Here is a 70,775-nt window from a genome sequence, read left to right on the forward strand (position 1 = left end):
TTCACCGGAAGTAGTTTTGTGTACTCTGACAAACACGTCACAGCTTGTCTGATCAATTATCTGATTTTTTTCAAATTTCTCCTTCTGTCTTTTATCTCGCCGCTGGTATCAATGTCAACAAAAATGCAGGCTCGTTTGTCTTTACAGACACAACTCGCTTCCATAATGGACGTGCTTGCTAGAGCGGCCGTTGCCGAGATCAGTCAACTCTTTTCTGAGAGCTCGGCTGATTTGCACTTGGAGATTTCTCGCAGCTACAAAGACAACGAAGCGCTGAAGAAGAAGATGAAGGGGATGAAGAGCGAGCTTTTCTCCCTGCGGCTACAACGGGCGAGTACACCGCGGGGCAGTCGTTTTTCTTTCGGCAGAACTTGCTGCAGGCCTCGGGCAAAACTCACAGGTTGGTTCAGGTTCTCGAAATGCTGCTAGCTGGGCGACCAGTCAATTGATCATAGTATGTTGGAAGGGGAATGGTTTTTGACCTTTGCTCTTACTCATAGATAAGACACCTGAGCGCCATGCGGCTGTTAACAGCAGGGATGATGCTTCTATTACATCCACAGTCAAAAAAGAGGTGTGGCAATAATAGCTCATCACACATTTCTGACATAGGCTACTACTACTATATAAATATTTACATGTCTGACTGACTGTGTAAATGTGTGACTGTTTTATGGTTCAGTGTGCAGTTGTGGAGAGTCCAGATGTCATCTTGATAAAGAAGGAGGAGGGAGCTGAGGATGACTTTGGAGGATGTGGGCCAGATGCAGGTGTGTGGAGGAGGAAGAAGATGATGGGATGGTATATAGACAATTGACAACCAGATAACATTATAATTTTGTTTTCTGTAGGTCATGACGATATTGGTGGTGAGACTATTGCCATGGTGACTCCACAGCTGGAACATGTCACCCAGAGACTAGGTCAGGATGAAGGACCGTACAGCATGAGTGCTCATGGTCGAGGTGAAGGAGCGCTGTGCAGCGTGAGCGGTACTGAGAACTACCCTTTCTTCAGAGCCCCAGAACTGCCCCAGAGATTGCCCTCACACTCTAGTCTGCTGTCTGACCACACTGTCAACCATCAGATACAGCTGAACACTCATTCTATTGGGGAACCACTGCCAGGCAACCCTCCAATGAGGGGGGTGCAAAGTGACAGAGGGGGTCTGCCGACAGGGGATACAGGAGGACGGGGTCTGAAAATCATCCAGGTAGCTTCCCTAGAAAGCACCCCAACGACCCCAACAACAACCTTGGCAACAGGGGGTGCGACTGTGAGGCGCCCTAGTCTTGTAAACCAGTTCCAGCGCCACCACGTACCCCACAGTACCAAGCCATTGCTCTGTAGCGACTGTGGGAAGCGCTTCTCTCGCCGGCTTGACTTGATCCGCCACCGGGCGGTCCACACAGGAGAGACGCCTGTCATATGCAACCTGTGCGGGAACTCGTTTGTCAACAAGACAACTCTGAGGGTCCATATGCGCATCCACACAGGGGAGAAACCGTACATGTGTTCCCTGTGTGGGAAGGGCTTCACCCAGAAAGGCAGTCTGACCATCCACCTGAGGACCCACTCTGGGGAGAAACCCTACAGCTGCTCCCACTGTGGAGCCTCATTCAACAACCACAGCAACCTGCGCAGACATATGGTCACACACCTAGAGCAGGCAGGGACGCTGACACTCTGATACATACACACTACCTCCCCGGTGGAGCTTTGGGTTCTTTCTTTCTTCAGCTCTCTCATTCTCTCTCTGACTGTGTTCCTCTTGTTGTCTCACTTAGCCCCAGACTCTTCATTCCCTGTCTCCCATCTTCTTCTCTCTTTCTCTCCTCCACAGTTGTCCCCCTTTCTGTTGTCTATGTCTCTGATCTAGATGCACATACTACTTAAAGTGGCAATCAGCTGTTGAAACAATAACGGTGATCTCCCCGCCCCTGTTTCATTAAAAGGCTGAAGGATGGGGCTAGAGAAATGGAACCACTCTCAAATTCATAGACAGAGCTATGGATGCAAGGACTGACCATCCATCATATCAAAATTATAGTTTTAACCATGTTTTGAGGCTGTATAGTGTTTGTTTACATTTACTTTGTCTATAAACATTGGCGTAAAAACAAGCTTACAGTGCAGTCGGAAAGTATTCAGACCCCTTGACTTTTCCCACATTTTGTTATGTTACAGCCTTATTCTAAAATTGATTTAATTGTTTTTTTCCCCCTCATCAATCTACACACAATACCCCATAATGACAAAGCAAAAACAGGTTTTTAGACATTTTTAGGGTCGTTGTCCTGTTGGAAGGTGAACCTTCGCCTAGTCTGAGGTCCTGAGTGCTCTGGAGCAGGTTTTCATCAAGGATTTCTCTATACTTTACTCCGTTCATCTTTACCTCGATCCTGACTAGTCTCCCAGTCCCTGCTGCTGAAAAACATCCCCACAGCATGATGCTGCCACCACCATGCTTCACCGTAGGGATGGTGCCAGGTTTCGTCCAGACGTGACGCTTGGCATTCAGGCCAAAGAGTTCAATCTTGGTTTCATCAGACATGAGAATCTTGTTTCTCATGGTCTTAAGAGTCTTTAGGTGTATTTTGGCAAACTACAAGCGGGCTGTCGTGCCTTTTACTGAGGAGTGGCTTCTGTCTGGCCACTCTATCATAAAGGCCTGATTGGTGGAGTGCTGCAGAGATGGTTGTCCTTCTGGAAGGTTCTCCCATCTCCTCAGAGGAACTCTAGAGCTCTGTCAGTGACCATTGGGTTCTTGGTCACCTCCCTGACCAAGGCCCTTCTCCCCCGATTGCTCAGTTTGCCCAGGCGGCCAGCTCTAGGAAGAGTCTTGGTGGTTCCAAACTTCTTCCATTTAAGAATGATGGCGGCCACTGTGTTCTTGGGGACCTTCAATGCTGCAAAAATTGTTTTGTACGCTTACCCAGATCTGTGCCTTGACACAATCCTGTCTCGGAGCTCTACGGACAATTCCTTCGACCTCATGCCTTGGTTTTTGCTCTGACATGCACTGTCACCTGTGGGACCTTATATAGACAGGTGTGTGCCTTTCCAAATCATGTTGAATCAATGTAATTTACCACAGGTGGACTCCAATCAAGTTGTAGAAACATCTCAAGGATGATCAATGGAAACCGGATGCACCTGAGCTCAATTTTGAGTCTTATAGCAAAGGTTCTGAATACTTATGTAAATAAAGTATTTCTGTTTTTTATTTTGACTAAATTTGCTAAAATTTATAAAAACCTGTTTTTCGCTATGTCATTATGGGGTATTGTGTATAGATTGATGAGGAAAAATAATGTAATCCATTTTAGAATAAGGCTGTAATGTAACAAAATGTGGAAAAAGTAAAGGGGTCTGAATACTTTCCGAATGCACTGTATATTTTGGGTTCTGATGGGGTGGACAGTTGAACTAAGCTCATGGGGCTCATAAGTTATATTCTTCAAGAATCAATGGGTACATATCATTAATTTATAAGTCAAAAAAATGGATGTAGCAACTGCAGATTTCTCCTTGAAAGTTACTGTACAGCTAGTTTCAGTAAGTAGCCTACTCTGGCCCAAATGAATAAACGGTGTGTTTTGATATGAAGGAATGAATGAACAATGCTTTTTTTCGAACTCACTGGCTGCACCATAGTTGTTTATCGTTTTTTCCTTGAGTGCAGCATTGCCTTCTCTTCGCAATCTTGTACAGTGTGGGTTTTTAATCTAGAGATTCTTCACTATCGCGGGGGTCTCTTCAGGAAATTGGCCATTTGACATAAAGCTTCCACAGTCATTTTAAGGCAAATAGCAGAGCATGAGGCAGACTTTGCCAGCTGTTTGATCTAAAAGCTTGTCTAAAAGCCTCAGAAGGATATAAAGGACAATTTGGACCAAGTAATTGCAGCTGATTATCCTACTAGGAGGCAGACAGTGCCAGCGACAGACAGCCTACTGATGCTGTCATCCACCTAAACAGGGAGACAAATACTGTATTGGCAGCATATGATTAAACTCCAGTTTTATGGTTTTCTGTTTGCATGTGTCAGAGCTTAGTGTGTTAATGTGGAATGCTAATGCATTATTGTGGATTACTGTTCAACTTCAATTTATTGTTCTGAGGCAATCAATGGGATGATATCAGAGGTATGTGTGTGTTTGGATGGGGGACTGGGAGGAGAGGCCAGGGACATTCCTTCAACATCAACCCTTGAACCAACCCAATTGTATATATATATATATATGATTATTTTTTATGTTCATTCAGTTGGATATTTGTGAAGAAGTTCATTTCTATTGTGCTGTGTGATGCTGAATGTTCATTCTGTAGCTGAAGACACCATTACTAGGGCGGGAATGATATAGGCTAACTGTTATCCGTAATTACGGTAAAATCCATCCTTTATGCCCGCCCTCTCCCCCCCGGCCTATCTGTTCATCTTTGCTCCCACCGTGCTTGACCGAGAAACCAGAAAGAAGGAGGAGAAAAGGTGGATAAAGTGAAGAAAATAAATACGTTGGGAAGGGACAGGGAATACGAGACGTATAGGTAAGTAAAATAAAACATACAAGCGGATTGATGGGATCATTTGACAGTTTTACTTTAGTTCGCAAACCGCAGCGTCGGCAAGGAGTGGTCAACTGGGGCACAGATCACGACTTTTCCACTGCCCGTGTGAGTGATTGTGGTTAAAACGCCCAAATTCCGCTCAGCACGGATAGCCAGCTTTACGCCTGTCTAGTAGGCCAGTGTCTCCACCATAAGTAGAGGTGGAGGACCTGTTATCTAGCTACCAAATATTTTAACAAGCGCAGAAGGTTTGTTTAAATTGAAACACAAGACTCTTCGCTGTGTTAGCAACTAACGTTAGCTAGCTTGCGCTATTGTAGCTACGTCAAGCTAACTAGCGCGGCTACGCGCAAAGAAATGGTTAGCCAAACAAGCTAGCTAACTGGTCAAGCAACCAAAACTAGCCGAGAGTTTTAGAAACATGCTGCACCCTTGCAATTCAAAACTGACCAGCTAACTAACGTTTCCATTGTTTTGTTAGCTAGTTGAAATTGCAGCTAAATTAGCTAGCTAGCCACCGTTGAATATGCCATGCATCGATTGATCTTTTGTTTGAATTTTACATTATCCTTGCTTCAATCGACCTCAGTCAAATTAGAATTTGAGCAAAATAACATCTTTAGCTAGCAGTTTAGCATGATTCTTCGTAGGAATGTGCTTTCTGGTTAATGTTAGGGAGGGTAAAATAAACATTAATTTTAGAACTATCAATGATACAACAGACTCTCAGAAGCACTTTGTTTAATGTCTGTAGGCCTTACCATTGCTGACAAATTACAATTTGTGTGTCCGAATTCTGGGTCAAAAGGTCGCGGGAGATAATGCACAGGTCACGATGGCAAAGCCTTTTCCAAAAATTGCACCAAAATTACAGGTGGACTCAAATGAATAAACAAACTCAAATATCTCAAGATATGAATGTCCTATCAACATTACATTTTCAAGGGGTTATACAATAGTGAGCATGTTAAAATGAAATATAATTGTGTGTGTATATATATGTGTATATGCCAATTGTTTTTAATATGTGCATATTTCATGTTGTATGCAAGAAATCATTGATAAATGAATACCCCCCTCAAAGTTATTTATTTTGATGTACTAATGCAATTATGCTGTGTTCAAGTCATGTTGGAAATTTGGAAATGTCCGACTTGCTAACCTAGGAGGAAGAGTCTGATCCCAAGTTTCCCACTTGCATTCATTTGAATTCTGAGGTCTCATACAGGCAGATGTCATTACAGTAGGTGCATATCTTAAGTTCCATAGTGAACATGCAAACAATACAGGCCTATGGGCCAAGATGGCGAAGTAGTGCAGTTCTGTTTCTGTCGTGTGTCTGTAAATAGCCTGTAAATACCCAGTTTCTGACTTTGTTTTTTTTTACCCCATATGTAACTCTGTGTTGTTTTTATTGCACTACTTTGCTTTATCTTGGCCAGGTCGCAGTTGTAAATGAGAACCTGTTCTCAACTGGCTTACCTGGTTAAATAAAGGTGAAATAAATAAAAAATAAAAAATTAATATCAAACAAAAACAGAATGAGCATCTGTACTTTTCACACAACCAATGAACTGTGTGTGTGTTACATTATATACAGACTAATTGGTCAGAAGAGGTAGATGTGGCATCCAGACAAGCTAGGTACGTGTTAAAGGGAAATAAAAAAAAAAAAATTCTACTTCACATTCATAATCTCCAGCAGAACATCATTGTGAAAATGGCGGGTTTCTATGTTTTGTTGTAAAAAAGACAGAGGAAGATAACTGTTTCCAATGACATCAACCAATTAGTAGGCAATGCCTACTCATAATTGGTTAAAATCACACGATGCACACCGATGTCATTGTAAAAACGTAACTGCCTCTATCTTAATTTTTTTATACTACAGAACATAGAAACGCACACAATTTTCACATGTTGGGGTGGTGCTGGAGATGAATATGGAGCTGACATATTTTTAAATTTTTTTATTTATTTATTTCACCTTTATTTAACCAGGTAAGCCAGTTGAGAACAAGTTCTCATTTACAACTGCGACCTGGCCAAGAGAGAGCATTTTTTGAAATGTCCCTTTAAACATGGGGAGAATATCAAACAAAACAGAATGAGCATCTCTCACACAACAACCAATAGTGTGTGTGAGAGAGAGAGATGACATTTGATGGTTCCAATGTAGACTGCAATGAGAGTTTAAGCTCTGAGCATAATGATCATGGGCTCACATTACCTTGACATCTGTCCCACCTTTTACCCCTCCCTCACTTAGACTAGTGTGTGTGTTATACTTACAGTATAACAGATTAATTGGTCAAAAGAGAGGTAGAAGAGGCCACCCAGACGAACAAGATATGTTAAACATGGAGAGAATAAAGGTGTATTAATATCAAACATATCCCTGCCTACTACTTAATTTATTTCGTTTCTTTCTTTCTTTCTTTCGTGTGCTTCCAGGGCAACTCATTCGTTTGACTAGCTACTATGCAAGACTGAAATGTTTCACTTAGACAGCTAATTACATGCTTCACTGTGACGCCTTCGCTCATTAACCGGTAGCTTCTGTGTTCATATCTTTAGTACCTGAAGGGTGGTGAAAACAGCTCTATTTAAAACGAGGGGACCAACAAGCATACAGTGCTGACCACACCTGACATAGGTAAGGGTATTGCCGGTTGAGTTATACCATGTTTTCTCCCCATGTGAAGGATTATAAGATAAACCAAGGTCTGAACAAGTTCTCCCTCAACCATTTTTAGTTAGAGGTGTTGGCTATGACCATTTTTTGTTATTACCAGTTAGACAAAGAGTGAATGGTTGGACAATATATATACACTACCGGTCAAAAGTTTTAGAACACCTACTCATTCAAGGGTTTTTCTTTATTTTTACTATTTTCTACATAGTAGAATAATAGTGAAGACATCAAAACTATGAAATAACACATATGGAATCATGTAGTAACCAAAAACAAATCAAAATATATTTTATATTTGAGATTCTTCAAATAGCTACTCTTTGCCTTGATGACAGCTTTGCACACTCTTGGCATTCTCTCAACCAGCTTCATGAGGTAGTCACCTGGAATGCATTTCAATTAACAGGTGTGCCTTCTTAAAAGTAAATTTGTGGAATTTATTTCCTTCTTAATGCATTTGAGCCAATCAGTTGTGTTGTGACAAGGAAGGGAAGGGAAGGGGGGGGGGTATACAGAAGATAGCCCTATTTGGTAAAAGACCAAGTCCATATTATGGCAAGAACAGCTCAAATAAGCGAAGAGAAACCACAGTTCATCATTACTTTAAGACATGAAGGTCAGTCAATACTGAACATTTCAAGAACTTTGAAAGTTTCTTCAAGTGCAGTCGCAAAAACCATCAAGCGCTATGATGAAACTGGCTCTCATGAAGACCGCCACAGGAATGGAAGACCCAGAGTTACCTCTACTGCAGAGGATAAGTTCATTAGTTACCAGCCTCAGAAATTGCAGCCCAAATAAATGCTTCACAGAGTTCAAGTAACAGACACATCTCAACATCAACTATTCAGAGGAGCTTGAATCAGGCCTTCATGGTCGAATTGCTGCAAACAAACCACTACTTAAGGTCACCAATAAGAAGAAGAGACTTGCTTGGGCCAAGAAACACGAGCAATGGACATTAGACCGGTGGAAAAGTGTCCTTTGGTCTGGAGTCCAAATTAGAGATTTTTGGTTCCAACCGCCGTGTCTTTGTGAGACGCGGTGTGGGTGAATGGATAATCTCTGCATGTGTATTTCCCACCGTAAAGCATGGAGGAGGAGGTGTTATGGTGTGGGGGTGCTTTGTTGGTGACAATGTCTGTGATTTATTTAGAATTCAAGGCACACTTAACCAGCATGGCTACCACAGCATTCTGCAGCGATACACCATCACATCTGGTTTGGGCGTAGTGGGACTATCATTTGTTTTTCAACAGGACAATGACCCAACACACCTCCCTGTGTAAGGGCTATTTGACCAAGAAGGAGAGCGATGGAGTGCTGCATCAGATGACCTGGCCTCCACAATCCCCCGACCTCAACCAAATTGATATGGTTTGGGATGAGTTGGACCGCAGAGTGAAGGAAAAGCAGCTAACAAGTGCTCAGCATATGTGGGAACTCCTTCAAGACTGTTGGAAAAGCATTCCAGGTGAAGCTGGTTGAGAGAATGCCAAGAGTGTGCAAAGTTGTAATCAAGGCAAAGGGTGGCTATTTGAAGAATCTCAAATCTCAAATATATTTTAATTTGTTTAACACTTTTGTTTGGTTACTAGATGATTCCATATGGGTTATTTCATAGTTTTGATGTCATCACTCGTCTCATCACCCCCCCCCAAAAAAAAAAACAAAGAAATAGTGAATGGTTGCATATGATTGTGTGGGTGGGGTGGTCTTCAAGTTGAATTCCCCCACAGGTATTTTTCCCTGTCAGCTAACCTGTTGGGTGGGTCCTAAGTGCACTTGTTTTGTTAGGGAAAATGTTGGGTGGGGTTAACTGTCGACATGTGGCTTGAATAAGAAGGATTCAATCCGCTACTAGTTTGTAAATATTGACATTTGTATTTAATATCTAGCCGAGGAAGCCAGTTAAGTCACTGTGTGTGTTGCTTGTTCACGTGATGGGAGGTTGGATGTCATTTGGGTATCTGTCACCTGTGTGTGTGGGGTGCAGGTGTTCCTCGGTCTGTACAGTCAGTCAACAAGGGATCTCCCTGAGAGCTTCACTGTGATGCAGTGCAGGTAGGGAACAGGTGCTGCCTCTAACCCTGTGATAAACAGGGCTTCTGTGTTTGCGTGTGTGTAGAGGGCACCTGAGTGGGTGGGTGTACACTAACAAACTGTTTTAGTTGTTGTGAAGGTACTGAGATTGTTGAAATGCTACGTGCTGTGTTTGTGTGTCCAGACGAGGTGTGTAGCTGTTATGGCCTGTACCTCAGGCTAAGTTTGTGTATGTACACTGCACAATATTTTTGGGAGGTTGTGTGTGTGTGTGTGTGTGAGGGGAGGTAAGTGGATTAGCAGTCTAATGCCCCTATCTCATTACCAGCCACGTTCAATTAAACCAACGCAAATGACCTTACCCTGACTTATTGGCAAACACAGGTGCAAATGACAGAAGGGCACAGACTTGTATTATTTTATGTCACACTGCTCAATCGCTCTTTCTTCCTGGTCACTTGCTGGTGTTGCAGAGATGGTACAGTAGAGAACACGGAGTATAAAACGTTACATAGGGCTGTATTGTTTTTAGATGGTGTGTACAGCCCAGTGGAGGCTGCTGAGGGGATGACGGCTCATAATAATGGCTGGAATGGAGTGGATGGAATGGCATCAAACACATGGAAACCATGACATTGGTGGTTCCGCTCCAGCCATTACCACGAGACCGTTCTCCCCATTTAAGGTGCCACCAACCTCCTGTGGTACAGCGTGACGATGCTTGAAAGGGAAGCTGTATTCTCCAGACTAGGTTGAGTCACACTGACTGACTGCTGCAGAATCAGACAGGACGATATGACTCGTGGTGTGTGTACGAGCGCACAGATATTCTATGTCATTGACCCTAATGCCGGGTTCAAAACAACTGGGAACTTGGGGGAAAAACGAGCTCCGACTGGGGAAAAATCTATCTGAATGGTCATCCAACTCTGAAATTAGGGCCTCTTTCTAGAGCTCCGACTTTCCGACCTGAAGATCACTGACGTCATGATTTGACCTCGTATTTTTCTGAGTTCCCAGTTGTTTTGAACGCGGCACTCTGCTTTAGTATCTGCTGACCTGGTGACCTGGAGATGACGACATCACAACGCGGTCGGAGTAACGGTTGGCTGTTGCGGTCGCATCATATTTTTCTTTGTCTTATGGGTTTTATTGATTTTAGGTAACTTCCTCAACACGAGTGGGAGGCAGGTTAGGGGTGAAGGTGGAAGCCTCAACCATAAATGGAAGCGAAAAGAACAGTGACAGAAAGAAGTGTCAGTGAGAGAGCGAGGAAATGTTATACCTCATAGTCCAACCAAGGTTCCTGAAAACTGAGCTTGAAGAGCTGAATTGGGTGTGGAACAAAGGGTTGTGCGCACCCTGCTGCGTATCTCCAGTAAAGACCACCACTGCTGTAGAGGAAATGGTTTCTAGTGGTTTACCATACAGTGTGGTGGTGTAGCCTTGTCCTCACTCATCCATGATGGAGAATCCATAACATCCTGTTTTTCAGGAAGGGCCTGTGAAGTGAAGGGGGGGGTCAGCAATGTTTTCATTGTTCAACGAAACTCGCAGCTGACTTCCGATAGGCTTCAAGGCTAGAATATCGGACTATTTACTTGGGTAGCCCCCAGCCAAGAAATGTTAGGATTTAAGCTAATTTACTGCATTTCTATACAATTTAAAAAACTCTAAAATGCTGGTTGGAGAACAGCAAAAACAAGCAAAACAGCCATTATCACATTGTTTGCTGTAGCTTCAGTCACCTCAGTCGATCTACAAACACATTAACTCACATTAAAGGGGAACTGCACCCACTGATTTGGCCTTGTTTTTTTGGCTTGCTCCTCAGGAAATGCTGGTGGCCATGACAGAAGCCAAATGTGAGTTGGCTTGGGGGTGTGGCTTGATGTGGGTGATTCTTGGGTGTGTCCCTGCCCCCCCACTCAATTACAAAAATACATAAACTTCCTGCAGGTTGAGTTCAATAACTACAGACGTTTGGTGAGATGCCGGAGGAAGCTTTGAAAGGTAGCCTACAGAGTAATATGAGAAGAATGCAATTGCTGAATTTATGTAGATATTCTAAACTGAGTTAACTTTCAAATGTAGTAGCAGGACCATGTAGAATAAACAACCCTCTACATAATACCATAGAAGCAGTGTTCTGCTAATATAACAATGTGCGTCTTTGTCATTCCCAGCTGATACAGATATTGTGTCTAGCGACATTTTGTGTGGATGTATTGGGGCTACCTTGGCAAACATGTCAGTGGTCATACCTTCCTGTGTGGTGTCCCGTATACAACCACAGTTCTCTGATCCTGGTGCAGAATACACAGGGTTTCTCCCTCCCCATTTTAACTGATACCAATTCAATAATAAAAAAAGACAATACAAGTAAAAGTTGTCTAGTAAAATTGTAATGCTGAGTGCCAGGTCTCTCTCCATTCAGAGACATCAGTTTCAAGTCAGTCAGGACTTCATCACATCATCTTGGAAGTGTCCATGTGCTGGCTCCATACATGTTTCTGTGAACACATACACTCATAGTCATTGTTCTATTACCAATGGCAGTTAGGTCATATCTGACACATGAACAGGTATTTAATATCATCTGACACCCAAACAAGTACTATGTTTGAAGTTTGAACAGGTCAGATAAAACCTACCCAATTATGCTCAAATGACTGAGACTGCCGTCTGCCAATTTCTACAGATGGACTGGAGATGCTTTAGCCAGAGTTCATCAGTGACACATGGAATGAAAAGGGTGTTGCTATTACTGGACATTTGTGCTGTACTGTATTATTAGTAATCACCTCATTGTGGATATGTTGAGTTCCAGGTCTCTCTGCCTCTCCTGAATCTGTGAACACATACAGTCTCTGTTCTATTGTCAATGTCAGGATAGGTGATATCTGACACACAAACATATACTATGTTGAAGTTTGAACAAGTCAGACTTAACCTGCTTAATTCTGTTCTCCTCATCGATGACCGTTGGTGAGCAGGCAAGAGGTGAGGCTGGAGGTGAGGTCTTTGCCAGAGCCCCATTGATGGGCATAGCAGCGTAGATCAGCTCCTGGCCCCTCATCAAACATACTGGTTTGTCAAACAAATAAAAAATGGACACAACTAGACAGGGTAACTGACAAAGAACCCAGCTGATGCTACAAGGTAGAAGGACACCAAGGAGCACAGCTTTCAACATAAATCCTTCCTAAAGAGGAAGGTCTTTAGGCCTGTTTTTAAAGGAGCCCAGAGTCTGTGGTGCCTTCAGGTGGTCCGGGAGGGCATTCGAGGCAGGGGGAGCTAAAAGCCTTTTATTTTATTTAATTTTTTTAAACCACAGATGGTTTTTCAATACCGTCAATTCCATTGAAGCAATTTATTTTGAAGTTTTTCACACAAAGAAATGTGTGCCTACTTTTTAAGTAAATACCTGCAGTCAACTTGTGCAATACGTTAGGAGGTAAAGCAGATCGCGTTCTTCATTTCACCTGTCACATTATGAAGCTTACCGTAGTTCCCCAGAACAGTTGAGCCTGTCACGTGTTTTAGTAAACCGCACAACGGGGGAAAGCGGGAGCAGGGGTCACATTTGTTTGTTTTCTTTGCTACAATAGTGATCAGGGACGTGCAACTATAGTTTTTTTCACAGAAAAACATTAGTGCGACACATTTTGGCAGAAAATAGCTTCATTTTCATCAGATGGCAACAGAAGTGCAACGCTATTTTGCTGGCAGCCACACAAGTGAGTTTACAATGACAAAGCAAGGTATTTTGTTGCAAAACGATGCATGGCCATCATTTCTGTTTATCATAGAAATAATGTAGCGAGCTATATTCCCTAATGTTTAATCTTGCATTTTACCAGAGAAAAGTAGGCAAGAAAAGTACAGGGAAAAAAGTAGCTACATCAGTTAGACCATTGTATGCTGATAGAATGCCTTTTGTAAAATTCTTATCCGAGTGGAGTAGTGCAACTGAAGCACAAAATGTCTGATGCCGAGCAGAAATTACAATAAGAAGCATTTTAGATCTTTGTTTACAAAACGCAGCAAGATATTTCTTATGCGTTTTATCTTTTCCTGCGTGAGAAACGAAGAATTCTGCTTTAACGCGACACAATTTTAACTTGATAGTTATGTAAGTGGCTGAATTAATAAGGTGACGGGGCATCCTAGTGTTTTAACTTTCTGCTGTGTTTGAGAAGTCAAAGCCCGTTGGATGAGTTATCTGTACAGCTGCCACTGCTATCTTGATTTCCTTGCAGGTTTTTTCTCCTCTCCGTTCTAGGCTGTCTGCACCTCCATCTTCTCTGAGCAGAGCAGGCAGGCCTGTCGCCCTAGCGACTCGACACAGCGTGTACACATGCTGCTCCAGACCCAGTACTGTTCTTACTTCAGACAAGCACGCGTCAAAACGTTGTTCATTTGCACAATGTCTCTAGTTCACTTGTAAATGTCCAAACTCACCAAATATTGCATTCAGTATTTCCTACCTTGGGAAAGTATTCAGACCCCTTGACTTTTTCCACATTTTGTTAGGTTACAGCCTTATTCTAAAATTGATTAAATTCTTTTTTTCCCCTCATCAATCTACACATAATACCCCATAATGACAAAGCAAAAACAGGATTTTATAAAATGTTTGCTAATTTATTAAACATAAACGGAAATATCACATTACATAATTATTCAGACCTTTGTTAAAGCACCTTTGGCAGCAATTACAGCCTCAAATCTACTTGGGTATGACGCTACAAGCTTGGCACACCTGTATTTGGGGAGTTTCCCCATTCTTCTCTGCAGATCCTCTCAAGCTCTCAGGTTGGATGGAGAGCGTTGCTGCACAGCTATTTTCAGGTCTCTCCAGCGATGTTCGATTGGGTTTAAGCCCGGGCCCTGGCTGTGGCACTCCAAGGACATTCAGAAACTCCTGCGTTGTCTTGGCTGTGTGCTTAGGGTCGTTGTCCTGTTGGAAGGTGAAACTTCGCCCCTGTCTGAGGTCCTGAGTGTTCTGGAGCAGGTTTTCATCAAGGATCTCTCTGTACTTTGCTCTGTTCATTTTTGCCTCAATCCTGACTAGTCTCCCAGTCCCTGCCGCTGAAAAACATTCCCACAGCATGTTGCTGCCACCACCATGCTTTATCTTAGGGATGGTGCCAGGTTTCCTTCCAGAAGTGACTCTTGGCATTCAGGCCAAAGATTTCAATCTTGGTTTCATCAGACCAGAGAATCTTGTTTCTCATGGTCTGCGAGTCCTTTATGTGCATTTTGGCAAACTCCAAGCGGGCTGTCATGCCTTTTACTGAGGAGTGGCTTCTGTCTGGCCACTACCATAACGGCCTGATTGGTGGAGTGCTACAGAGATTGTTGTCCTTCTGGAAGGTTATCCCATCTCCACAGAGTAACTCTAGAGCTCTGTCAGAGTGACCATTGGGTTCTTGGTCACCTCCCTGACCAAGGCCCTTCTCCCCCGATTGCTCAGTTTGGCCAGCCGGCCAGCTCTAGGAAGAGTCTTGGTGGTTCCAAACCTTTTCTATTTAGGAATGATGGAGGCCACTGTGCTCTTGGGGACCTTCAATGCTGCAGACATTTTTTGGTACCCTTTCCCAGATCTGTGCCTCTGCACAATCCTGTATCGGAGCTCTACGGACTATTCCTTGACCTCATGGCTTGGTTTTTGCTCTGACATGCACTGTCAATTGTGGGACCTTATATAGACAGGTGTGTGCCTTTCCAAATCATGTCCAATCAATTGAATTTACCACAGGTGGACTCCAATCAAGTTGTAGAAACATCTCAAGGAGGATCAATGGAAACAGGATGCACCTGAGCTCCATTTCGAGTCTTATAGCAAAGGGTCTGAATACTTATGTATATCAGGTATTTCTGTTTATTTTTTATGAACTTGCAAACATTTCTAAAAACCTGTTTTTGTCATTATGTGGTACTGTGTAGATTGCTGAGGAAAATGTTTTATTTAACCCATTTTAGAATAAGGCTGTAACGTGGAAAAAGTTGAGGGGTCCGAATACGTTCCGAATGCACTGTATGTATAACTTTGAGCTGGATTGCCTGTCTTTGCAACTTGTTTGTTCTTTGTTTGCGATCGTTAGCATATTTAGCTAGCAGCCTCTATGGAAATTCGCTATTACTTGTGCTAATGTTGTTAGCATTCTGGTAATATTGAATGGTTCTCCCATCGATTGGGTTCCCGCCTATAAATACCTGGACATTTGGATTGACAAGGATTTAATGTTTAAAAAACAACAAACCGATGAGCTAGTTAAAAAGCTAAGATTTAAAGTGGCCTTCTATTTTAGAAAGAGATGTTGCCTCTCCCTAAACAGCAGGAAGCAAATTGTACAGTCAACGTTACTGCAAGTTCTTGACTATGGTGACACCATTTACCAGAATGCAGCAGCCACTACTCTTAAACCTTTGGATGCCGTCTACCTTAGCGCCCTTCGCTTTATCACAGATGACTTTTTTAATACTCATGACTGCATCCTGTATCAAAGGCTGGTTGTCATTAAAGTCCCAAAGATCACTTCACTGTTTATAAAAAGCTCTACTACACATGCTCCCGATTTACTTAACTTCGTTGTTGAAGTACACTGCCGGTCAAAGGTTTTAGAACACCTACTCATTCAAGGGTTTTTCTTTCCTTTTTTACTATTTTCTACATTGTAGAATAATAGTGAAGACATCAAAACTATGAAATAACACATATGGAATCATGTAGTAACCAAAAAACTGTTAAACAAATAAAAATATATTTTAGATTCTTCAAATAGCCACCCTTTGCCTTGATGACAGCTTTGCACACTCTTGGCATTCTCTCAACCAGCTTCACCGGGAATGCTTTTCCAACAGTCTTGGAAGGAGTTCCCACATGTTGAGTACTTGTTGGCTGCTTTTCCTTCACTCTGCGGTCCGACTCATCCCAAACCATCTCAATTTGGTTGAAGTCGGGGGATTGTGGAGGCCAGGTCATCTGATGCAGTACTCTCCTTCTTGGTAAAATATCCCTTACACAGCCTGGAGGTGTGTTGGGTCATTGTCCTGTTGAAAAACAAATGATAGTCCCACTAAGCCCAATCCAGATGGCAGAATGCTGTGGTAGCCATGCTGGTTAAGTGTGCCTTGAATTCTAAATAAATCACAGACAGTGTCACCAGCAAAACACCCCCACACCATAACACCTCCTTCTCCATGCTTTACGGTGGGAAATACACATGCGGAGATCATCCGTTCACCCACACCGTCTCACAAAGACACAGCGGTTGGAACCAAAAATCTCCAATTTGGACTCCAGACCAAAGGACACATTTCCACCAGTCTAATGTCCATTGTTCGCGTTTTAAGCAAGTCTCTTCTTCTTATCGGTGTCCTTTTTAGTATTGGTTTCTTTGCAGCAATTCGACCATGAAGGCCTGATTCACACAGTCCTCTGAACAGTTGATGTTGACATGTCTGTTACTTGAACTCTGAAGCATTTATCTGGGCTGCAATTTTTGAGGCTGGTAATTCTAATGAATGTATCCTCTGCAGCAGAGGTAACTCTGGGTCTTCCATTCCTGTGGCGGTCCTCATGAGAGCCAAAAAAAATAAATACCTTGAATGAGTAGGTGTTCTAAAACTTTTAACCGGTAGTGTATAAAAACCATGACTTACCAAACCCGTTCACAGGGTTGGTTAGCTCTTGAGGTTCCTCAAGTCTACACCGAATTAGGTCAATCTGATTTTCCTTTTTAATGCACCTCACTGCTGGATTAATTCACAAAACTCATTGCAATCGGATGTTTTTGTGCTGCTCAGTCAATTTAATGTGAGGAACTAGTGGCTGAGGAATGGAACAGTTTCTCTTAATTTGTGTTGTGCCGTATTTTTATTTATTTAAAATTATATTGATTTGCTGTTTTTGTTTCACATTTGTATTTGATTGTTGTATTACTGCGATCAGGGCACCCATGAGAATGAGACCCTGATCTCAATGGGTAAATCCATTCTAAATTAAAACCCACTAAATAATTTGTCATTTTTCAGATTCAACGTGTTAGAGCTAGTAATGTATCAATATTGATACATTACTAGCTCTAACACTTATATAGCACAACTTTGGATTTCACCATGTCTCATAATCGAATGGTTTAGACCATTTTGGCGGACTCTAAGTGAGCTTCTCTGCTTTGACCATGCGAAAGTGATTGCTGTCCTCGTTATGAAATTATCAACTTTACCCTGTATAAAAAAAAATAATTACCGTATATACTGATTGTTTCACGCAAAACTATTGTTGATGGTGAACCAGAACAATCAAAATAAAATGTAAGCCCCAATCAGCAGGTAGCCTACCTATAGCCAGATGAGAGTTGTCTGTGAAAATCTATCCACAGGAAAGTATAATAACATTAACTTTTCAAAGCGCTTGTAGATTTCTATCACCTGAAGCAGGCACACAAGAGAAATCCATGCACGAGGCTCATACGTACTTGCCAAACTCGTGTTTTAAATGGTTCTGCGCATGCTTCAGTTGATACAAATCTGAATGCATTACCAGTGCTTTGAAAAGTTGATGTAATTATTCTTTGCTGTGGCTATATTGCTACAGACGCACAAATATCATACCCCCAAGACATGCTAACCTCTCACCATTACAATAACAGGGGAGGTTACCATTTTGAGGGTGTTGTTATATGTGCGTCTAACTTTCTCACACATTATTCACGATTCATTCAGGATAATCCGTAATAATGGTACATAATTGGTCTAGCCCAGGGCTGTATTATTATGCATACTGGATGGACTGGTTACCTTATGCTACTTTCTATCCATGAGTCTGGGAGAGAACGTATAGGCCTAGGTCAGGGTTTCCCAAACTCTGTCCTGAGGCCTCCCCTTGGTGCACGTTTAGTTTTTTGCCCTAGCACCAGGGGTGCAACTTTCACTGGGGGGTGGACATGGGCCCCCCGCCACATTCTGAAATGCATTTTTGTCATTTGCCAGTTTTATCATTAGAATGTGATACAAAACGAGGCAACGGTGTGCTTTAGGACCATGCGGACAACACAGAGCAGTCGGGTAGGCTGTTTTGGAGTGGATAAAACTAAGAATTTTAATGATGTCCCCCCCCCACTTCTAAAACAAAAGTTGCGCCCCTGCCTAGCACTACACAGCTGATTTTCAAATAACCAACTCATCGTCAAGCTAAGATTATTTGAATGTAAACAGATTTGTATATATTAGTAAAGACTAGATTAAATTGAGAATAGTCTGAGGGGTAAAAATAGAATCACTTGATGAGAGAATGGAGTGTGCAGCCTGAGGCAAGGATCGGAGCGCAAACTTTTCAAATACTAAATAGCCTATAGTTGAATCATGCAGCCCATATGTTTTGATTGCTAAGACATTCTAAGGTTTGGCACATTTTAGTTGTGAATGATACAAATAACTATTGCGAATAGGACAGGGATGGGTAACTCCAGTCCTCTGGGCCTGATTGGTGTTACACTTTTGCCCCAGCTAACACACCAGCCTCTAATAATAAACTAATCATTACATTTGACATTTTTAGTCATTTAGCAGACGCTCTTATCCAGAGCGACTTACAGTTAGTGAGTGCATACATTTTTCATACTGGCCCCCCGTGGGAATCGAACCCACAACCCTGGCGTTGCAAGCGCCATGCTCTACCAACTAAGCTACAGGAGGGACTATCTTCAGTTTAGAATGCAATTAGTTTAAATCAGATGTGTTTGCTAGGGATGGAGAAAAGGTGTGACACCACTCCGGCCCCCGAGGACTGGAGTTACCCATCCCTGGTATAGGACCTGTTTCAAATCACTTTTACGCTCAACATAGCCACTTCATATGTGCACTTGCTCTGGATTGGGAAACATATCCTTTCTGCTAAGTTCAATTATATTATTCTTACTATAAAATCATATAAAATAATGGAATGGGACTTATAAGCATATCTTGTCTGCTAAATGAACTAGCCTACAGTCTATGGCATGGCGCACAGCCAGATAACATACAGTAGGCTGACTCATATTCGGTTCTTCTGAAATGCATTTCCTTCATAATCATAATGTTTCTTTAGACTTGCCTAAAATAAATGGATTTATTGTGATGGTGTATATTAAATGGATGTATTATACTTTTTTGAAATGTAGACTTTCCAAAGGTGCGCATCAGTGGCTTGTATGCGTGGAGGCCTGGAGATGCTAAACGTGTTTGTCAATTACCGTGAGACCGGCAGTCATTTGCATGACAATAACCGGCTGAGAAAATGAAATGACCGCCACAGCCCTATCTGTGGCGGTCATGGACCACACAACATATCATCGCTTAACTAAAGTTTATTTTGATATGATGGTGATGTCAATATTTGCGCATAAACGCATTTCCACTGCCATTTCTCACATAATTATTTGTACTGTCACAAAAAGATCCCACCCTGTCTAGTGTAAAAAATTTTTGTCGACATTTCAACAGTTTTTAAAATTTATCTGACATGTACTTAATAAAGGTTGGATAGAGACCTGTTTACTGAGTGACATATAACAAGAGGGAAAAGTTCCAAAATTGCACCTTGTTTATTCTACTATTCTGTCATCAGGAAGTTGAGACCCTGACTGAGTTCTTAAAAATAACATTTACATTTTTGTTTAATTCATTTTTTCAAATTTGAAGAAACTACCGGCTCTCTGACCTCTGTCGTCATATGTAGCTTCGGCCCTGACAGTAAGACGACTAGGAAGCTGCTTATAACGCACGCGTGCGCACACAGAGCCTGAATCACTCTCCAACTCTTTCACACTTGCTTTTGCGCACACAAACTTCTCTTTGTTCCAGTGGCCTCCCAAACTGACGGCTGCGAATTCCCCCCACTCTCTGTGGTTAACACTCCGGAATGACATACACACTAATAACAAAAAAACATGCTCATTCCTTTTTTTTTTGGGGAATCATACACAGATTCCTTATTATTTCTTTGTAAATGATTACATAATCGTGTGTGTGGAATTCCAGACTGGGTTCTGCGTGGTGTGTGTGTGGAATTCCAGACTGGGTTCTGCGTGGTGTGTGTGTGGAATTCCAGACTGGGTTCTGCGTGGTGTGTGTGTGGAATTCCAGACTGGGTTCTGCGTGGTGTGTGTGTGGAATTCCAGACTGGGTTCTGCGTGGTGTGTGTGTGAGAATGGGTCACTGTGACCCAGAGGCTTGCCCTGAGATGTTACTGTCTGTATACAGAAGCCTTAGTACTTTACCACCATGTGTTGTCTACTTTCGTAGTGAGTGAGAGTTTAGTGCCCTCAAACTCAACTCTGGACCTCGAAGCCAGTTCCACTGCTTACATTTATTTATTTATTGTAACACCAGGTGCTTGCAATTAATTATCAGGTAGAACAGAAACCCTACGAGGTCCGGAGCCTGCTGGTTAAGAGTTGACTACCCCTGGTTTAGTGTGTAAGTGTATTGTATTGAATTGAATTGAATTGACCCAACACAATGTGAGGAATGTAAGCTCCGCTTTTATTCAACGTTCATCTCCCCCCCCCCACACCTCCTTTTCCCTCCTTCTCATCCCAACTGTGCTGCTGTCCTGAGTCTGCCCATGTAAGGGCATGTGTTACTGGACAGGAGTTTGTGCAGGTGGGCAGTGGCCTTTGGCTGTGTGTGTGTTTGTTTTAAAATGTCATCAGTCCTCATCACTTCCTCTTCACGTTCATCTCTGTTTCCTGACCACCTCTATTCCAAAATAAAGCAACCCTCTTGAGAAATATTTCTCCCATGACCTCTCCTTTCTTGCAGTTCAGTCAACCTTTTTTCAGCCAGTCATCCATCCTACCTCCTTTTTTCTCACACCCACATCCACCGCTCCTGTTTGAGTAGCAGAGTGAAAGGGAGTTTAAACCGGCCTGTACTAGATGACATAGAACGGAATTGGAGGAGGTGCATGTGTGTTGTGAGTCACCAGACAGGAGCAGACGAGGCAGCTAGAGGTCCTATTTCTACTGTTTAAAGGGCAGTCCTACTCATCACATTCCAGTCTGTCCTCATGTATGTATGTCTCTCTCTCTCTATGTATGTCTCTCGCTCTCTGTGTCTGTCTGTCTGTCTATCTCGCTCGCTCTCTCTGTCTCGCTCGCTCGCTCTCTCTGCCTCGCGCGCTCGCTCTCTCTGCCTCGCGCGCTCGCTCTCTCTGCCTCGCGCGCTCGCTCTCTCTGCCTCGCGCGCTCGCTCTCTCTGCCTCGCGCGCTCGCTCTCTCTGCCTCGCGCGCTCTCTCGCTCTGCCTCGCGCGCTCACTCACTCACTCACTCACACTGTCCCCCACTGGTGAAACTGTGAGTCAGCCCGCTTCCCATGTCACAAGACACCTCTGTTCCTCCTTTCACCTTATTACACCTTGTCAACACCTCCCCATCTCTGTATAGATCTCTCTCACACACCTGCTGCAAGAAGTGTATATGCAGGTCCTTGTTGCCTGAACCACATTTCTTGAGAGAGGTGGTAATTAGTGGTGGGGGGAAAATAGGTCGTTACATATAGGGGTGTAACAGTTCACTAAACCCACGGTTTGGTACTATTTGCGGTTTTCGGGTCACGGTTCGGTTTCAGTACAGCTGGAAAATAAAATGCCAACAGTTACTGTAGTTAATTTTTGTATTCCTCATTTGTGAAAACACACGATTCCTCATAAAAAAAAAACTAAAATAAAGTGCAATATGCTTGTGAAATCTATATGTAATCATGGCTCAGACATTGTATAGGCCTATACTATAATGTTTTTCTTACAAAGAGAAAAAGATGCACACTTGTGTGACTCTCACAAAGGGGAGGGTGTCTGTAGCGCGATACTTCTCATCTCCCACTCCGGGGTAATGTGATGTCACTGTTAAGTAGCTCTCTCTGTAGCCCTGGAGGTCCATCCATCTGTAGTGAGCGCAACACAGGGTGCATTGGCCAACTCATTGACAACTTCAGCTTTGGCTTGCTTGTATAGAGCAGGTACTACCTGTTTGCTAAAATGGGTGCGAGTGGGAAGTTCGTAAAGTAGCTCGAGCACTTTCACGAAGTACTGCCTGAAACACCCTATTCTTCTCAACTACAGAGAATGGGTGCATATCCGCGGCCATAAACACCAATTGCTCTTGTAATTTCCATCCTCGGTCAGAATCGGCTGCGAAGGAAGGTCAGAGGAAACTAAGTTGTTTCTTTGCTTTTCCGTCTTGCTCCGGTGGTAGGAATACTGGGGTGATTTCGGCGTAAATGTGTCAACATGTTTGAGGTGTTGGCAGCTGCATAGGCTATTCTCGCTGAGCAGTTACTGTTAACGTTCTATCCACAACACTCTGTCCATCGCCATTGCAATATACTGGGAAGCCAAAATGTTCCCAAACTGGAGATTTAAACTATGATTGAGGATGCTCCTGGTTTATCGACCACACCGCTCGCCATCGTACAGAACTAGTTCCCGGCTGCGCCTCACAAAAGGACAGTTTAAAATGCGCCAATTAAGATTAGAATTTGTATTACAATGTGCGCATAGGCTCCAGTTTAACGGAATAGCCTGAAATGTTTTTTCAGCTCAGATTTACTCGAGGAATCCAACGCAGTGTAGGCATAGCCTATTTTGGTTTATTATTTTTATGTATTCATTTGGGTTAATAGAGTGGACCGAACAAAGGTCCCCGTACCGAACGGTTCGGGACGAATACGTGTACCGTTACACCCCTATCACTTTGACTCCAAGTATCGATTTGTAAAAAAGAAAAAAAAGGTGTTTTGTTGCTAGGTAGCATTAGCTAGTGCTAGTTGGCTTTACCGGCGCCAAAACTCCGGTATTTTTCATCCTATATTGTTATTGTTACTGTACTGTTGGAGCTAGGAACACAAGCATTTTGCTACACCCGCAATAACATCTGCTAAATATGTGTATGTGACCAATAAAATTTGATTTGGGATAGCTTGTTCTCTATGACTGATCAAAACTCATTTATCATGCTCTCTCTTGTCTCCTTTGCAACAGACGTATAGTGAGCAATCTGTTTGGAACATCAAATTGCAATAAAATCGCACTTAAGGATCGTGATAATATCGTATAGTGAGGTCCCTGGCAATTCCCAGCTCTAGCAGTAATATACAAAGAGTTGTCTGTGTGTCAAAAGACAGTGACATTTGCCCCTCCTTACCCAAACCGGTTTGACAGGTGTGTGTCTGTGCTTGTTTGTGTGTGGTGCATTTTGAATTCAATCACGTTTTGACAGCATCCCTTTTGATTTAAACAAAACTTTCCATACATGTTTGCCCATGGAATAAGTTGTCAGAAAGTACGGGACTTTTTGGACCTGAATGCAAAAACATTGGGGAGATAAAGGTGCTCCAAGTTGACCCATTTTGCATACCCCACCATACCAAGTCTTAATCACTGGAAAAGATAATCGGTTGAGTTTGATATCATTTAAAAGCTTACAAGCAGGGTTGTCAAACTATTTTATAATACGTAAAAAATAAAAACATTTTGTAACCTTTTAACCTCTGATCTAAAAACGCGGAAACTCTGCGTTTCATTTTCGCATACGCTGTAGCTTAGACCCTATTTTACATCATCTGAGATTTTGGTGTTTTGCCCACCACCAATTGAGACACAAGATCCTCTTGAATGCAGGTTGGGTGTTATGTTTTGGCTAATAGTCACTTTCTGAAAACTTCTACAATGGGCAAATACAAATGGAAGGTTTTGCTCAAATCAAATGGGGTGCTGTCAAAAAGTGATTTGAAATCAAATGGATTTACCAAATAGTGACTTTTTAAACCAGGAACCAGGGGGTGCTTGATGTTTTATCAGCAGATAAGAGAGGAGTTACTACTGTCTCTGAGCCTGTGTCTGTCTGCCTCTGATTTATACGTTATGCTATCTAGTCCATTCTATTGTGTGCTCTGAAGAGAGGCTGGAAATGGAAAGAAACAGACATGGAGAGGGGCGTTTTGCAGAGGGGGAGAGAGAAGAATAGATGGAGAGCGGTTAGAGAGAGAAAGGGCTGAGGGGGAGGTTGGGAGAGTGAGCGAGAAATAGGCTGGGGGAGAGACGGACAAGCAGTACTGGAGGGCATTAAACAAAGGAGAGGAGAGAAGGCTCCTGGGAGTTGCTGTTCTTGCCTCTCTGCTGACGGTGTGTTTCGTATGGCCCAGAAAAGAGCTGCAGTCTCAGCTGAGCCACAGCTACTGTGCAATATACAGTGGGGAGAACAAGTATTTGATACACTGCCGATTTTGCAGGTTTTCCTACTTACAAAGCATGTAGAGGTCTGTAATTTTTATCATAGGTACACTTCAACTGTGAGAGACGGAATCTAAAACAAAAATCCAGAAAATCACATTGTATGATTTTTAAGTAATTAATTTGCATTTTATTGCATGACATAAGTATTTGATCACCTACCAACCAGTAAGAATTCCGGCTCTCACAGATCTGTTAGTTTTTCTTTAAGAAGCCCTCCTGTTCGCCACTCATTACCTGTATTAACTGCACCTGTTTGAACTCGTTACCTGTATAAAAGACACCTGTCCACACACTCAAACAAACAGACTCCAACCTCTCCACAATGGCCAAGACCAGAGAGCTGTGTAAGGACATCAGGGATAAAATTGTAGACCTGCACAAGGCTGGGATGGACTACAGGACAATAGGCAAGCAGCTTGGTGAGAAGGCAACAACTGTTGGCGCAATTATTAGAAAATTGAAGAAGTTCAAGATGACAGTCAATCACCCTCGGTCTGGGGCTCCATGCAAGATCTCACCTCGTGGGGCATCAATGATCATGAGGAAGGTGAGGGATCAGCCCAGAACTACACGGCAGGACCTGGTCAATGACCTGAAGAGCTGGGACGAAAAGAAAACCATTAGTAACACACTACGCCGTCATGGATTAAAATCCTGCAGCGCACGCAAGGTCCCCCTGCTCAAGCCAGCACATGTCCAGGCCCGTCTGAAGTTTGCAGATGACCATCTGGATGATCCAGAGGAGGAATGGGAGAAGGTCATGTGGTCTGATGAGACAAAAATAGAGCTTTTTGGTCTAAACTCCACTCGCCGTGTTTGGAGGAAGAAGAAGGATGAGTACAACCCCAAGAACACCATCCCAACCGTGAAGCATGGAGGTGGAAACATCATTCTTTGGGGATGCTTTTCTGCAAAGGGGACAGGACGACTGCACCGTATTGAGGGGAGGATGGATGGGGCCATGTATCGCGAGATCTTGGCCAACAACCTCATTCCCTCAGTAAGAGCATTGAAGATGGGTCGTGGCTGGGTCTTCCAAAACACACAGCCAGGGCAACTAAGGAGTGGCTCCGTAAGAAGCATCTCAAGGTCCTGGAGTGGCCTAGCCAGTCTCCAGACCTGAACCCAATAGAAAATCTTTGGAGGGAGCTGAAAGTCCGTATTGCCCAGCGACAGCCCCAAAACCTGAAGGATCTGGAGAAGGTCTGTATGGAGGAGTGGGCCAAAATCCCTGCTGCATTGTGTGCAAACCTGGTCAAGACCTACAGGAAACGTATGATCTCTGTAATTGCAAACAAAGGTTTCTGTACCAAATATTAAGTTCTGCTTTTCTGATGTATCAAATACTTGTCATTCAATAAAATGCAAATTAATTACTTAAAAATCATACAATGTGATTTTCTGGATTTTTGTTTTAGATTCCGTCTCTCACAGTTGAAGTGTACCTATGATAAAAATTACAGACCTCTACATGCTTTGTAAGTAGGAAAACCTGCAAAATTGGCAGTGTATCAAATACTTGTTCTCCCCACTGTAGGTGTGTCCATTGCATTGTGTCTGGAGGGATAGCCACTTGGCTGTTCACCACATGAACAGATACACACCATACGTAGTATTCACATATGTTTTTTAGGAGTGAGTTTTCTTTTCTCAGCAGCATGTGTGTGTGTGTTTAACTCTCCATACTCGTGTTGTTTAGAGATTCTCTTACTGCAATATTAAACTGTAAATATTAGATTTTCACTCTTTACTTCGGTCTTTCTGTCCCTCTGCAGTTTATTTTGCCCTGTCCATCCTCTTCTTTCTGGGCCTTGTGGTTTGGTGACCTACATCTACTCTACCCATGAGCCCCTGCAACTAGGGCTCAACCTTTTGACCTTGGCCTGACCTCTCACCTCTTCTCCAAAGCCACGCCCCCCTGGTGAAGGTGTGTATCTCTGCTCTTCTTTCTTTTGGCAGCAGGTCAAACCTCTCAGGGATTTCATGAGATTTGAGGCTTCCTGCTCTTTGCTTTAGAGCTGTATGCTATGGAGGAGACTGTGTAGTGTTCTCTCTATAGTGTATGGAGTGTGCGTGTGCAATGTTTCCCTGTAGTGTAACGCTCGTCTGTGTAACGCGGTTCTCTCTGTAGAGTGTATGGAGCCGTGTGAGAGCGCTGCGGCCCTCCTGGAGTCGGTGAGGGAGCAGGAGGTGCAGTTTGAACAGCTGACCAGAGCGCTGGAGGAGGAGAGGAGGAGAGTGCGCCTCCCCAGCCCCCCGTCCCACCCCCTCCCCCACACACAGGTAACACCGCAGCCCATCTCCCCAGGGGAAATTTCCCCTGACACCCCAACCCCCTAAATACTCTGTTAGTGGCTTGCACCTTTCCTAAGCCTCTTTCTAGATTCAGGCGGAAGACCAGTCATCCATCCGTTCATATATCCCTCATCTGTCCTTCTAGCCATCCCTTGCTCCACTCCTCCACCCCAACCAGCACTCTAGATTGTGTGTGGTTTAACTGTGTGTTGCAATTCAACCCTTATCCTTTAACACACTACCGTGTCTGTTTTAGATATCTCTACAGTTTTAACAAGCCATGCATCTCGCACCTCTGCATAACTCCAACATTACTTACCGTACCCGCACACGCACACACAACCTTCATACCACCCTTACATACCTTTGCAGACCTCTGTCATGGAATTCAAGCTATTCTCATCTTCGCTCCAGCATGTTGTCCAAACTGTTGTACCTGAAATTATGCTGTCAGTTGTCATGCATGCAGCCTCATTCTACCTGTCAAATGTTCTGGAAGATTTCGTCATTTTAAACAGTACACAGTATCAACTAAAAGAGGGGTCGCTTCAAGAACTCGATGTGGTGCCCTCCTAATGTGATTCTCATAGGTGACCTCATATGTTATGTAATCATATGTTTGGATGCTTTACCATGCAATTAGAGCCCTGAAGAGACATGGAGAATTCCTCTGTTTTACTGAGTAAACATCAGCTGATAGGGAAGATGAAGGGGTTGCCTTTGCTTTTATAATCCTAGCAGGGCTAATTGGTTTGTTTAGGTTGTCCAGTCAGTCTCCTCTCCCATGTTGAGTCTCGCAGCGTGCTAAGCAATGTCTCATGACTGCCATTGGGTGGGTGTTGCCTCTCTCGGTTTAGGTGTCCTTGTTTATAACAATGTATCATTCCAAGTTTAGACACCAACATACACAGCTATCTCTGTTGTTAACTTATTACCATAACAGCTTTAGAATGTGAAGGGAAATATACCTTTCCTCCTGTGACTAATACTTCCAAACCCGGCTCCTATATTGTGGAGGAACAGGCCTGACCCCTTGTGGACAGAGCAGGCATTACACCCAGCCACACAGCTAAAGTGAGTCTGCAGCACAGGCCCAGCATTTGTCTGTATCCTCCTTCCTTCCTGCCTTCATTAAAGTGATCGAACATAAAATGAGTGGTGAAAGAAAGGCAATGGTTGGGTCATTGATTACTTCAAAGAAGGGGGAAGGAAAGGAAGGATGCAATGTCAAAGTATTCAAATGTGGTCCATGACGCTGAGGTACTAAGAAAACGGGGTCAGTTTGGTTAATGTGTTCGGATGGTTGTAAGGAGATGTTGTAGCCTAGGCTATAGCCCAGTTGGATCCTCCGTAATGTCTCTAAAGACACCTGTGGATATGAGTGTGTTCTCTTGGTTGACGGTTTCTCTCTCCTACTCAGAACGGGCGCCTGGGGGAGGCAGACATAGAACGACTGAAACTGAGTGAGGGATACATTAATGGGACACAGGTGAGTGTGTGTACTGGTTGTGTGTGTGTGTGTGTGTGTGATGCTCTGTGTGTGTGTAACATTGTGTGTGTGTGTGTATTACAGTACAGGATGGTGGACCCAGCGCATGACGCTCTAGACGAGAGCTGCACACCAGAAGATGATTCACAGGAAGCACACTCCGTCTTCTCAGACGATGGAACCAATGGACGGCGGGCAGGGAACGTGGTACACACATTTTGTACTGTAACTAATATGTAACTGAAAATAATTTCCTCCATGGCGAACAAAAGATTCTCTACAACTTCCTGTCTCATTGTGATGTACTTCCTCTTCTTCAGATGAAGGTGATCACCTCACGTACCGTCCTGCCCTCTGATTCGATGTCCATCGACGGAGGACTATCCGTCTCGGGCATGGGTGGTTACAGTGCCACTCTGGACCGAACCTACAGGCAGGGTGGAGGGGGTGACTACCCCACAGCCACGGTCCCCAGGAACTACCACTACGGCCCCGCGGGGGGGTACGACGACTACAGGAGCGCCCCGCCCTCCGAGGCCTACGCCAGCCTGAGCAGAGGCACACGCGTGGACGACCGCTACAGGTCAGACAGACTGTTTACTTGCGTTAAGAGTTTAACAAGCGCTACACCGCTAGATGAGGCACATTGCCACTGTTGTTCAAGTTTGTAAAAGTGCTAAAGAGCACTGTAAAGAAAAATGCTACAAACTGCTTTTCAATAAGTATTCCTTTTGTGAAGATGACCTTATCTTTGGGATAATTGATCTTCTCCAGACCTGCGGATGGGTACAGGACCCTGGACTCTGGGTACCGCGCCCCCAGCAGACAGCAGATGGACCCCTACGTAGCCCAGCCCCAGGTGGGGCGAGGGGTGAGGGGTGTGGGCAGTGCCCTGGAGCTGGGGGGCATGCGCTACGCCCACCAGGGCCACTATGGCGTGGAGGATGACCAGAGGAGTCTGGGATATGACGACATGGAGTACAGTATGGCTCCTCCCACCATGCATCCAGGATACGGCACCATGCCACGACTAGGCCCAGGCCCTGGTGGACTGGACAGACGCAGGCTCAGGTAGACACACACACACACACACACACACACATAAAAACACACGAATGGTTACAGTACACACCCAAATCACTCCAATATCAGTATATGTACGCAATACTCGCATACCAACACACACACACAACACAGTCCCGTCTGAGCTTCCATTTGTCCCTTAGGAGTTGTGAGGACACTTTGGACGGGGACATGGGAGGAGTCGACCCCTACACCTGGGGCGTCAACATGGCGATGGAGAGGGGAAGTATGGCATCATTGGACAGTACCCTGAGGAAGGGCCCGCCCACTTCCTGGAGACAGCCAGAGCTTCCTGAGGTCATCGCCATGTTGAACTACCGACTGGACCCGGTCAAAACCAACGCTGCTGCCTTCCTCCAGCACCTCACCTTCAAGAATGACAAGGTAAAACACAACACCTTGTGTACCTGCAAACACAGGTTTTTATTGACATGATGAATATTGCAAGTATTAAAGCACTGCTGTCAGCATATGTTTTAGGATAGGTTTCATGTATGACCATGTTGGTTGTGTTTGTCTGTAGGTGAAATCGGAGGTGCGTCGTCTAAAGGGGATCCCTGCTCTGGTCTCGTTGCTGGACAACCCCAAGAAGGACGTACACCACTCGGCCTGCGGGGCGCTCAAGAACATCTCATATGGACGAGACCACGACAACAAGATCGCCATCAAGAACTGTGACGGCATCCCTGCCTTAGTCAGGCTACTGAGGAAGACCAGAGAGCAAGACCTCACAGACACCATTACAGGTAATACTACTGTTATATCTACTCTCTCACTTGCTCTACAGGGTTTTTTAACAAGGTGGTGCTGATGAGTAAGGCAGGGGGAAGGCCGGAAGGGGGCTCTTTTCCCCTTTTGGAGATGTTTGCGTTTTTTAACACCTGTAACTGCCATTTCCTGCAATCTAGAGCCTTAAATGATAACAAATAGTGTTGATTTTTGTATTTTAATTTTTTTACATAGTGACGCATCTAGTCCACAAGGTGGCCCCGCTTGCATTCTTTGGGGAGAACCCAGCTTTACTAATACGTACTACTTATGGGACAGTGAAACACCAGTACAACCGTGTAGTATTCTTACTATACTTCAGTTATATAACCTACACTGAGTATACCAAATATTAAGAACACCGTCCTAATATTGAGTTGCACCCCCCCCCCTCCCCCTTTTTTGCCCTCAGAATAGCCTCAATTCGTATAGACAATGGACTCTACAAGGTGTCGAAAGCGTTCCACAGGGATGCTGGCCCATGTTGACGCCACTGCTTCCAATAGTTGTATCAAGTTGGCTGGATGTCATTTGGGTGGTGGACCATTATTGATACGGGAAACTGTTGAGCGTGAAAAACGCAGCAGCGTTGCAGTTCTTGACACGATCAAACCAGTGCACCTGGCACCTACTACCATACCCCGTTCAAAGGCACTGAAATATTTTGTCTTGCCCATTCACCCTCTGAATGACACACATACACAATCCATGTCTTAAAAATCCTTCCCTTCATCTACACTGATTGAAGTGGATTTAACAAGTGACATCAATAAGGGATCATAGCTTTAACCTGGATTCAACTGGTCAGTCTGTGATGGAAAGAAGAGGTGTTCTAATGTTTTGTATATACACGTAACTGCCAAAATAAAGGAAACACAAACACCACGAGCCAGAACGGCTTCAGTGCACCTTGGCATAGATTCTACAAGCGTCTGGAACTGTATTGGAGGGATGCAACACCATTCTTCCATTTGAAATTCCATCATTTGGTGTTTTGTTGTTGGTGGTTTGCATCGTTTTCATGCTCATCAAACCATTCAGTGACCACTCGTGCCCTGTGGATGGGGGCATTAGCATCCTATGGGGGCAAAGCCATGGTATTCAAAATAATGGCCTGCCCAGCATTTTTATACATGACCCTAAGCATGGTGGGATGTTAATTGCTTAATTAACTAAGGAACCACACCTGTGTGGAAGCACCTACTTTCAATATACACTGCTCAAAAAAATAAAGGGAACACTAAAATAACACATCCTAGATCTGAATGAATGAAATAATCTTATTAAATACTTTTTTCTTTACATAGTTGAATGTGCTGACAACAAAATCACACAAAAATTATCAATGGAAATCAAATTTATCAACCCATGGAGGTCTGGATTTGGAGTCACCCTCAAAATTAAAGTGGAAAACCACACTACAGGCTGATCCAACTTTGATGTAATGTCCTTAAAACAAGTCAAAATGAGGCTCAGTAGTGTGTGTGGCCTCCACGTGCCTGTATGACCTCCCTACAACGCCTGGGCATGCTCCTGATGAGGTGGCGGATGGTCTCCTGAGGGATCTCCTCCCAGACCTGGACTAAAGCATCCGCCAACTCCTGGACAGTCTGTGGTGGAACGTGGCGTTGGTGGATGGAGCGAGACATGATGTCCCAGATGTGCTCAATTGGATTCAGGTCTGGGGAACGGGCAGGCCAGTCCATAGCATCAATGCCTTCCTCTTGCAGGAACTGCTGACACACTCCAGCCACATGAGGTCTAGCATTGTCTTGCATTAGGAGGAACCCAGGGCCAACCGCACCAGCATATGGTCTCACAAGGGGTCTGAGGATCTCATCTCGGTACCTAATGGCAGTCAGGCTACCTCTGGAGAGCACATGGAGGGCTGTGCGGCCCCCCAAAGACATGCCACCCCACACCATGACTGACCCACTGCCAAACCGGTCATGCTGGAGGATGTTGCAGGCAGCAGAACGTTCTCCACGGCGTCTCCAGACTCTGTCACGTGCTCAGTGTGAACCTGCTTTCATCTGTGAAGAGCACAGGGCACCAGTGGTGAATTTGCCAATCTTGGTGTTCTCTGGCAAATGCCAAACGTCCTGCACGGTGTTGGGCTGTAAGCACAACCCCCACCTGTGGACGTCGGGCCCTCATACCACCCTCATGGAGTCTGTTTCTGACCGTTTGAGCAGACACATGCACATTTGTGGCCTGCTGGAGGTCATTTTGCAGGGCTCTGGCAGTGCTCCTCCTGCTCCTCCTTGTACAAAGGCGGAGGTAGCAGTCCTGCTGCTGGGTTGTTGCCCTCCTACGGCCTCCTCCACGTCTCCTGATGTACTGGCCTGTCTCCTGGTAGCGCCTCCATGCTCTGGACACTACGCTGACAGACACAGCAAACCTTCTTACCACAGCTCGCATTAATGTGCCATCCTGGATGAGCTGCACTACCTGAGCCACTTGTGTGGGTTGTAGACTCCGTCTCATGCTACCACTAGAGTGAAAGCACCGCCAGCATTCAAAAGTGACCAAAACATCAGCCAGGAAGCATAGGAACTGAGAAGTGGTCTGTGGTCACCACCTGCAAAACCAGTCCTTTATTGGGGGTGTCTTGCTAATTGCCTATAATTTCCACCTGTTGTCTATTCCATTTGCACAACAGCATGTGAAATGTATTGTCAATCAGTGTTGCTTCCTAAGTGGACAGTTTGATTTCACAGAAGTGTGATTGACTTGGAGTTACATTGTGTTGTTTAAGTGTTCCCTTTATTTTTTTGAGCAGTGTACTTTGTATCCCTCATTTACTCAAGGGTTTCCATTATTTTGGCAGTTACCTGTACCTCGTTATTGGACTCAGAGACCAGAGAGTCATGAAAATGATGAAGAATGCATTCTCTTCCTCAGGCACATTGTGGAACCTATCGTCTCACGACTCTGTGAAGATGGAGATCGTGGACCACGCGTTACACACCCTCTCTGACGAGGTGATGGTGCCGCACTCTGGCTGGGAGAGAGGAAGTGACGGAGGAGAAGAAAGCCTCAAACCACGACACCTGGAGTGGGAGACGGCCCTCACCAACACAGCTGGCTGTCTGAGGTACGTGGGGGGAGAGGAAATGGACGGCAGGAGATCAGTGGAGGAGAGAATGAAAGGGGGAATAGGTATTGGATCTGAGGAAAATATAAACCATTAACATTTTAGCTTATCTTTCTGTTGTTGTTAAGGAACGTGAGCTCAGAACGTAGCGAGGCCAGGCGGAAGCTGAGGGAGTGCACGGGATTGGTGGACTCACTCATGTACATTGTCCAATCACAGATCAACCGCAAAGATGTGGACAACAAGGTAATTGATTGCTTAAACCTGATTATACATATTATTTTGTAAATTTTCTTAATTTCTTTCCCAATGACATGCTTGAATAAAGACCCTTTAAAACCTCAACTCTCCCTCTCTCTCTGTGTAGTTGGTGGAGAACAGTGTGTGTCTGCTGAGAAATCTGTCCTATCAGGTTCACCGGGAGATTCCCGGCTGCGAGCGCTACCTGGAGGCCGCGCCCCTAAACCAGGGCCCCGTCCCCGGATCCAACAAGGCCAGCTGCTTCAGCTCAAGGAAGGGCAAAGGTCAGTAACCGGCCTGTTAAAGGTTGTAGTTCACCCTGTGTGTTCTGTGGCTAGAGGTAGAAAGTTCCCTTAACCCCAGATCTAGGATCAGATTACCCGCTCCCCAGTCCTGCCTGGGGATAAAGCTGTAGACTGATCTTAGATCTGTGGTTAGTGGCAACGTAATCCTACTCAGTGTATGCTTTTTGGGTGCCGGGGGCTGAGTTTTGCTTTTGTGGATCTGACGGGTTTGTTTGTGCTTGTTGGTAGCTGGCATACTATTTCTGTTTTTCACTCTCTCTCCGTCCCTCCTCCCTCTGTCCTCCCCCTTCTTTTGTTCCTGTCCTGTTTAGATGAGTGGTTTTCCAAAGGTAAGATTCTGTTCTTAGTGTTCTATTGCACTGCGGCTGAATAAGGGCTTTTCCTTACGCTGGCTGGTCTTAACATTTCCCTTTCCTTAGTCAGTAGATGTGTAGGTGGGACTTGACACACTGAGTGCATGCTGTTCAACTAGTGCCCATGTTTGCATGATACCATGATGTCATTCTGAGGAGAATTTGCATCTATGAAAAATGGCTGAGGTGGAACAGATTCAAATGCACCTAAAATGTATTTTTACATCTACCTCGATCAGAATGATCTCTAGATTGTTTGTTCTCTCTGTCTCTGTCCAGGTAAGAAAGATGCGGATGACGGGAGTGCGGACCAGGTTGATATCCCAAAGAGGACGACGCCTGCCAAAGGTGAGTCAAACCACCCTTTGAAAACACAGCATACATGCAATACGTAGAATCAGTTCCTAAAACCCCTCTTCCTACCAGGCTATGAGCTGCTGTTCCAGCCAGAGGTGGTGCGTGTGTACACATCTCTGCTGAGAGAGAGCCAGAACCCCTCTGTACTGGAGGCTGCAGCCGGGGCCATACAGAACCTGTGTGCCGGACGCTGGACTGTGAGTGGACAGCCTCTGATCTCTCACCTTTCCCTGAATCTCCACCTCCTCTCGCATCTCATTGTCTGATTCGTAGCATTACCCCAATGCTTTCTCCGCAAGATGACTACTCAGTGTTCAGAATGGTAATGATTCTAACCACCGCTCTCCCTCTCTGTCCCTTAGTATGGTCGGTATATCCGGGCCACGGTACGTCTGGAGAAGGGCCTCCCGATGATGGCAGAGCTGCTGGCTCATGGGAACGACCGTGTGGTCAGAGCCATGTCCGGAGCCCTGAGGAACCTGGCCATCGACAACCGCAACCGCGAGCTGCTCGGTAAGTTGGTGTGTGCATCAGATTCGCATGTTAGGTATCACAACTTCACATGAGGAAAAACAGCTTCATCAGCATATAGAAAGAATGCCATTCCTTCCTGGATTGTTTCAGATCCGCTCTTTAGTCTGTGTTCTGCATCTGAGCCGTCCTGTCCTTCCATAGGTAAGCACGCTGTGCCCCACCTGGTGGCAGACCTGCCGGGTGGCCAGAGCCAGTCGGCACGACCTCTGTCTGAGGAGACGGTGGTGTCTGTACTGAGCACGCTCACTGAGGTGCTGGGCAACAGCCTGGAGGCCGCCAAGACCCTCAGGGCCTCCCAAGGCATCGAGAGACTGGTGCTCATCAATAAGGACGGGTAAGAGCGAGGTGTGTGTGTGTGTGTGTGTGTGTGTGTTGAACTGAAGCTCATTAACAAGTATATTGTTAGCATTTGTGTGTACGTGTTTGTTTGAGATGGATAGGTCATAGTGGGTCTATACAGTACATGTCTAACGGAGTGTATGTCTATTGGTCCTGCAGTAAGCGCTCTGAGCGGGAGGTACGTGGGGCAGGCCAAGTGTTACAGCTGATCTGGGGGCACAAGGATCTGCGGCGCCCCCTGGAGAAGGACGGCTGGAAGAAGACTGACTTCATGGTGAACCTCAACCCCCCCGCCAACGGCCCCTCCACACGCACCAACGGGACCTACGAGGACACTACCATGCCAATGCTAGACAAAGGTGAGACTCTTGGAATAGAGTTAAATTTTTATTTGCGTCACTGACTTGCTTCTTTAACAGCAAGTTAAAGTTAGACATAAAATATGTAGGAATTGTTGGGAAGCGAACAGAATGTAATCGCTTTTGTTATTTCAACAGGGACGAAGAGAGACATGATTCCACTGAATGACTTAGGCCCTGGTGAGTATCCATGGAAACACTGTCAAAGCTAAGGCCAAAGATTAGATTTGTTAATATTTTTTTTATCAATGTTGATTCATGCTCTTCCTCCCTCCGTTTTTAGAAGCCTACTCTACACTGGACCAGCGGGAGAGGAGACACTCTCTGGACAACTCCCTCGACACCACAGACACTTTACAGGTAACAGACCCCCCCGCCCTGTACAAATTGTTTATTTCACTTAAACACACTTGCCTTTACTAACCCGTTCTCTCTCCTTCACACCTTTTTAAAACATCTCTATTTTGCCTTTTGGTTGACGACCACTACCTCTACTCACGAAATCTCTTCCACAATCTCTCTCTCTCTCTCTGTCTGTCTCGTTCCGTCTCTCAGCGTGGGGTGTATGGGGGCAGAAAGGGTTCCCTGCCTCTGTTGGACTCCTACGATGGTTAGCCCCCCTCCCCTCTCCCCCTCTGCATGTAACAGCATGGTACGTTTCACCTCTTGTCCTGCATGGACTCTATATCTCCATCCTTTGTCTCTTTAGAACCTATAATGACACTTCTGCTCTAACTCTGTCTATATTGTATTATTTCAGTACCTTGGTTTTGTACACAGTATAATGTGCAGTAAAAACTGATTTGAAGGCTTTCACACTGGTATAGTATGCTATCTGGACTTGTACTTGTGCATTGCGGTGTATCATAAACCCTAAAGCTAACAGTATACCCTAGGCATTTGCATTTTGGCATATTGTGTATAGACTGACATACTTGTACCACAAAATCGTCTTGTGTGCGGTTTGTTTGACTCTTTTTGAAATATTACCACATGCACTGATAACATGTATTATTTATCCTCCTCTCCTCTTCCTCCAGAAAAACTGATGGTGTGCATTACCCAGGGTGAGCTGCCCCAGCCCTACCACTGCTACTGAGGAGAGAACACTAGAGACCCACAGACTCGCTCTCTCTCGCTCGCTCCTTCCATCACAAGGCTATGTGGTTATGAAGACGAGGGTTGGCGTCCAAAGAAAGCAGTTGTGTTGCAATCAGAGTGATATTTAACACTCAAACTGACGACACACACCATAGTAACGTCAGAAATATATTCCCTGTTATTTAAATGATATTGATATTCCCTTTCTCAAGGCAATAGTCTTTGTTTGACAATCATTGTTTATTTCAGTTTTTTCTATGATTACTTACATCCAACATTTGGCTCAATTAGCGTTTCCTGTTGTTCGTTAGAATCCTCATACTCGTTCAAATGTTTTGTTGTTTTCTTTGTCGTCGTGAATCAGGTCGCTGCCATCATCTGCATCCTGATATAAAAGAGGACATGTCTGATTGGGGAGGAAGGTGTCTATGCCTTTTTTAAGGTTGATTTTAATTTAAGTAGTGCCCAGATTGGGATTGGTGAGTGGAAAGGTCATGAGTGGCTGGTGGACCAATGGGGCTCGGTCCTCATAGATTCGGAATGTTTGTTTGTAAAGGAGTTATTTTCATATTTTCTAGTTATCTTACGGGCTGGTTGGTTTTGGGGTAGTTGGGAGAGAGTGTGAGGCCGGTGTGTGAGTGAGAGTCATTCAGGAGACCTGTGTGTGAGGGATGTGTGTGTGCATGAGTTTTTGTTTGTTAACAAACAAACAACCCATATGAGCCTGTTTATTTTTAAGGACTTCATATTGTGTGCTTTCAAGTGTTTTCTACTCCTTTTGCAAATATTTCATTTTTTTGTCTTGGTTCTTTTCAATTGTGCTTTTACAGATGTACCAACTGCCTCTCTTTAAGTTGTTGAGTGATACCTAATATAAAACATTTTAACGTGATAAGAACGTTAGATTGCTGTTTTTTACACTCCTGAGTCTGTATGTGGTTAACTATGGCTGTGAGAGTGCGGATTTTGCTGCTGCTGTGCAGGTAGCTGGAAGATGCTGTTCACACTGTTAACAAGCACCACAGCTCTTAGTCCTACATTGCTCATACACTAGATAACATTCCAACACTAAACTACAACACTAGGAACGCATTCCCCACACTATTATACAGGACCCCACTACAGACCTGGGGCCTGTTCCCTAGGGTGGGTTGTTTTGAATGCTTCCATTATAAACATTTTGCATAGAACTGGCAGATTCTTGATTCCGCATGTTAGACATTAATAGTCTGTTCTAAGAAATATACTTATTCTATCAGCAATGATCTGAACCCCTTATACCACTAATAATAACACTAGTTCAGTCAGTACTTACTGTTACACTAGCCAGAACAATGTGCTGTACATATGGACCCATTGCAATGGCATTGGTTGAAAAGGAGAAAGGGGTTGGTTTTCTCTAGAAATTACACTTGTTATGTTTCTGGAGAATTGGATTCCTCAGAGGTGACTCAAGTATAGACAGACAGACAGCAGGACCAGACTTGAGCATAGACTAGGGGGGAAAAATGAAAAGCACATTTTGGTATTTTTTTTTTACTTTTGTGTCCGTGTTTTGCATTTTTAATATTGTTTTCTGATTTGGGAGTGGTGGGTGAAGCATTATGCAATCTCTATTCTACTTTTTTATTCTGCTTTTACAACTTTCCTTTAATTGCAAAGGAGACTAATCATCATTGTTTCTTTAATATTGTTTCCACATGCATCGTTTCTCTGTAGCATTGCCTATTCATGTACAATTATGATGAACTTGCCTTGGCTCAGAAAAGTTTCATTTTCTTCAGTAAGAGTATGTAACTGGCAATACTGTTTTATAAAATAAAGATCTTTTCTCAGACCAGATTTGATGTTAAAGGGATACTTCGGGATGTTGGCAGTGAGGCCCTTTATCTACTTCCCCAGAGTCAGATGAACTTGTGGATACCATTTTTATGTCTCTGTCCAGCAAGAAGGAAGTTAGAGGTAGTTTCGTGAGCCAATGATAACTAGCGTTACCCATAGACTTCTTCATTGTGCTATCAAGTATCATGGTTTGTGTGCGTGTGTGTGTGTGTGTGTGTGTGTGTGTGACAGCTGGAGATGTGTACTTGGGGATAAACACATCTAATTAAAGGGGTACAGCTTAGTCTGTCTGGGTAACCAGACTCCCTCTCTTCAAACACATTCACACCTTAATAGTCAAGAAGGCTTTTAAGCTTTGTGTGGTCTGCTCAGTCTTGTGCCCCCCCCTCCACCCAATTTTTTTTGTATATGTTTCTACATTTTCAGATTAATATGGAGGCAAAAGAAACACACCTATTTAGGCGAGGTGCTGGCTAACGGAGTAGAACACTTGAAAAAGAAAAGGAGAGCTGCACACTCTAGGAGCTCTCCTTTTCTTTTCAAGTGATCTACATTTTGAATTGCCTAAAATGTTGTTTCTTTAGCCCTCTGAATTTGCTTTTGAGTCCACACCTTGGCCAATATTATAGCCCAAACCGTTAGTCTTAGCCATTGCTATTGCGCTGACTCTAAAGCCAGGATAAGCTTTCTAAAAGGCTATGGGGAACATTTGACCACAGATAAAAAAAAATTGTTTATTACATTTATGTGCTCAGCCTTTGTCTCATGTCTCACGCTGTGAGAAGATTACCAGGGTGTGTGTGTGTGTGGGTACATGAGGTATTGGGTTTGTGTGTGTGTTCGTGACTGGGATGAATATGAGGACTTTAAAGGGCCAGTGCAGTCAAAAATTTGATTTTCCTGTGTTTTCTATTTCCACACTGAGGTTGGAATAATACTATCATTGGAAAATGATCATGCCTTTGTAGTGTAAGAGCTGTTTGAAAAGACCCCTGAAATTTCAGGCTGTTTTGGTAGGATGGAGTTTTGGCCTGCCTGGTGACCAATAACAGCTAGTTTTCAGTTTTCCCCTCCCCACTCAGACCACTCCCAGACAGTCCTAGCAAAATTATTGCTTGAGAAATTGCTCTTTACTAAGAAGCTATTTTGTTTCTTTTTGACAATTGTAATAAAATAAAGGTACTTAATTGTTATCCAGAAATGATTTGATATTGAGATTAAAAACTGCTGCATTGGACCTTTTTTAAAGTGCCTCAATGTGCACTTGTAAACCCTTACCAGTATTTGAGCCATCTCTTCAGCTCAGCGTTCAACACCATAGTGCCCTCAGAGCTCATCACTAAGCTAAGGACCCTGGGACTAAACATCTCCCTATGCAACTGGATCCTGGACTTCCTGACTGCTGCCCCCAGGTTTTAAGGGTAGTTAACAACACATCTGCCATGCTGATCCTCAACACAGGGGCCCCTCAGGGGCGCATGCTCAGTCCCCTCCTGTACTCCCTGTTCACCCATGACTGCATGGCCAGGCACAACTCCAACACCATTAAGTTTGCAGACGACGCAACAGTGGTAGGCTTGATCACCGACAACGATGAGACAGCCTATAAAGAGGTCAGAGACCTGGCCGTGTGGTGCCAGGATAACAACCTCTCCCTCAACGTGATCAAGACAAAGGAGATGATTGTGGTCTACAGGGAGAAAAAAAGAGGACTGAGCACGCCCGTAGTGGAACAGGTTGAGAGCTTCAAGTTCCTTGGTGTCACATCACCAACAAACTATCATGGTCCAAACACACCAAGACAGTCGTGAAGAGGGCACGACAAAGCCTATTCCCCCTCAGGAGACTGAAAGGATTTGGCATGGGTCCTCAGATCCTCCAAAATGTTATACAGCTGCACCATCGAGAGCATCCTGACTGGTTGCATCACTGCCTGGTATGGCAACTGCTCGGCCTCCGACCGCAAGGCACTACAGATGGTAGTGCTAACGGCCCAGTACATCACTGGGGCCAAGCTTCCTGCCATCCAGGACCTCTATACCAGGCAGTGTCACAGGAAGGCCCTAAAAATTGTCAAAGATTCCAGCGACCCTAGTCATAGACTGTTCTCTCTGCTACCGCACGGCAAGCGGTACCGGAGCGCCACATCTAGGTCCAAAAGGCTTCTTAACAGCTTCTACCCCCAAGCCATAAGACTCCTGAACAGCTAATCATGGCTACCTGGACTATTTGCATTGTCACCCCCCACCCCACCCCCTCTTTTACGCTGCTGCTACTCTGTTTATTATCTGTGCATAGTCACTTTAACTCTACCCACATGTACATATTACCTCAACTAACCGGTGCCCCCTGTATATAGCCTCCCTACTGTTATTTTATTTTACTGCTGCTATTTTATTATTTATTTTTATTTGTTACTTATCTATTTTTTACTTAACACTTTTTTTTCTTAAAACTGCATTGTTAGTTAAGTAAGCATTTCTCTGTAAGGTCTACTACACCTGTTGTATTCAGCGCATGTTTCCCCAAGAGCACACATTTTCGCTGTAGCCTCGTGATTCATCTTGTCAAAGGCTTGATGATTAGAGACAAGTATAATAATAATAATAATATGCCATTTAGCAGACGCTTTTATCCAAAGCGACTTACAGTCATGCGTGCATACATTTTTACGTGTGGGTGGTCCCGGGGATCGAACCCACTACCTTGGCGTTACAAGCGCCGTGCTCTACCAGCTGAGCTACAGAGGACCACCAGTGCTTGTCCGGGGCCACAACATAAAATATGTACTGTTGGGGGTACTTGAGGACCAGAGTTGGGGAAACACTAGCCTATGCAATTTAACGACAGCTGTAGGATGGATCATGACTCCGTGTGTGTGTGAGAGCGAGAATAAGTGTTTTAATAGAGAGTGCATGCAAGAGGGTGTACAGTATGCATGCAGCCTGTGTCCCTCCCCCTAAACTTGAAAGCACTTAATACAGCAGATTATTTCTCCTTGCTCCCTTTTTACTGGTACTACATCTATTTAAAGATCCCACTCTCCTTCATTTGCTCTCTCAATCATGCGCAGTGTCATGTTTTTCCAGAATCCACACAGCAGGGCACGAGAAGGAAAACTAAAGAACAGATTGAGACAGAGGCAATGGCATGTTAGTGAGGATTTAATAATGTTGACCCGTGCTGATTCAACTCTTCAGGTCAAACTCGGAGCTAAGGGCCTTATGAGCCATGGACTATTCTCAAGCACTGGGGGTAACTAGTGTTTGTGTGTGGCTGTCTGTGAGAGAGAGCAACCTCATACCCAGGCTGTTGAGCACAGGAATTGTCTGGTGCACTAGATTAGAGAGTGACAAGACACTGGAACTACAGAATTAGAGAATGTTCTTTGCATTCTTTTTTCCAATGGATTACTAGACTAATTTAAGACATCCGGCTATAAAATAACTTAAATATTCAGACAGTTTTGCATCACTGTTCATTCTACTACTCCAGTATGGATTACCTCGCTCCCCCGCCTTCCAACACGCGTGGTGCGCGGGATGGTTCTCCCACCCTGTTCCCAGGCTCGTCTCGCCGCACTTCTCACACTGGTAACCAAGGTGGGTTGGGATCTTTGGGATATGAGGTGGGGGTCGTGTGGGCTTACCTGCGGCCGCTCATACCGTTCTTTCTGATCAGTGCAATGGTCGTGGCAATCATGTACCTGATCCAGCACATAATCTACTCCGGGCCGTTCACTGATCCACTCTTCTTTGAGAAATTCGAGGAACGTTGGCCAAGACTCAAACCGCACAAGGATACTGCACCCTCAACCCCAGTCCTTTACCCTGATCCTTTTGAACACACAGGGAATGGAACCCTTTGAATTTTAGTCGTGGATTTCGGATGGCTTCTACCTGTGCCATTAGATTCTATTTGAAGGTGGATCAAAGGTTTTTAGAATCTCCCTGTGGAATTTGCGATGAAATTCATAATCAGATCATGATTAGATCTGCACCTGACTCCCAGAGGGTTCTTTCTGTCTTTGATTGCCTCAATTGTGTCCCTACATCTGTTCTGTTCAACAGCCCTTTGGGCTATGTATAATGTGCAGATTAGGAGTCTGGACCATAACTAGGCAATAATTAGACTACAATGCTCTAATGTCTTAGACTAGATTTATTTGCCCTGTATAACTGTCTGTCGGTGACTGTGACTTGATTAAATTCTGGTAGGCTTAGGCCTATATCTACACAGTTTGTTTTAGATGAATACAATTCATGAAAAAGAGGAATAATCGTTCTTTTTTTGGGGGGGGGGGGATGCAAATTGATGGTGAATAAAGTTTGGGTTTGAAAAAAATGTTATTTGTCTGTACAGTTTACAGTCCATACTACACAAATATCCGGCTTTTTTAGCAGGATTTTCACATAGATTGTTTAGGTGCACACACAGCAATCCATTTAGCATTCAGTGACCAATCAATGACCTCACCAAATTGAGCATGACAGGTAGGCTAGCCTTCAGTCAATTAAGAGTTAAATACAGAAAAAGATATCCTGTAAAAAAATAAAAATAAAATGCTTTTAGTTTATTTTATTTTGAGAAAAGGACATATCGAGGGACTTTGGATAGGTGAGTAAAGTGATGCATGATTTTGTTCTGTTAACTAACATTAGCTAGCTAGCCTAGCAAAGGTTAGCAGCTGTTGGTGCAAGATGTCTGTGAAGTTACGTTTACTACTAGCTAGCTAGCTAATCACACGGTTAAACAAATGTTATTTCTATCATGCGAATACAGAGTGCACTTCAACAAACTATTTGCATGGTCCACCACTTAAAATATTATCCATATACTCATTGGTTGAGTCGAGTGTTGGTAGCTGGTGCACATCACCACAGCTAGCTAGTTAACGTGCTAATTTGGCTGTGATTATGTAGCTGTCAATTCACCGCACCTGTCAGTGTGCGACCAAGATTGCAATTTAGATGACATAAAGGATGATGTGATTGTGCCCTACATTTTAAACTTTAATGAAGTCGTTATGCCTTGCCTCTAGTCTAAACTCATAACTAAATGCTTTTTACAGATGGTCTGATCAGCCAATGTGTCATCTGATGTAGCCAAATCAACAAATTCAATTTTACAGGCCTACTGTAGTACATAATCCTCTCATCTCACAACCTATATCCCTCCCTTCTTCCATCCTCCCCTCCCTCTTCTCACACCCTCCTTCTCTCTCTGTCGCTGGATGGGGGAATGTGGCTGTATCAGAGGCCAGGGTTCAAGGCCTTAACTCCTGGCAGAGCTCCAGAGGCAGCAGAGCTGCAGCCAGTTCTGTGACATGGTGCTCCAAGCAGAGGGTATGGAGACACACACACACACTTAGAATGTAAACATGCACCATCCAGCTCTCTCTCCCTCTACCAGGGGTGTCAGTACCGGCCCACAGTTGCATCCTATCCACCCAGAGCCCCCAGCTGTCATGTGCCCTGTCCACCTCCCTGTGGGCAGAGCCACCTACTGGAGTTCCAGGCTTTTGGGGCCTGCGCCCTGCTGAGGCTGGTGGGCCTGCTGTACTCTGGGGAGATAGAGGGAGAGGCAGGAGGTGATCGCTGCTGCCAGGCTGGGCATCCAAGGACTGGTGAAAGTCGGAAAGAGGGATGACAAGGAAGAGAGGGAGGTGAAGGATGTGGTCCAGCAGTCAAGGAGAAGAGCGGGTCAAAGCTTGGCGGAGGAGGAGAGACTGAGGGAGGGACTTTCACAAAGGGACGTGGGGATGCAAATAGACCCCCTGCAGAGCAGTGAAGCTCAGACAGAGAGAAAGATAGGAGGAGAGAGAAGAGAAGAGCAGAAGCTCTCACCATGAGGCTCAGAGAGAAGGTGAAATCAACTCAGAATGAAAAAGACCCAGGGACTCAGACCTGTGAGTGTGACCGATACAGTGGACTCCAATGGCATCTTCTCCCTCTGTTCCGCTGTGGACTCTGACATTTTGACCTCACTCGCTGGTTCAGCTGGGCCAGTTTTCTGGAGTGTGTCTCATGTTGATAATGTCACCCCATCCAGGGAACGGAGGCCTCTGGTTCTATTGTCCCTGTTCCCCTCGCCGTACCGCTCCCTCCCTCCTAATATCCCCTACACCCCCTGTCTCACCTGCTAAACTGCCCTCCAGCTGAAAATCACACCCCTAACAATCCCCATTCTACCATCCTCATGCCTTCTGGGGAATCTGAACTTGTTTACGTCCTCCCCCCATTCCTCTCATCCCTCCATCCATCCCCTCTGTGTCCCTGTCTGCCCAGAGCATGTGAACAAGGGGCTCCCTCCAGATATGGGGGATGGGGCTACCAGGAGGGGGAGGATTTGGACCAGGGGGCAGGGAGAGGCAGAAGGGTTCAAGCGCTTTGAGGGAAACATCGCTGGATTCATCAGTTACTTCCTGGATCTCGCCCAATCACAGGAGGAAAAACTGAGAGGGAGGCGGGTCTAGAGGAGGCAGGCGGGAGGAGTCAGGAGTGGAGGAGGTGGTGGAGTGAGGGGAGGGTGTAGGGGAGCAGCTAAGATGAGGTTGAGCAGGTGGTGGTGGAGGTGTCCCAGAGAGGAAGAGGAGGTGGGGTGTCCGAGCCTGTAGGACGGGGAGGGGCGGGGGCATTGTCGACAGGAAACTCTACCTGAAGCCCGGGAGCTGATGCAGCCAATCAAGATCTGTCTAAAGAGGCGAGGGCGGAGAGAGGCGTGGGACATCACCGGTGTGGAGGAAGAGTGGACCCTGCCTCCCTGCAGAACAGACCAGCCTCCCTGCAGAACAGACCAGCCTCTGTGCAGAGCAGACCAGTCTCCCTGCAGAACAGACCAGTCTCCCTGCAGAACAGACCATCCTCCCTGCAATACAGACCAGCTAGAGGGAGAACAGACCAGCCTCTGTGCAGAACCGACCAGTCTCCCTGCAGAACAGACCATCCTCCCTGCAGAACAGACCAGCTGAGAGAAAGAACAGACCAGTCTCCGTGCAGAACAGACCAGCCTCCCTGCAGAACAGACCAGCCTCCCTGCATAACAGACCAGTATCCCTGCAGAACAGACCAGCCTCCCTGCGGAACAGACCATCCTCCCTGCGGAACAAACCAGCTACCTGCGGAACAGACCAGCCGAGAGGGAGAACAGACACGTCTCCCTGCAGAACAGACCAGTCTCCGTGCAGAACAGACCAGTCTCCGTGCAGAACAGACCAGTCTCCGTGCAGAACAGACCAGCCTCCTGCAGAACAGACCAGCCGAGAGAAAGAATAGACCAGCATAGAGAAAGAACAGACCAGTCTCCGTGCAGAACAGACCAGCCGAGAGGGAGAACAGACTAGTCTCCCTGCAGAACAGAACAGACTCAGTGCAGAACAGACCAGCCTCCCTGCAGAACAGACCAGCCTCCCTGCGGAAACAGACCAGCCTCCCTGCAGAACAGACCAACCGAGAGGGAGAAGAAACCAGCCTTCCTGCAGAACAGACCATCCTCCCTGCAGAACAGACCAGTCTCCCTGCAGAACAGACCAGTCTCCCTGCAGAACAGACCAGTCTCCCTGCAGAACAGACCAGCCTCCCTGCAGAACAGACCAGCCTCCCTGCAGAACAGACCAGTCTCCCTGCAGAACAGACCATTCTCCCTGCAGAACAGACCAGTCTCCCTGCAGAAGAGACCAGCCGAGAGGGAGAAACAAAGAGGAGGAGAGAAGAAGCCTCAGCTGTGGTGGGAGAAAGGATCAGAGCCAGCGAGGACAAGAGAGAAAAGGAGGAGAGTGGAGAAGGAGCTGACGAAGGGAAGGTAGGAGATCGAACCAAAGAGGGCATGTCCAGAAGCAGAGCTAGTCCCACCGGCCCAAACGCTCTCAGGTCCAGAACCCCCAGCCTGTGGATAGCAGGTACACCCCGAGGACAGAGAGGAGTCTGGGAAGGGAGTGACCACAGAGGATGTCACTCAGGTAACCGCCTCCTCAGCCTTCCAGAAGAACAGGGTCCTGCAGACACAGAGCAGAGTGAAAGATGGAGAGGGAGAAGGAAAGGAAACAGGATGAACCAAGCTCAAACCACGAAAGACAGATCAGACAGAAGAGAGGGAGAAACGTATGGACGAAGAGATGGAGAAATGGATATGGAGGACGTCGGAGCGATGGAAGAGCATCTAGAACAGGGGTGTCAAACGTCCGGCCCGCGGGCCGGATCAGGCCCCCAAACGGGTTTAATCCGGCCCGCAAGATGATTTTGTAAAGTATAAAAATGAGCTGCAATTTTTCAATAAAATAAACTGCTGTTCCAATTGTGTCCACTGGATGGCGCAATAGCAATTGTGTTAAGCAAGCAAACTGTTTATACCGGGGCAGAACAAATAGGTCAAGCAAGTGCAGCCAGTCCGGATGAGCTACTTTGTTTTGCCCGCGATATTTATTACGGCTTCTACTTTTAACATTATGTGCTTTGGCACCCTCATTGCCCCAATATGTCTCTGTCAAAAAAGAGAAAAGTGGACGCAGAGTGCAGAGTGTTCCAAGAAAAATTGTCATCCTTCTATTTATTCACGGAATTGAATGGGAAAGCTGTATATTTGGTGTGTTCACAGCATGTTGCAGTGCTGAAAGAATATAACCTTCGTCGCCACTATGTGAGTCTTCATGCCGACAAATATGACAACTTTCAAGGACAGCGGAGAAGAGAGAAGGTGAATGAACTGTTGGTGGGTCTGAAGAAACAGCAGTCTGTGTTTACTCACAGCCGAGACATCAGTGACGCTGCAGTGAAAGCTAGCTACCTCATTGCTAATGAAATCGCAGTGGCTTCAAAACCATTTAGTGAGGGTGAATTTGTAAAAACATGCATGATGAAGGCAGCAGAGATTGTGTGCCCTGAAAAGCACCAGGCTTTTGCAAATATCAGCCTGACAAGAAACACAGTTGCAGACAGGATTTCCGATCTTTCAGTGGATTTGGACAGCCAGTTGAAGCAAAAAGTAAAGTCATTTATTGCGTTTTCGGTTGCAATTGATGAAAGCACGGACATTACAGATGTTGCACAACTGGCCATTTTCATCCGCGGAGTTGATGACACATTGACCGTCACCGAGGAGTTCGTGGAGTTGGTGCCGATGACAGATACAACGACAGCAGCTGATATTTTCACTGCACTCGTCGGCGCGCTGGACAGGGTCGGAGTGGACTGGTCCCCGCTGTCAGCCTGGCTACAGATGGTGCGCCCTCAATTAACGGGGAAAAAAAGCAGGCGTTGTGACAAAGTTCAGAGAGAAAGTGCAATCTGCAAATGGAGGACGTGATTTTTGGACTTTTCACTGTATTTTGCACCAGGAGGCTTTGTGTTGCAAGTCATTAAAGATGGATAACGTCATGAATAAAACAAAGCTGCGCTCAAGGCTCACGCACAAGCACTTGAATCACATCCTGAAGTTGGCTGCCACTCAGGATGTGACGCCTGATATTGATGCGCTGGTGAAAGCTAAAAGATGCCAGGTATCAGGAGTCAAATAAACAATGCAACCCCACTTAAAGTGCTGCATGAGACACCCTGATATAGTTCTGTGATCTGTGATATACTTCTGTGAATCACTGAGGCATTGTGTGTTTGTGTGTTGTTTGTCCTCAGAATTTCAAATAACTTGAGGTGTTTTATGATTAATAGTGATGTTGTGCTTTTGGACACACTGTCCTCAGGCTCCAGCTTTATGTTTATATGTTTTTATGTTGATGTGCTATTGTTTTTAATTGATTTTATTTTATTTGTGTATTTAACCTATTCTTGACTCTGTGGTTCTTGCACTTGTTGTGGGAACAGGATTTCATTATTTGTATCTACATTTCTGCCTGAGAAATGACACCCTGATATAGTTCTGTGATCTGTGAAACAGTTATGTGAATCACTGAGGCATTGTGTGTTTGTGTGTTCTTTTTCTTTAGAATTTTCAAATAAACTTCAGGTGTTTTATGATTAATAGTGATGTTGTGCTTGTACTATTTTGGACACACTGTCCTCAGGCTCCAGCTTTATGTTTTATGTTGATAGTATTAAAACAAAGAAAACAATCTGAAGTTGTTGTTTTTAAGTTATATATACCATGATTTTACCGGTCCGGCCCACTTGGGAATAGATTTTCCTCCATGTGGCCCCTGAGCTAAAATGAGTTTGACACCCCTGATCTAGAAGAATGGATGAAAAACAGACAACAGAACTCTACAACCCAGCAATCCAAATAGCAGAGTGGAAGGTCCCAGTTCAGATGCATTCTGGGAAAGTAAAGCCTCCAGTCTCCCATCCTTCACATTCCATCCGACAGGTGGACATCGAAGGGTCAACAGGAAGCTGGGAGGAAGAGGAAGTGGATGTGTTTGGGGGCTTTAGCACCTCCCCTGTCCCTCCTATCATACTGTCTGGCTGCTGGGGGAGGGGCTTAGGTCTGAGGAGGAGGAAGAGAGCAATGTCATTGGAGGAGAGTTGGACCACGCCCCTTCTATCGGATCTCTGTCATCTCTGCTCAGACTGAGGTGAATGCATACACATGGTAACAGTCAGATTATCACACAACTCTAATCAGAGTTTTTAAAAACTTCTACACTAACTACAGTATAACCATACCCGTCCTATCCCTGTTTACCTACAGAGTGACCAACCTGCTTCCCCCCACCCCTGTGGGAGACTGGGGTATGGACAAACGGCTGTGTGTGGACCGTCTGCAAGTACAAACTCAGAGGGCTGCCACATAGACAGCCATAGCAAAACAACAAGGAATGTACAGATTTCTGCTTGATGGAGAAGAAGGAATGTTTACGTAAAGGGGGTTTGGGGGGTTGTGAAAGTTGGGTGGTTGAGTTCATCCAAGTTACCAATTGTTAAACAAAAGAGGACCCATGTATGTTAAAAATGTATTTGATACGTTGTTGTTATTTCTACCTCACCCCGCTTATGGGGCTCTGTGCTTGAGTTCTAGTTTTCAGCACATAGATTGTCAGTTTTGAATGTGTGTGTTTTATACTCAGTGTGTCAGTTGGTCTGTTTGTTTGTCCACATCTTACTGCCCAGACCTTTTTAACACATTGTCGTGTTTAAGTTTTCAATGACGCGTGTAGAAAAACACAAGCTAATAGCCTCTTGTGGAGAGGAGTTTGGGTTCAATCATATAGCAAATATTTATTTGTGAGTTGCCACCAAATCAGGTTTTCCACTGCTGTTAGTTTAGTTTCACAGGAATTGAGGGCTCTCATTTGTTGAGTGTCAATCACAGGCCTACCAGCATCCGATTCTGCTTCTGACTGTTCTAGAATGAAATCACGTCATGGTTCTTGTTGTCGTCATGGTTCTTGTTGTCGTCATGTTGTTTCTCATTACTGTTCTACCCAGCAGTTTGACTGTTTTCAGTTTTATAACCAGATTACGAGATTAAAGATGTTCTTAATACCTGTGTGTCCTTGTGTGAATCTATTAAGTGCAGCCTAAATAGCTCAGATGTCTATCATGGTGTTGTAGTGTGTTTAAGTGGTCAGCAGGTGGTGACAGTGATCTCTGAGTCGATATAAGGGTATTCATTTTTGGCGTTTTTCAGTTACACCTATGTTTATTAGAGGGTTGACATTGCAGTATGCAAGCCCTTGGCTTATTATTATGTTAGAACCAAATAGCACATCTTGCGATGCTTATTATGCTGATTATTACAAAGTTGGCTCCCGTTTGGAATTGATAATAGATTTCCTACACCAGGGGTCTCCAATAGGAGATACCAGTAGCTCGCAGCCCACCTGAAAGTACATGCAATTTTCAGGTGTTCCACCATAAACTGTCATAAACAAATCTCACAAGTATCAAGACACCCCAAGCTCCCAGCTACAATCTAATCAACGTAACTTTGACATTATCCCACCCCTGGTTAGCCACTATTGGGTTAAAAAGCCAAACCTGACACAATATCTGCCAATTGATTTCCGGCAATATTGCCTGTCTGTCTATGTGGTGCGCGCGTTTGTCTATCACTCCATGTGTAGCCAGTTGACAGAAATAAAGTACTTTCCCCAAAACCTTCCCAATTAAATGTTTACTGCAAAGTAGGCTGACCTGGCAGAAGTATATCATGAGTAAGTATATAATTTGTATCTATTATCTGTTATTTGCTAACTTTGCCATGAAGTGAGCAGCAGCAGTACAGAACCATCGCTAGATCAGCACATTAGACGGCACATTCCTCACTTTCCAGATTCGCGACTAGAAGCTCAGTTAAAGGGGAATTACACAAAAACATCTACATTTGTTAGTTTTCTTCCAGATGTGATTGAAGCATTTACAGTTGAAGTCGGAAGTTTACATACACTTAGGTTGGAGTCATTCAAACTCGTTGTTCAACCACTCCACAAATTTCTTGTTAACAAACTATAGTTTTGGCAAGTCGGTTAGGATGTACTTTGTGCATGACACAAGTAATTTTTCCAACAATTGTTTACAGACAGATATTTCACTTATACTTCACTGTATCACAATTCCAGTGGGTCAGAAGTTTACATACACTAAGTTGACTGTGCCTTTAAACAGCTTGGAAAATTCCAGAAAATTATGTCATGGCTTTAGAAGCTTCTGATAGGCTAATTGACATCATTTGAGTCAATTGGAGGTGTACCTGTGGAAGTATTTCAAGGCCTACCTTCAAACTCAGTGCCTCTTTGCTTGACATCATGGGAAAATCAAAAGAAATCAGTCAACCTCCGCAAGTCTCCACAGAAATCAGTGGTAGACTGGTTCATCCTTGGGAGCAATTTCCAAATGCCTGAAGGTACCATGTTCATCTGTACAAACAATAGTACGCAAGTATAAACACTATGGGACCACGCAGCTGTCATACCGCTCAGGAAGGAGACGCGTTCTGTCTCCTAGAGATTAACGTACTTTGGTGCGAAAAGTGCAAATCAATCCCAGAACAACAGCAAAGGACCTTGTGAAGATGCTGGAGGAAACAGGTACAAAAGTATCTATATCCACAGTAAAACGAGTCCTATATCGACATAACCTGAAAGTCCGCTCAGCAAGGAAGAAGCCACTGCTCCAAAACCGCCATAAAAAAGCCAGACTACGGTTTGCAACTGCACATGGGGACAAAGATCGTACTTTTTGGAGAAATGTCCTCTGGTCTGATAAAACAAAAATAGAACTGTTTGGCCATAATGACCATCGTTATGTTTGGAGGAAAAAGGGGGTACTTGCAAACCGAAGAACACCATCCCAACCGTGAAGCACGGGGGTGGCAGCATCATGCTGTGGGGGTGCTTTGCTGCAGGAGGGACTGGTGCACTTCACAAAATAGATGGCATCATGAGGAAGGAACATTATGTGGATATATTGAAGCAACATCTCAAGACACAGTCAGGAAGTTAAAGCTTGGTCGCAAATGGGTCTTCCAAATGGACAATGACCCCAAGCATACTTCCAAAGTTGTGGCAAAATGTGTTAAGGACAACAAAGTCAAGTTACTGGAGTGGCCATCACAAAGCCCTGACCTCAATCCTATAGAAAATGTGTGGGCAGAACTGAAAAAGCAAGGAGGCCTACAAACCTGACTCAGTTACATCAGCTCTGTCAGGAGGAATGGGCCAAAATTCACCCAACTTATTGTGGGAAGCTTGTGGAAGGCTACCCAAAATGTTTGACCCAAGTTAAACAATTTAAAGGCAATGCTACCAAATACTAATTGAGTGTATGTAAACTTCTGACCCACTGGGAATGTGATGAAATAAATAAAAGCTTAAATAAATCATTCTCTCTACTATTATTCTGACATTTCACATTCTTAAAATAAAGTGGTGATCCTAACTGACCTAAGACAGGGAATTTGTACTAGGATTAAATGTCAGGAATTGAATTGAAAAACTGAGTTTAAATGTATTTGGCTAAGGTGTATATAAAGTTCAACTGTACATGGACTCAAAACATCCAATTTCATTGTTGTGAACAACTGTAATTTTGAGAGTGAAAAAATAAAATAACATCTACAACCAGGAAAAACAACAACTGAGAACATAATTTGGGAAAATATAGAAACGAATTTGGTAAAGAAAAATCACAATCAATTTTATAGGGCCCCCCTTAGAGTTGTTTATGAACCATTATTTTACAAGGTATGTTGACAGAAAAGACAGTGCACTACTTTCTCTTGTACACTAAGGACCCGGGGAAGAGAAGAATCTGCCTATTTGAAAGCTAGAAAAAAATGAGTAGCTCTCGAGATGTTAAATTTTTTCAAAATCGCTCCCATGCTAGAAAAAGTTGGAGACCCCTGTCCTACACTCACACACAACACACACGCATAATGATAGGACAGGCCTGAGGGACTGAAGTGAACATGTGTTTATTAGGTAACCTGTGGTTCAACCTCCTACACACAACATCACATCAGAGCTGAACTACAGTGGCAGCCATCTTGAAACTGTTGTCTGAGGATGCGTTGATCTCTCCTCTGGTTCGAGCAGGGTGTGTGGCTCCCAGCTCAGCCTAGGTGACCTGGACAGGGGTTGGGGGTTCAGGTAGAACAGCGCAAGTGTGTGTGTCTGTGTGCGGGTGCTCTCACCTGGTAAAAGACACAGTGTGTGTTATATCAGTATAGGTATGTCTGTGAGTGTCAGTCATGTCAGTATGTATGTGTGTGCGTGGTCCTGTGCTTTTACAGTGTGATATAGTCTCTTATCGTACCTCGGAGCGGCTGTGTGTGTCAGTGCTACGTGGTGAGTCGGTAGTTAGGGGCGGCTGCTCTTCCAGTCAGGGTAAGGTAGGGGGAGGGTATGGGGTAGAGCAGCGTCTGGGCTGGGGGTTGCTGTCCGTGGGCCTCTCAGCCTCCAGCCCCTCTTAATGCTGGATACGGCGGATAGACTGGATCTGGGGGGTCTGGCAGTGGGAGCCCCAGTTCTTCCAGTGCTGGTAGTCTCCACTGTGTCTCTCACACTCCATGATGTACTGCTGGCCCCTGTAGCCGGGGTACTGGTAGCACACAAAGCTGATGGAAAAGATAGGGGATATTAAGTAACACTAAATCAATCGTGTGTGCAAAGTATTAAACCACAGCTTCCACAGCTGTTTGCTCACGCGTTGCATGTGTGTGTTTGTAGTGAATAATAGAGGTTAACTTACGCGCCACACTGCACGTGCATGGAGCCGACCTCGGGCATGGACCAGCCCATGGCTTGCAGGGAGGGGTAGTCGTCACACAGCTCAACACTGCGGCCCATGAAGTTCTCTCTCTCAAAGATCATCATACGACTGCTCATGTGGGACTGAGATAGAGAGGAGTGTTACATACAAACACAAAGATGATCATATTCCCCCAAAAATTGTGTTTCTCGAGGAAGGCCCTAATAGAATGTATCTGTTTGGCAAAAAACTGCATTGACACACTTTCACTCTCTCTTTCTCTTTGTCATCTTCTCTCGCTTTCTCTCACACTTTACTCACAGCACAGTAGATGGGACGCAGGGACATGAGGCGCTCCACATGGTAGGACAGGGAGCCGCTGTAGGCATCCCAGTGAGGGTACTCTCCTCTCTCCAGGATAAACTGCTGGCCCTGGAAGTCATGGTGCTCAAAGCCCACCCAGCTAGGGGGGGTAGAGTTTACACATTGTACTACCGTCTTATACACACACATTGAACACATTCACTCATCCACCTTACACATACATGAACGCACACACACGTGGGGCACGTAGAGAGCTTCAAGTTCCTCTGTGTCCACATCACCAAGGACTTCATATGGTCCTATCACATCAGCACAGTCACGAAGAAGGTTCGACAGCGCCTCTTCCCACTCAGGAGGTTCAAAAGATTTGGCATGGCCCCACAGATCCTTCAAAACTTCTGCAGCTGCACCATTGAGAGCATCTTGACTGGTTGCATCACCGCTTGGTATTGCAACTGCACCGCCCTCGATTGCAAGCGCTGCAGAGGGTGGTGTGGACGGCTCAGTACATCACTGGGGCCGAGCTCCCTGCCATCCATTACCTCTATAACAGGCGGTGTCAGAGGAAGGCCCAGTCACCCAAACCATAGACTGTTCACTCTGCTACCTCACGACAAGCGGTAACGGAGCGCCAAGTCTGGGACCAAAAGGCACCTGAACAGCTTCTACCCCCAAGCCATAAGACTGCTGAACAGTTAATCAAATGGCTACCCGCACTATTGCATTGATCCTTTTTTGCACTGACTCTCTTACATTGACTATGCACACTCACTGGACTCTACCCACACACTCACACTGACACTCCAACACACACACATACACACACACGCACATTGATGACACATACACACACTTTGACATTCTATAGCCTCGTTATTGTTATTTATTGTGTTACTATTTTACATTTTTATTTGCAAATGTTCTTACTTTTTAACTGCATTGTTGGGAAAGGGCTTGTAAGTAAGCATTTCATGGTAAAGTCTATACACACACACACACACAGAGAGAGAGAGAGAGAACACACCTGGATTCCTCTATCCCTAACCAAATATACACACTAAACAGATAGAACAATGTGAGACTCACGCTCCACTCTCCACTCTGATGGAGCGGATGATGTCCAGACCACACTCGTGGATGTTACAGCACTCAGAGGTAAACTCCTGGCACTTGCCCTGGAAGTGCTCCTGCTCGAACACAGTCACCTACAGAGAGACGGAGGGAGGGAGAGAGGGAAGAAATGGAAGATGAGGTAGAGAAAAGGGACATTTAATGTGACAGAGCCCATCCCACTTATGCAAAGGTGTGTGCTCCTGCATGTGTCTAAATCTAAGGGTGTGTTACCTTGAAGAAAGGAGCCACACCCATTCCCGAGTTGACCAGGGGTTGCATCATTGGGGATCTAGTTGTTCTGTGCATCTTTACACCTAAAAGGCAGGAGGAAACGTTCAGTTACACAATCTCCCCAACTCTCTTAACACTCAGTCACCTCAACACCAACAATACACACAGAGTACATTTATTTTTTTATTTGTATTGTATTCTATGTTATTCTGTAATCAAAGCTTCACACTGGTATTCAAGTGTACACGACTAAGTATCAATTTCACCCAAAAACCTTTCCCTTTAACATTTCTCGTATCCACTATGAACTATTTTGACAAACAGTCTTGAATGAACGACCTGTCCGCTAAACTAAATTGATACTAATAATGCCGATTAATTAATCTATGATAAAGCAACATTATTATTTATTTTTATCTAACAAGCTCGCTCCCTAGTATAGCCAATCGTATGAGACAAATAATACACAACAAATCGATATTAGTGTGACCTAGCGATTAGACAGCACATCGTTTATTGTCCATTCAAGTTAGTAGGCTTCACCCGAACAGAACAGCGTAATATGGAGACCAGGATCAGTTAAACGAGTCTATACATTATGCATTCAATCTATGCAATGTGAACTGCAGGTTAACGTGTTATTACATGGTTAGTGCTTTTTGGTGAGTTTTAAATTAATGTGCAAAGGCGTCTTGAAGACGCCCGTTATAACATATCTGACTGACTGTCCCTATAATTTGCATTAAATGCGTAACGGAGTTGGCACCTTACCTAGTTTGGCACTTATTCGTGATGAGCTCGGAAGTGGCACGCGCCTAACGCTATCTCGCGTAGAGCTTTGAGAGATCCTGGCGCTTCAGTTTTATATGGACTGACGAGAAGCGCGCCTCTTGGAGCGCGTCCATCGTGCAGGGCTTTGGTGCGCGCACAATACCTTTTTTCCCACCAGGAACACTGGACGACAGCGTGCTCCTGTTCTTGCTGGTCGTTCCATCGAAACCGCGCGACACGCCAGCTCAGCACATACTATGGAACGCCAGTCCTTGCTGTGCACAGCGATCGGGGTTTGCCCTGAATGGGAAAGGAACAATAGTGACCCGGTCAGTTCGTGCCGGTCAGCAGTAGGAGCGTGGCGGTCACAAAAACCGGGATAGAGGTGGAGAATGTGGAGATTAAAGGTGGACAGGCACCGTTTGTGTAGAGAAAATGTCAGTATACAAATATGCATATAATGGAATATGGACAGGATAGAAAAGTTTGAGTATGAGAACGTTTTTGACATATCTTCAATAGTATGGCCTCAGTCACCAAACACACACACAAACACAGGCCTGAATCATGCCACACATCCATCCTTGAGTCCCCCATCCATCCTTTAGTTATATACTGTTCATGGTATCCTGGCCCCTCAAGCAAAGAAACTTAACAAGGTAACAAAAAATTAAAGAAACACTGCACCACTCAACTTCACTCCTCATACTTCACCTAAATCATTCTAACACCCTATAGACCTTATACTCTCTTAATCAAAACCCTATAGTCTGAGTTCCAATAATGCATCAATTAAACAGTATTTATTGATTACGGCTTCAGGCCTGAGCTCCTATTCAACAGTTTCAAAACGGATGAGATGAGACTATCAGAAATGTTATTTTTGTAATGTAAGCTGGTGACTGATTATGATCATTGTCAGATGATATAGCACAATTCACATGTCCTCTCATATTGTAAATAGGGAGCCTATTCAGTAAATATCATGAACACAATGAATTAAACCAATATCCACACAAGAGCAATGTACATACAGGTCTTTGTCACTGGTTATAAAAACGTAATCAGTTTGTGTGCTTACTTATCACAGATACTTCTGTGTTATGTCTCTAGCTCTCAGATACTGTATCTGTTTGTGGTAGACCCTATCATCATGTACAGTATTCCACTATCAACCCCCCTCCAATCCTTCTCAATGAACTATGGATCTCATTGGTCCCTGTGGCTGCACCCTCCCCTCTGGCTGTCCCTCTCTGATGATGCAGTGGTTCTATTGTCCCGTGGTTCTGACCTCAGCAGGTTTGTTTCTCTGTGTTTAATCCCCCTCCTCTGGGCGCCAGCGTATAAAAGGGCAGGGCACGCTCCGAGCCACACACACTCTCTGAGTGAGGCAGATCACACACACACACAGGTAAGAGCAGCAGACACACACACACGATACACATGCTGGCGGCACCTGCACACACCAGTAAAGGGAGTAGGGGGAGACAGAAGATTGTCAACTGCTCAGCAGCATTTTCACTTTGAAATCAGTAATTAGAAGTAGCTAGTTATAATAATACGTTACATTGATATTACACATCACTATAGTAAAACATATAGACTGCATCCCCAACCCCATCCTTTCTCCAAATATCCCTCTTCCCCTAATACCCTCCATCCATTCACTCATCCTCATCTCGTCTTCCTTATTTCATAATAGGGAAGTATTCCCAGCGCGTTGAATGTGTCTCCTTTACTGTTTTGAGACTGTTTCATGCTCATCCTCTCTCTCCCTCCAGTCATCATGTCCAGTGATAAGTCCAAGGCTGCTTCCCAGACCGACGGGAAGGCTACCCAGAGCAAGAAGTCTGAGATGGGCATGATGTCCTACAAGGCAAGTAGTCCCCAACTAACAGGACTTCTCCTGGCTCCAATCTAATGGAATATCATTGGATCACTGAAACAGTCAGACGTCATCAGTGTTTATGTTGTACTTATCTGCCTGTCTCTCGTTCTCTGTTTCCCCCTCAGATGTTTGTGTTCGACCAGGAGAACTTCCAGGGTCGCATGGTTGAGATCAGCAACGAGTGCATGAACGTGTGTGAGATGGGCATGGACCGCGTCCGCTCCCTCCGCGTTGAGTGTGGACCGTGAGTCAACCACTCCAGTTTCTTTAACTATATGTTAGTTGCTAGAATGTTATATTGTCCTGCTATCTCTGTAGCTTTGTGGGATAATGGTAGAAGTAGCAGTATATTTACATGCCTTTTAATCATAATTAGATATGTCAATGCGGCTGTACAATCATGTAACACTCTCTTTCTATTCTGTATAGCTTCGTGGGCTTCGAGCAGATGAACTTCTGTGGTGAGCACTACATCCTGGAGAAGGGAGAGTACCCCCGTTGGGACTCTTGGAGCAACTGCCAGAAGAACGACTACCTGCTGTCCTTCAGGCCCGTCCGCATGGTGGGTACACTCCTCTCGCCTTCCACCATTCCTCTCTCTTTGTCATCTGTCAATTCTGTTCTCTCATTTTTCTCTCTGACCTCTCTTTCTCTCTCGCTCTCTCTTTACTCTCTAACTCTCTCCATTTTTGTCTCTCTCCTGTAAATGTCTCTCCTTCGTAACACCTCCCTCATTCTCACACACATCTATCCTTTCCCCTCTCTCCCAGGACCCAGAGAAGCACAAGATCTGCCTGTTCGAGGTTGGAGAGTTCAAGGGTCGTAAGATGGAGATCATGGATGATGACGTTCCCTCTCTGTTCTCCTATGGCTTCACCGACAGGGTCGGCAGCATCATGGTCAGCTGCGGAACGTAAGTGTTGCTATGGAGATGGCAAAAGCAATTAGCAAAAGCAATCAGTTTAATCTCACAACTAAGAACCCATAGATCTAGAAAGAAAAGATTGTGGGAGAACGGCTGTTATATTAGTGACCTACGTAGTGGCATAATTTGGTCTTCTCCATTTTCCTCCCAGCTGGGTGGGCTACCAGTTCCCCGGATACCGTGGCTCCCAGTACCTGCTGGAGAAGGGCGACTTCAAACACTTCAACGAGTTCGGCGCCCGCCACCCCCAGTTCCAGTCCGTGAGGCGTATCCGCGACATGCAGTGGCACCAGCAGGGATGCTACACCATGGCCAGCAAGTGAGGCTCAGGGAAGGAGAGAAAGAGAAAGAGCGGAAGAGAGGGAGAGGGGCGGAGGAAGAGAGAGAGGGGGAGAGATGTCTGAGGCCTTGCCGAACCCCTGGCTGAAGCTAACCATCTGAAACAGCAAGGGAGAGGGGTGACGTTAAATATCTCCCACTCTGTGAAACCTCAATGGAAGGACCACCTGGCTAGAGAACATTCTCGGCTCAGGGTATGATGCACCATGGTAAAAGGAGCTTCTATCTCCTCCCCCCACTTCCTAACCCTGTGTATCACACACCCTCTCTGCTGTGCAGAATCCTGGCCAACTTTTCAATAAAAAGGAAAATCTTGATTTCAAAACGTTGTCTTTGTATTGTGACCAATGACTCTCATGACCAAGATGACACTGTGAATAAAAGGGCTATCAGGTCATAACATGAAAATCATATCAGTACAGATTAATCAATGTTGATGAAAAGGTCATCAAAATACACATACCGATAGGAGAATATGCAACAACAAAAAAACATGAAATATATACAGTGGGGGAAAAAAGTATTTAGTCAGCCACCAATTGTGCAAGTTCTCCCACTTAAAAAGATGAGAGAGGCCTGTAATTTTCATCATAGGTACACGTCAACTATGACAGACAAAATGAGATTTTTTTTCTCCAGAAAATCACATTGTAGGATTTTTTATGAATTTATTTGCAAATTATGGTGGAAAATAAGTATTTGGTCAATAACAAAAGTTTCTCAATACTTTGTTATATACCCTTTGTTGGCAATGACACAGGTCAAACGTTTTCTGTAAGTCTTCACAAGGTTTTCACACACTGTTGCTGGTATTTTGGCCCATTCCTCCATGCAGATCTCCTCTAGAGCAGTGATGTTTTGGGGCTGTCGCTGGGCAACACGGACTTTCAACTCCCTCCAAAGATTTTCTATGGGGTTGAGATCTGGAGACTGGCTAGGCCACTCCAGGACCTTGAAATGCTTCTTACGAAGCCACTCCTTCGTTGCCCGGGCGGTGTGTTTGGGATCATTGTCATGCTGAAAGACCCAGCCACGTTTCATCTTCAATGCCCTTGCTGATGGAAGGAGGTTTTCACTCAAAATCTCACGATACATGGCCCCATTCATTCTTTCCTTTACACGGATCAGTCGTCCTGGTCCCTTTGCAGAAAAACAGCCCCAAAGCAGGTTTCCACCCCCATGCTTCACAGTAGGTATGGTGTTCTTTGGATGCAACTCAGCATTCTTTGTCCTCCAAACACGACGAGTTGAGTTTTTACCAAAAAGTTCTATTTTGGTTTCATCTGACATTCTCCCAATCCTCTTCTGGATCATCCAAATGCACTCTAGCAAACTTCAGACGGGCCTGGACATGTACTGGCTTAAGCAGGGGGACACGTCTGGCACTGCAGGATTTGAGTCCCTGGCGGCGTAGTGTGTTACTGATGGTAGGCTTTGTTACTTTGGTCCCAGCTCTCTGCAGGTCATTCACTAGGTCCCCCCGTGTGGTTCTGGGATTTTTGCTCACCGTTCTTGTGATCATTTTGACCCCACGGGGTGAGATCTTGCGTGGAGCCCCAGATCGAGGGAGATTATCAGTGGTCTTGTATGTCTTCCATTTCCTAATAATTGCTCCCACAGTTGATTTCTTCAAACCAAGCTGCTTACCTATTGCAGATTCAGTCTTCCCAGCCTGGTGCAGGTCTACAATTTTGTTTCTGGTGTCCTTTGACAGCTCTTTGGTCTTGGCCATAGTGGAGTTTGGAGTGTGACTGTTTGAGGTTGTGGACAGGTGTCTTTTATACTGATAACAAGTTCAAACAGGTGCCATTAATACAGGTAACGAGTGGAGGACAGAGGAGCCTCTTAAAGAAGAAGTTACAGGTCTGTGAGAGCCAGAAATCTTGATTGTTTGTAGGTGACCAAATACTTATTTTCCACCATAATTTGCAAATAAATTCATTAAAAATCCTACAATGTGATTTTCTGGAATTTTTTTCCTCAGTTTGTCTGTCATAGTTGACGTGCACCTATGATGAAAATTACAGGCCTCTCTCATCTTTTTAAGTGGGAGAACTTGCACAATTGGTGGCTGACTAAATACTTTTTTCCCCCACTGTATAAATGAAACATTTTGAGATGAAGTCAGAGCTGAGCACTGCAGATCATTTCCAACTCCTCAGTCCTGTCCACTCCTGTACGTTAGGTGGCGCTCTTAGATCATATAAAGCAGTGGTTGCCTCAACTGTCCACCCACGAAACAGTATAGTTTCCAGAATGTTCATGCCTCCTGCTGAAGAAAGGTTCAGAATTGCTGGCTAATCACGCTCTGTAAATAATAAACTTTTCAAGAATTATGGTTGTATCATGCGGATCTGTAAAGTTTTTTTCCCGCTCAATAAGTGGACTTTTTTTGCAAGCTAGCAGCTATCCAGCAAGCTAACAACAGACTATCTTCTAGCAGATCAAAACAAATTCAAGTGACGATGCGGTGAGTCGAGAATGAACTATTTTACTATTAACCTTTAGCTAAGCGACAACATGACAAATGTACAACTGTTGTAGCTTTCTTTCATAACTAGTAAATGAAATAGATACATGATAATAGTCGTGTTTACAACTTCACTACTTTTCCGCCCAATTCCAAGCAACTTGGATGTTGTTAGAAGACCCCGCCCTCTCGTCAGCCTCAGCAAGACGAGGAGAAACTGCGTATCCCATAATCACCGCTTCCCCACTAGCCCACTTGAAGTCAGAACCATGCAAATCCTACCACAGGTTTTCTACGATGACAGCTGATTGTGGTTATGAAATGTAAACAAGAATTGTATGGCATGTGTCTAACACCATTTGTTTTGTCCTATTGGTGATGGCCTGGGAGAGGGCGAGCGCTCAAGGGCCAGGGTCACCACGAAGAGTTCTGCCCAAAACGGAACATTCTGAGGTGGAACTGTGCTCCAGAGGTCCGGAATCCCTCCCTACCTCGTGTCAAACAGGAGTGGCCGGAATTATTACTTACGAACACTGAGCCTCAGAGGCCACCGTAAATTAAAGAGGAGGAGTCTGAGATCACAGTCACGCCACTTTTACTACCTACCAAACAGGAGAGAGAAGACGAGGAGATTCCTGTCCCTAAACCAATGAAACCTGAGCCTCACAATCCATCCAGCCAATCATGCACAAACAGAGAGGAGGAGAAAGCAGAGCTGAAGAAAAAGTCTGGAGGACATCCAAAGAATTCCACTCTCCCTAAGCCTCAGGCCTCCTCTCAGCCCTCCTCTCAGCCCTCGCAGGCTGCAAGCTCCAGTCCTGTGAGTAGTAGGGAGGAGTGTGAGACAGAACCAGAGGTACAGGAGGACAAGAGCCCTGAGGATTGGCTAGCCCCCATGGAGGTCGAGGAGGCCCTGGGTGAGTCCCAGCGCCGACAGGGCATTGAGTCCGCGAGCCGCTCCTTTTCTGCCATGCTGGGCTCAGACTCAGATGACAAGGAGGGGGAAGAGGACCCCACCTTGGCCCCAACTGACCCCCAGACCCTCCAGGACGGCCCAGACGCCGACATCCTCGCTCTTCGAGGGGCATCCCCCCTGCGGCACAGGAAACTAACAACATCATCACGTCCAGGTAAAAGAGGAAGAGGTAGAGGCGGAGGTGGTGTCCTCCTCCTTGTCTCCAGAACCCAAATAGAAACCCAAAAATCTTGCCTGCCAGGAGTGCGGGAAGGCCTTCATATCCCGGCGTGACCGGGAAAGGCACATTCGCACTCATAGCGGGGAGAAACCATTCCCCTACAACTTCTGCGACAAACGCTTCAACGACAGGGGGAACATGCATAAACACAATGCTGATCCACTCAGGTGTGAGGCACCACCTCTGTCTAGACTGCGGCAGGGGATTCTCAGAGAGGGGGAATCTCAGCAGGCACAGGGCCCACATCCACGGCAGTATTCCCACAGTCCAATGTGAGGACTGTGGGAAGACCTACAGTGCATTCGGGAAAGTATTCAGACCCCTTGACTTTTTCCACATTTTGTTACGTTACAGGCTTATTCTAAAATGGGATTAAATTATTTTTTTCCCTCATCAATCTACACACAATACCCCATACTGACAAAGCGAAAACAGTTTTTTTTGCAAATGTATTAAAAATATAAAACAGAAATACCTTATTTACATAAGTATTCAGACCCTTTGCTATGAGACTCGAAATTGAGCTCAGGTGCATCTTGTTTCCATTGATCATCCTTGAGATGTTTCTACAACTTGATTGGAGTCCACCTGTGGCAAGAACCAAGCCATGAGGTCGAAGGAATTGTCCGTAGAGCTCCGAGGCAGGATTGTGTCGAGGCACAGATCTGGGGAAGGGTACCAAAGAATGTCTGCAGCATTGAAGGTCCCCAACGGAAGCCACTCCTCAGTAAAAGGCACATGATAGCCCGCTTGGAGTTTGCCAAAAGGCACCTAAAGACTCTCAGACCATGAGAAACAAGATTCTCTGGTCTGATGAAACCAAGATTGAAATCTTTGGCCTGAATGCCAAGCGTCACGTCTGGAGGAAACCAGGCACCATCCCTACGGTGAAGCATGGTGGTGGCAGCATCATGCTGTGGGGATGTTTTTCAGCATCATGGACTGGGAGACTGGTCAGGATCGAGGGAAAGATGAACGGAGCAAAGTACAGAGAGATCCTTGATGAAAACCTGCTCCAGAGCACTCAGGACCTCAGACTGAGGCGAAGGTTCACCTTCCAACAGGACAACGACCCTAAGCACACAGCCAAGACAACGCAGGAGTGGCTTCGGGTCTAGTCTCTGAATGTCCTTGAGTAGCCCAGCCAGAGCCCGGACTTGAACCCGATCGAACATCTCTGGAGAGACCTGAAAATGGGAGAAACTCCCCAAATACAGGTGTGCCAGACTTGTAGCGTCATACCCAAGAAGACTCAAGGCTGTAATCGTTGTCAAAGGTGCTTCAACAAAGTACTGAGTAAAGGGTCTGAATACTTATGTAAATGTGATATTTCAGTTGTTTAAAAAAAAAAATGTTTAAACACTGTTTTTGCTTTGTCATTATGAGGTATTGTGTGTAGATTGAGGAGGGGAAAAAACAATTTAATCAATTTTAGAATAAGGCTGTAACGTAACAAAATGTGGAAAAAGTCAAGTGGTCGGAATACTTTCCGAATGCACTCTACATAGTAAAGTAGGTCTGGATCACATCAGATCTGGAGCCTGTTCTGGGTTGGCCCAGTAATTCTAGGGGCCTACAATTATGGCCCAGTTTCACCAGGCACTACCTCCAGCGATCAATGGGGGGAGGAAACATTCAGCAACTTAACGGCCGGCCGATGACTAGAGAGCTCGCTGGGAGAGTTCGGTGATTCCTTATGGCAAGGTATTTCTTGCAGTATAAGGGGGAGGGAGGATTGAGGGATGGGTAGTTTCATGAATCGAGAGAACATAATGACATTGATTATGAAAAACAGTGCATATGAACAGAGAAAATTAGTAAAAAAATCTATATGATAGATGAAGAGATTATTTCTAGCCTATATTATATTATACAATACCACCATTAAGACTTTTTCGTGAATAAAAAAAAAAAAATTCTGCCATTTTATATTCTTAAAACTTTATAAGATGACGACTGGACATGGATGACTGAATGTATGTTCATGTTTGTCCTCACAAAGAGAGGGCTTTCTCCGCGAGCGCCTTTATGAGGGGAGACAGAGAGAAGTGCTTTATGAATGTGGTTATCTGTACTTAACTGTTAAAGTAAACAGTCATGGAAAACATACTGTGTAGTTGTGTTTCTTAAATCTTAAGGCCTGGATTCAATTCAAGTCGCGTTATAGCGCAGTGCACAATAAGTGACTTTTAAGGGTAGTTCACCCTTGAGCCGACATGCACAGAATTTGCCATCACCGACAGGCCTGATCACCGACAACGATGAGACAGCCTATAGGGAGGAGGTTAGAGACCTGGCAGTGTGGTGCCAGGACAACAACCTCTCCCTCAACATGATCAAGACAAAGGAGCTGATCGTGGACTACAGGAAAAGGTGGGCCGAGCACTTCACCAACAAACTATCATGGTCCAAACACACCAAGACAGTCGTGAAGAGGGAACGACAACGCCTATTCCCCCTCAGGAGACTGAAAAGATTTGGAATGGGTCCTCAGATTCTCAAAAAGTTATACAGCTGCACCATCGAGAGAATCCTGACTGGTTGCATCACCGCCTGATATGGCAACTGCTCGGCATCCGGCCGCAAGGCGCTACAGAGGGTAGTGCGTATGGCCCAGTACATCACTGGGGCCAAGCTTCCTGCCATCCAGGGCCGGGCGGAAGGCCCTAAAAATTGTCAAAGACTCCAGCCACCCTAGTCATAGACTGTTCTCTCTGCTACCGCACCGCAAGCAGTACCGGAGCGCCAAGTCTAGGTCCAAAAGGCTCCTTAACAGCTTCTACCCCCGCCATAAGACTGCTGAACAGTTAATACAATGGCCACCCGGACTATTTGCATTGACCCCCCCTTTTTTTACGCTGCTGCTACTCGCTGTTTGTTATCTATGCATAGTCACTTTACCCCTACCTACATGTACACTACCAGTCAAAAGTTTGGACACAACTACTCATTAAAAGGGTTTTTCTTTATTTTTTACTGTTTTTTACATTGTAGAATAATAGTGAAGACATCAAAACTATTAAATAACACATATGGAATCATGTAGTAAACAAAAATAGCACTTATACAGCCTGGAGGTGTGTTGGGTCATTGTCCTGTTGAAAAACAAATGATAGTCCCAAACCAGATGGGATGGCGTATCGCTGTAGAATAAATAAATCACAGACAGTGTCAAAAACAAAGCACCCCCACACCATAACACCTCCTCCTCCATGCTTTACGGTGGGAAATACACATGCAGAGATCATCCGTTCACCCACACAGCGTCTCCACCGGTCTAATGTCCATTGCTCGTGTTTCATGGCCCAAGCAGGTCTCTTGTTCTTATTGGTGTCCTTTAGTAGTGGTTTCTTTGCAGCAATTCGACCATGAAGGCCTGATTCACACAGTCCCTCTGAACAGTTGATGTTGAGATGTGTCTGTTACTTGAACTCTGTGAAGCATTTATTTGGGCTGCAATTTCTGAGGCTGGTAACTCTCATGAACTTATCCTCTGCAGCAGAGGAAAACTCTGGGTATTCCATTCCTGTGGTGGTCCTCATTAGAGCCAGTTTCATCATAGCGCTTGATGGTTTTTGCGACTGCACTTGAAGAAACTTTCAAAGTTCTTGACATTTTCCGGATTGACTGACCTTCATGTCTTAAAGTAATGATGGACTGTCATTTCTCTTTGCTTATTTGAGCTGTTCTTGCCAAAATATGGACTTGGTCTTTTACCAAATAGGGCTCTCTTCTGTATACCCCCCCTACCTTGTCACAACACAACTGATTGGCTCAAACACATTAAGAAGGAAAGCAATTCCACAAATTAACTTTTTAAGATGGCACACCTGTTAATTGAAATGCATTCCAGGTGACTACCTCATGAAGCTGGTTGAGAGAATGCCAAGCGTGTCTAAAGCTGTCATCAAGGCAAAGGGTGGCTATTTGAAGAATCTCAAATATAAAATATATTTTGATTTGTTTAACACTTTTTTGGTTACTACATGATTCCATATGTGTTATTTCATAGTTTTAATGTCTTCACTATTATTCTACAATGTAGAAAATAGTAAAAATAAAGAAAAAACATGGAATGAGTAGGTGTGTCCAAACTTTTGACTGGTACTGTACATATGACCTCAATTACCTTGACTAACCTGTACCCCCGCACATTGACTCGGTACCGGTACCCCCTGTATATAGCCTTGTTATTGTCATTTTATTGTGTTACTTTAGTTTATTTAGTAAATATTTTCGTAACTCTTATTTTTCTTAACTGCATTGTTGGTTAAGGGCTAGTAAGTAAGCATTTCACGGTAAGGTCTACACCTGTTGCATTCGGCACATGTGACAAATACAATTGTATTTTATTTTATTTGAAATGCACATTGTCGGCTGTCTAGTGCACTGCGCTATATCACCCCTTGCATTGAATCATGTCTAAATATTGTCTCCCATAATCACAACAAGGGGTTTGGGTGAAGGTAACTTGCCTATACACTTCTGGAACCAGGTACACACTGAAGGAGAATAAAGGTGATGAATAGAGCATTCTGACAGGTTTCATGAGTTATGGATCTACACAACCCCAAGTGAGGAGTACCAGAGAAAAGGTGAATGAATCACTAACCTGTGCTTGCATTAGCTTCAGCCAAACGTGATACTTTATTTGAATCTGCCATGAAACAGCCATATAAAGTGTCCCACATTGTCTAGAGGCACAACAGTAGGAAGCTGGAACGTATATTCATTAGTGCATACCGTAGCAAAACATTTTGCAACTGAAAACAAAAACAAGTTCCATATTGGTCTCGCCCCTTTTTGGCCTGTTTGCTTCCGTTTCTTTCTTAGTGAATACAACCCTGAGTTGTCAAAGGTATCCAACAGATCAAACCCATCTAAACACCAGAAAACACGCTGAGGATCCAATCTACTGTTAAAAAGCAGTCCTTACTCAGGGAGCCTGTACAACTACAATTGGTTTTGGAGCTATAGTCCGGAGTAGGGCTGTTGCGGTGATCATGTTACTGCTACAGAACAGAGCTCCGGGCAGCTGAGCGGAAATGGAAGAAAACTAAACTCCCTGCCGACCTGGCATCTTTTCACTCCCTCCTCTCTACATTTTCTTCATCTGTTTCTGCTGCTAAGGCCACTTTCTACCACTCTAAATTCCAAGCATCTGCCTCTAACCCTAGGAAGCTCTTTGCCACATTCTCCTCACTGCTGAATCCCCCCCTCCTCCCTCTCTGTGGATGACTTCGTCAACCACTTTGAAAAGAAGGTTGACGACATCCGATCCTCGTTTGTTAAGTCTAATGACACTGCTGGTCCTGCTCACACTGCCCTACCCTATGCTTTGACTTCTTTCTCCCTCTCTCTCCAGATAAAATCTTGCGACTAGTGACTGCAGGCCGCCCAACAACCTGCCCGCTTGACCCCATCCCCTCCTCTCTTCTCCAGACCATCTCCGGTGACCTTCTCCCCTACCTCACCTCACTGATCAACTCATCCTTGACCGCTGGCTATGTCCCTTCCGTCTTCAAGAGAGCGAGAGTTGCACCCCTTCTCAAAAAACCAACACTCGATCCCACTGATGTCAACAACTACAGACCAGTATCCCTTCTTTCTTTTCTTTCCAAAACTATTGAGCGTGCCGTCTTTAGCCAACTCTCTTGCTATCTCTCTCAGAATGACCTTCTTGATCCAAACCAGTCAGGTTTCAGGACTGGTCATTCAACTGAGACTGCTCTTCTCTGTGTCACGGAGGCTCTCCGCACTGCTAAAGCTAACTCTCTCTCCTCTGCTCTTGTCCTTCTAGACCTGTCTGCTGCCTTTGATACTGTGAACCATCAGATCCTCCTCTCCACCCTCTCCGAGCTGGGCATCTCCGGCGCGGCTCACTCCTGGATTGCGTCCTACCTGACCGGTCGCTCCTACCAAGTGGCGTGGCGAGAAGCTGTCTCCGCACCACGTGCTCTCACCACTGGTGTCCCCCAGGGCTCAGTTCTAGGCCCTCTCCTTTTCTCCCTATACACCAAGTCACTTGGCTCTGTCATATCCTCACATGGCCTCTCCTATCATTGCTACGCTGACGATACACAACTAATCTTCTCCTTTCCCCCTTCTGATAACCAGGTGGCGAATCGCATCTCTGCATGTCTGGCAGACATATCAGTATGGATGACGGATCACCACCTCAAGCTGAACCCTGGCAAGACGGAGCTGCTCTTCCTCCCGGGGAAGGACTGCCCGTTCCATGATCTCGCCATCACGGTTGACAACTCCGTTGTGTCCTCCTCCCAGAGTGCGAAGAGCCTTGGCGTGACCCTGGACAACACCCTGTCGTTCTCCGCTAACATCAAGGCGGTGACCCGATCCTGCAGGTTCATGCTCTACAACATTCGGAGAGTACGACCCTGCCTTACACAGGAAGCGGCACAGGTCCTAATCCAGGCACTTGTCATCTCCCGTCTGGATTACTGCAACTCGCTGTTGGCTGGGCTCCCTGCCTGTGCCATTAAACCCCTACAACTCATCCAGAATGCCGCAGCCCGTCTGGTGTTCAACCTTCCCAAGTTCTCTCACGTCACCCCCCTCCTCCGCACACTCCACTGGCTTCCAGTTGAAGCTCGCATCCGTTACAAGACCATGGTGCTTGCCTATGGAGCAGTGAGGGGAACGGCACCTCTGTACCTTCAGGCTCTGATCAGTCCCTACACCCAAACGAGGGCATTGCGTTCATCCACCTCTGGCCTGCTGGCTCCCCTTCCTCTGCGGAAGCATAGTTCCCGCTCAGCCCAGCCAAAACTGTTCGCTGCTCTGGCACCCCAATGGTGGAACAAGCTCCCTCACGACGCCAGGACAGCGGAGTCACTCACCACCTTCCGGAGACATTTGAAACCCCACCTCTTTAAGGAATACCTGGGATAGGATAAAGTAATCCTTCTACCCCCAAAAAAAAAAAAAAAAAAAAAAAAATTGGAAAGTGGTTATCCCACTGGCTATAGGGTGAATGCACCAATTTGTAAGTCGCTCTGGATAAGAGCGTCTGCTAAATGACGTAAATGTGCCCTTGACCAAGGCACTTAACCCTAATTGCTCCTGTAAGTCGCTCTGGATAAGAGCGTCTGCTAAATGACTAAAATGTAAAATGTAAATGTACACAGGCAGTCATGAGTCATGACCGCAGTCAAATTCCACGTGATCGTTGAGTCACAGTAATCTCCTCTTATGCACTCTGGACATGCGTTCAGTATCCATCTCGCTAATGACTGTCAGGTTGCTAATGGCCTGGTACTCAGCGCTCTATTGTCCCTCTAACCACTCTGAAATCAATGCAAATGAAATCGAAAATCACATCAAACACATCATCAAAACAGTATCATGCTTTAAAACTCACCTCACTGTGATTGATCAATTTGAAGAAAGAAGTTCAACAACTGGTTGAAACTGAGTGTAAAACATGGTCATTGTGGATGTTGTTTCAAAGCCTAACACAAAGAAATGGACAGTGCTTTCTAAGGTGATGATTAATTCAAAACACTCATAAGCATAGGCCTATATACAATGAGTATACCAAACATTAGGAACTCCTTCCTAATATTGAGTTGAACCCCCTCTTTTGCCCTCAGAACAGCTTC

The 70,775-nt window shown here is 44.9% G+C and overlaps 4 protein-coding genes across 10 annotated transcripts; 3 read left to right on the forward strand and 1 right to left on the reverse strand.

Annotated features, from left to right (window-relative positions):
• Nucleotides 1–31: 31 nt before the first annotated feature.
• On the forward strand, nucleotides 32–2,161 carry LOC121536917 (zinc finger protein 229-like). The gene is made up of 4 exons (XM_041844560.2): nucleotides 32–400; nucleotides 501–574; nucleotides 683–770; nucleotides 852–2,161. Exons 1-4 carry the CDS (start codon nucleotides 112–114, stop codon nucleotides 1,688–1,690), a joined length of 1,290 nt encoding a protein of 429 aa, XP_041700494.2. The 5' UTR covers nucleotides 32–111; the 3' UTR covers nucleotides 1,691–2,161.
• Nucleotides 2,162–4,432: 2,271 nt separating this feature from the next.
• LOC121533839 (catenin delta-1) lies at nucleotides 4,433–38,759 on the forward strand. Of its 7 annotated transcripts, none has more exons than XM_041840163.2 (23): nucleotides 4,433–4,551; nucleotides 7,150–7,228; nucleotides 26,373–26,524; nucleotides 26,729–26,880; nucleotides 28,313–28,381; nucleotides 28,466–28,588; nucleotides 28,702–28,964; nucleotides 29,156–29,452; nucleotides 29,608–29,848; nucleotides 29,988–30,210; nucleotides 33,137–33,329; nucleotides 33,458–33,575; nucleotides 33,697–33,853; nucleotides 34,186–34,203; nucleotides 34,507–34,575; nucleotides 34,654–34,781; nucleotides 34,947–35,097; nucleotides 35,260–35,452; nucleotides 35,617–35,816; nucleotides 35,955–35,996; nucleotides 36,100–36,176; nucleotides 36,372–36,468; nucleotides 36,857–38,759. In XM_041840163.2, exons 4-22 carry the CDS (start codon nucleotides 26,734–26,736, stop codon nucleotides 36,429–36,431), a joined length of 2,769 nt encoding a protein of 922 aa, XP_041696097.2. In that variant the 5' UTR covers nucleotides 4,433–4,551; nucleotides 7,150–7,228; nucleotides 26,373–26,524; nucleotides 26,729–26,733; the 3' UTR covers nucleotides 36,432–36,468; nucleotides 36,857–38,759. The 7 variants fall into 7 exon arrangements, with proteins under 7 accessions (XP_041696097.2, XP_041696063.2, XP_041696106.2 ...); XM_041840129.2 differs by having other exon boundaries at nucleotides 36,372–36,426; XM_041840172.2 differs by lacking the exon at nucleotides 36,372–36,468.
• Nucleotides 38,760–53,104: 14,345 nt separating this feature from the next.
• LOC121533874 (beta-crystallin A1-2-like) lies at nucleotides 53,105–56,440 on the reverse strand. The gene is made up of 6 exons (XM_041840191.2): nucleotides 56,336–56,440; nucleotides 55,565–55,647; nucleotides 55,307–55,425; nucleotides 54,218–54,359; nucleotides 53,897–54,039; nucleotides 53,105–53,762 (listed from the first exon to the last, which is right to left on the reverse strand). Exons 2-6 carry the CDS (start codon nucleotides 55,637–55,639, stop codon nucleotides 53,615–53,617), a joined length of 627 nt encoding a protein of 208 aa, XP_041696125.1. The 5' UTR covers nucleotides 55,640–55,647; nucleotides 56,336–56,440; the 3' UTR covers nucleotides 53,105–53,614.
• A 1,205-nt stretch (nucleotides 56,441–57,645) lies between these two features.
• LOC121536922 (beta-crystallin B1-like) lies at nucleotides 57,646–59,812 on the forward strand. Its single transcript, XM_041844575.2, has 6 exons — nucleotides 57,646–57,746; nucleotides 58,117–58,211; nucleotides 58,349–58,467; nucleotides 58,653–58,785; nucleotides 58,994–59,136; nucleotides 59,300–59,812. The coding sequence occupies exons 2-6, from the start codon at nucleotides 58,122–58,124 to the stop codon at nucleotides 59,469–59,471; spliced, it is 657 nt and encodes a 218-aa protein (XP_041700509.1). The 5' UTR covers nucleotides 57,646–57,746; nucleotides 58,117–58,121; the 3' UTR covers nucleotides 59,472–59,812.
• The last annotated feature ends 10,963 nt before the right edge of the window (nucleotides 59,813–70,775 follow it).

The sequence above is a fragment of the Coregonus clupeaformis genome, chromosome 2 (genome assembly GCF_020615455.1).
Source record: "Coregonus clupeaformis isolate EN_2021a chromosome 2, ASM2061545v1, whole genome shotgun sequence".
NCBI lineage: Eukaryota > Metazoa > Chordata > Actinopteri > Salmoniformes > Salmonidae > Coregonus > Coregonus clupeaformis.

Coding starts and splice junctions, on each gene's coding strand:
- LOC121536917 (XM_041844560.2), top strand. CDS start 112: ATGTCAACAAAAATGCAGGCTCGTTTGTCTTTACAGACACAACTCGCT. Junction 401..500: donor GCCTCGGGCAAAACTCACAG/GTTGGTTCAGGT, acceptor TCTTACTCATAG/ATAAGACACCTGAGCGCCAT. Junction 771..851: donor AGGATGTGGGCCAGATGCAG/GTGTGTGGAGGA, acceptor TGTTTTCTGTAG/GTCATGACGATATTGGTGGT.
- LOC121533839 (XM_041840129.2), top strand. CDS start 26,734: ATGGAGCCGTGTGAGAGCGCTGCGGCCCTCCTGGAGTCGGTGAGGGAG. Junction 28,965..29,155: donor CGCGTGGACGACCGCTACAG/GTCAGACAGACT, acceptor GATCTTCTCCAG/ACCTGCGGATGGGTACAGGA. Junction 33,576..33,696: donor GCAAAGATGTGGACAACAAG/GTAATTGATTGC, acceptor CTCTCTGTGTAG/TTGGTGGAGAACAGTGTGTG.
- LOC121533874 (XM_041840191.2), bottom strand. CDS start 55,639: ATGCACAGAACAACTAGATCCCCAATGATGCAACCCCTGGTCAACTCG. Junction 54,040..54,217: donor TGCGTCCCATCTACTGTGCT/GTGAGTAAAGTG, acceptor TCTCTATCTCAG/TCCCACATGAGCAGTCGTAT. Junction 53,763..53,896: donor ATGCACGTGCAGTGTGGCGC/GTAAGTTAACCT, acceptor CTTTTCCATCAG/CTTTGTGTGCTACCAGTACC.
- LOC121536922 (XM_041844575.2), top strand. CDS start 58,122: ATGTCCAGTGATAAGTCCAAGGCTGCTTCCCAGACCGACGGGAAGGCT. Junction 58,786..58,993: donor CCTTCAGGCCCGTCCGCATG/GTGGGTACACTC, acceptor CCTCTCTCCCAG/GACCCAGAGAAGCACAAGAT. Junction 59,137..59,299: donor ATCATGGTCAGCTGCGGAAC/GTAAGTGTTGCT, acceptor TTTTCCTCCCAG/CTGGGTGGGCTACCAGTTCC.